Here is a 72,089-nt window from a genome sequence, read left to right on the forward strand (position 1 = left end):
GCATGTGATGAATTGAAAAGCGGTAGGATATGAGTGAAAAGATGTTTCTATTTCACAAGAACACGTAATCATGTATCAGTAAGCTATATTTGGGTGTGACATATTTTGTTGTTTTCAGTATCAGTAGCGCCATCTAGGTTGGATGAGTGGTTCCAGTTCGTGTCTGGTCCCAGCAAGGTCATGGTTGTTATTTGTGTTTTGTTACTTAATTTCATAATTAACTTAATTTGTGTATGAATGTGATTGTTTGTAACCTTGATACAGTGAATACGTCATGTTTTTAGATGTCAAGCTATGTTATTTTGCAAAATAACATCATGGAAATGACTGCGCGTTTCGTGAGCTTCAATGCTTGTCTACTAGATGGCAGTAGTAACCCGGAAAATAACAATGATGGCGTATAATCAGTATCAGATGCTTTTGTAATTAGTAATAATATCATAGAAAGTATATTATTATATATAGCATTTGTAACAAAATACTATTATAGAACATTTTTTCTTCCCATCCTAAATTGTCTGTTAACATAATCAGTTTTTAAAGCAATAAGTAGTTCAGGGTAGTTCATCAATAGGTAGATACCTACCTACTAATCTGATAGTAGGTGTATTCACGTACTTCTGTATTATATACTAATAATGATAATTAAGAAGTATAAAGACTACAAGCTTCTAATTAAAGGTGTAACTGTAATGGCATTCAAATAAATTATACGTCCATATGTGTCATGAATTAAAACTTAAATCCAATCTACTATGAACATGGACGGATGGATTCTAGGATTTCAGAATTAATCTAAATATATGTCTAGGAGGACGAATTGTAAGCCTATTTATACTGCCGTGGTATAACTAAAATGCCGGCAGTAGAAATTCTGTCGTCTCAGTTACTTTGGTAGTACTGCTTTATTCTGTGCTTTGGTTTAAATCAGTATTATAATTAACTAGCTGTTGCTCGCGACTTCGTCCCCGTGGGTAGAAGATATAAGTTATGATTTATACCTGCCCTGTTTTTTTCACATTTTCCATTGTATCTTCGCTCCTATTAGTCGCAGCGTGATGGTTTATTGATTAAAGCCTTTCTCGATGAATGGTCTATTCAACACAAAAATAATTTTTCGATTTGGACCAGTAGTTCCTGAGATTAGCGCGTTCAAACAAACAAACAAACAAACTCTTCAGCTTTATACATAGTTCAGTTTATACATATATAGTTTATTTTATATTATAGTATATATAGATTTTTGTGATTACATGTTAATTTCATTTAAGTAGTAAGTACCGTCATTATTTGGTAGCACCTTGACTTTCTATGAGCCTTTACATGCGTACACCTAATCATTTAAATATTATCGATGTATTATAAATCAGTGACAATTATTCCATATTTTCGGTTTTCATGCATTCCTGTTGACGGTTTAACAAAAAAAAAGGCCAAGGTTGGTACTCAGACATTTAACATTCTTTTGTATTTATTTGTTTATTACACCGACTTTAACCTGTTTTTTCAGAACCCTCACAGTTGCAAGTCCGACTCGAAATTGACCAGTTTTTAAACAATTCTTAGCTATCAGAAACCCACCCTATTCAAACTCACAAAGAAATGTTATTTAATCTATGATTACATTATTTATGTGCGGGGATCTCCCCGGATTGTCATACCGTTAATCCTCAGTGATAGGCCATAGAAACTAACTTTGGAAGTAAGTTCGATCATTGTCTCCCCGACTTGTGTTATGTGCAGACTAACTTGATGTTGGCGTCTTCATTTACATGATGAATGTAGTTAAAAGTTTTCCTCGTTATGGGGATGAGTAGTGTTGAAGTTTTTGTAACATTGTTTGATTTGATTGGCGACAAGGGGTTGGGGTTTGGTAGGATTCATTCTAATGAAGTTGATGATACTTTTGAAAGTACTAAGCCTATGTTCATAAATAACATTAGTGCTATGGAGTTTGTTATGCCGTTTCTTCTTCATAGCTTTTTGGAAGCGGTGGAATTTTAGCGAATCAGGGTGTTCAATGGTGGTCGGTGCTTAGTAGCTAAATTTTAATGATATATTTTTTAAATTGGAATATAACTTTTCACTTTCTTGAGTGCTAATCTTCAAAATTGAATTTAAATTCAGACACTTCCAAACTATTACGCTCTGAACTGTTCGTTTATGATCTTTCATTTTGGCTACAGTTAGAAAAGTCAACAAAAAATCATTTGACTAAAATTATCAAGTACCTACTTCCTACCAGAATTCGTAAAACAATTAATTCATTTCAAAAGACACGTCACAAGTTTTCCCAGCACGAGTGACAACACCCCAACCTATCCCATTACAACAGCCAAAGAGGACACATCATAATTCTTAAACCTCATCAATTAGCTGATTGTTAAAGCTTACCTCGTAAACTCATAACTAGAGACCGTTTAATCAGCGGTAAGTAGTTTGAAAGCGCATGTTTCCCGGGCTGTAGCGCAGGTAAACAACGCTTCCATTACAATTTGCGACCGTTATTATTCATTTGTTATGAAAATATGAAGATAGATTGTGGAGGCAACAATGGTTGGATGGTGAATACTCCTGAAATATATGGCGGAATAGTAGCTATGAATGTTTTTGGTGGTTTATTGGGCTAAGATCCTTTTTTGTGATGGAGTTTTCTTTTCAACCGGTTTGGAAAGGAGGAGGTTCTCAATTCGTCTGTTCTGTTTTGTGTTTGTTACTTCAGAGCTTTGGATTGGATGAACCGAATTAGTTAATTCGTGTTTTCATTAAGCATGATATACCGGAAATTGATCCCATAGAATTGTCGACAAATTTTGCTCAGCAGGTAGTCTATTTTGAAGTCGATTTTACGGTTTTGTTGTGTTGTTATTGTGATTGTTTTTTTTATTTTGTTGGCCTTCTTGTGATAAGCAGTTTTAAATTACATTTTTTAGAGACGAATCGTATCGAATACTCTTCGCAGTCTTAAATTAAGTTTAGACGATTACGGTTTTGATTTGATTACCGTTGCAAAAGTGGAAGCTTTTAAACAATAAATGTATTATTTTTTTACTTGCTTTTGTCCGAGATTGACAGCAATGAATGAGACTATGATAGTTATGAGTCATCGAAGCTCCTTCTGGTCTTCTAGAAGATGCTTTCATACAGACCGACTGATATTTTGATCGGATTGTAACCTCAACCTCCATCAAAAATAATACATCAATAATCACAGCGACCAGTAATTGTAGACCTACGTACCATAGCAACGAAATTTAAATTCGTTTCCAATCGGAGTGTTGCCGGGTCAATTGTAATTGGTCGATGTTTAATTTTTATTGCTCACTTCGTTTAGGCCATTGATTGGACCAATTTGGAGAGGTAACTGACTGTAGTTTATCAAATTGACAACGTATATGAATGGGGCGATTGATGTTAATACTATAGTGAATCATTCTGATGCGATACGTAATAGTGGTGAATGCTCGGATATTTCGTTTCTCGTAGGTATTTTTTTTTTTAAATCCTTAATTTTTTTTCAGAATCATGACTTTACATAAGGTTTTCCTTTTTTGGGACAAGTATGTATTTTCTTTTTCTTACCTAACTTTGATCCTTCGCTACATCTAGGATTTCTCTGTTTCATTATTTTGGACTTTCGGCAAATATTAATCATGTCCTACTTACTTTGCAATAAATTTGCAATATATCTGTGACTTCACGTGGGACGATAACAAAAGCCCTTCGAGCCTTCGAACTACGGGCTTATGCCATCGATCAAGTAATAATAAGTTTCAACAAAGCACAGGTAAAATAAAACACTAACACACGGAATGCATCGTATATTTCAACATCAATAGATACATTATTAATTCTATTTCGCTAACATTTACACAGAATTTATTTACAATTAGTACACGTATTTACAGTTTTGGCATTACAATGACTTTGACTAGAGTATTATAGGGCCAGTCGCCCTTACGAAGATGGGATAAATTATTAACTTTTCTTGTAAACCATTTTATAACGAAAAAAGTTAATGTTTAAATAAATTATTAGCTAATCATGATACTGTAAGTAAAATAGGGATTTGAATTATAAGTTTTCATTAAAGTTGAGTTCGTTTTTTGAAATTGAGTTATATAGACAGATGGTGTCATCTCGCTCTGTCAACTGTGATAGACTATTTGAATTTCAGAAAGAGATGGCACTATCCTTCTGTTTGTATAGTTTTGTTTTGGCAAGCTACAGTATAAAAAGAGATGTAGTTATTTGGTTTTACGGTGGTTCAACTTATAATGGACAGTAACCAATTAGAATAAAATAATAATTATTCATTTTGTCTTTTCTAAATATTCTTCTAATATTCACGTTAATTGTAATAAAATGATGAGCATAATTCCCATACATAATCTACTATAAGACACAGTCATACATACATAGCTATCCCATACATTATTTACATCAATCATACATTTATTGCTTTACTTTAATACTAAAGGAACATCACAACCCCAGGACAAATTAGGCAAAGATAGAAAATCTACTTTAACAAAGGATTATCAATCTTAATTCTAAGGAATAGGTTTTAAATTTAACTGTGGTTGATACGCAACAATTTTGGTATGGAGATTGTATTTTGTTCGGTAATCATGATATAGTAATAGGATAAGATAGGGCAGTGTATTTAGTTTTATTTACATAAATATCTTCAGACATATAAAGCCTTCAGGAAAGTTAAAAAGAGTATTTATCGATGATTATGACTGCGATTGTCATCTTGCTTTTCAATGAGAGGATTTTTTTCGGCATGGTATAGCAGATTCGGGAAGGGAACCAGAGGAAGGACATCATCGCCGAGGTCGTCCGCGGCGAAGGTGGGTAAAAGATCTAGATTTTATTTTAATCCTTTATAGTCCAGAAAAAAACATAGTTTATGCGATATGCGGGGCGCACCTGGCGCATGTAATCGCGAAAAGGACTTGAAAGAAAGGGGCATTTGATCAGCTGTGGAATCTGCCACAGGCTAAAAAAATGTTATTGTGACTTTTTCATAGTAATATGCATGCAGTGTTAATTACTCTGGGTTTGTTGATTATTTAGTAATGGTAAAAACATCGTTAGGAAACCTGAATTCTTGGAACCTAGAATCACCAACCAGCGAGAGAGTGATGTGATATTTATATACAAGTTTTGCTTTTATTCTGTCCACACTGGGACAAAAAATTAGCAGGAGAAGATATCGATTCTTCATGTTGAATTGCTATTTACATTACAGATTATGAAGCCTATAGAGCAACAATTTACATTTGCAATGTATTAATTTAATATTAAATTGACGATTACTTAAATTATTACACGATTATTATTTTATTCGTTATTAAGTAAAATGTGGACCTTAAATAATTTGATGAACTGTCCTAATACACATACTTTCTAAACTATTTGAGTATCTTTGAGACACAATATACCCTAATCAGACGGATACAAAGAGCAGACTAAAACCTCATTTAAAGTAGGGGGAAATATCGCTTCAGTTGCTATACATTGCCAGCAATGATGTATTCGTTTTGATTTCAGAGCTTTGCGAGTCCGCAATGTATGACAACTCGCACATTATTCCTCGCCTCATCCAAACGAGTCTTGAAGCGGTATTCATCAACACGTGAAATCAATCGTCCAAGAAGTACAATTAGTTCTTTCGATATTATTATATTTAAGAAGTACCACGTAGTTTTACTAACTTGAGCTCAGACAATATTTAATAATAATCAATAATCACCAATTTAAAATGTATGTACACTATTTATCACCTGTTTAATTTATTAAACTGATTAATTAATTATATTATTTAAAATCTACTAAAAATATGAATAATTTGAGTTTTGAACAGAAGTTTTACTATATACTGTGTTTTAAAAAAGAAAGTCAGACGCTTATCCAATGGAGTGCTATTTTTTGACATTTGTAGAAAATATACTAGCAAAGTCAACTGACTTTACATATATTCCATGATGATGGTGTATAGAATGACCATGTTCTGTGGCACCATGCATCAAAAAGTCACGAGTGGTTAGCATTTTTTTTCCTCATATAATAAATTATGACTAGTTTCCTTTGGTATTTTTCTTTCTTTTGACATTGAAGAGTATATTTTCATTGCTTCATTAGACTAATTCTTTGGTATACTGGATATGCAATTATCCATGTTTTATATAGGACGTGTTTGCTTTTCTTATGTTTTTCCCCTCTTAAATTAGTTTTTGTCTATTGTTCATCTCTATTTTTCCCGAAGGACTGCGTTAAATATTAAAATTGATAGCTGTAGTTTATAGTTGTTGAAAAGTCGGTTGCTTGCAAGCTTGTTTTCACTTATAAATGTTTATGCTGCATTTTCCTAGAACGGCATTTTAAATATTCTATTTTACAAGTCTCCACGGATTATCCAGAAAAGACACTCTTTTGTTTTTGTAGTTGTAATTTTGTAGCACTCCATTGCTTCACTAATCTGTGGCAGGAAAAATGAAATGTTGAAGAATTAAGGATTGAAGTCTAGATCCAAGTTTAGTCATAAACTACGTAGTAATCTAAGGGCTAGGTTCCGCAGTTGAGTATCTTCCTGAACGCCTTCCTGAACTCAGGGTTGAAGATGGTGTAGATGACGGGGTTGAGGAACGAGTTGATGTAGCCGAGCCACGTCGTGAGGATGAAGACAGTGACCCCAGGGGAGTAGGGGAGACCGAACTTGGAGCACATCGCGTCGAGGACCGAGCAGGAGAAGAATGGTGCCCAGCAGAAGAGGAATACACCTGGAAAGATGACAACAGTTACTCTATCGATTCCATATCTAAAATGTACCAAAATAACCGTTATACTTCTAAATCATAACAAAATACAATCTTAACATATGTAATTCTTTGATGCCGGCAAATGTCTTTAGCTTTAAAAACATCTCCCTTTTTTAATTTTGAAGAAGAACAAGTCCTTCTTATTAATGGATACTATATTTCATTTACTTTTTTGTTAATGAATATAAAGAATCTACGCTTACAGATGTTCCTGAATCGAAATCGAGAGAAATATCGAAATGGACTCGATTACAATATCAGCACGTAACAAATAATATTTAATATTGTACGTGACGGAAGATCCGAAGCATTAACGGTGGATATTTCATACAATTTAGTAGATACTTCAGAAAGTCTTAAGAGTATGCAGTATTTCTTTTTTCTTATTTAAAAAGAAACGACTCCGAAACGTTTGAATGTTTCACAAAGAATGTGGATCATTAAAATGCTTGACCCACGTGGAAATCGAACTTGCACCAAGTCTTTGATTGTTTCTACTTCAGAAAGTATTGACGGTGCTGTTGTCTCGTTTCCAAAATAATTAAACATTATAATTTTTCGTTTAGCATAACAGCCATCTGAAACCATAAAACTACTTTTTCAAATCATGAAAGTCATAATCGCAAATTATAACTTTCATAGATTTCGCGAAGAATATGCAGTTGGTATAAAATTAATTTCACATAGTAACACAATAGATAGTACATATGTGTAACCTTTTTACTTAGTTTACTAGAGAAGCGGTTCATGAAACACCATAAAACTTCCTTACCAAGTACTATAGCAAGAGTTTGAGTGGCTTTCTTCTCTTTCTTGGCAAAGGACTTGGCTCTCAGCTTGCCGGCTCTGTTGGCCCTGAAGATGGTGAACCTGGCTGCGGAGGCCGCACTCCTGAACCGACGCCGAGGAGTCGAGATCAGCGAGCTGTTGCTTAGACGGCTGAGCTTCTTTCTGTAAATGGAATTAGAATTTAGAATTTCCTTTTTGAATAAAATTTGAGTGAAATTTTTCCAAACCCTAAATTTCAGTTGTCCGAATTAAAACTCTCAGGTACAATTTTTCAGGTTCTTATCGTTTTATCATAAACTCATATTTAATACTGTCTTAAAAGTTATTTAGATAACGGTTTTAAGCTTTAAGGGAAAATCAAAACAGCACTCTCACTCCAAACGGCATAAACGGGAATAAAGAAAATTGAAAAATTAAGGTCTACGATTTCTCGACAAAAATTGATTTGGTTAAATTTTCTCGCCCTATAGGAAAAATAGGTCAGGACGGTACTTATAGACAATAGGTTCGACCCATCCCTTGGACATGCCGTAAGGGTCCAAAATTGGAAGGCAGTGCATAAGGGATGGAACTATTATGATTCCCGTTAAGGTAGATATTTGCTCTGCCCTCGAAGGTGCAAGTGACGGCGTTTATGTTCACGAAGTATTATTATTACTGTTCAGGTATGAATCGACCTTCCAATCCTTAATATCAGCGGTAGTCAATAAAATAAAGAGCAAAAAAGTATTCTCGTTAATGTTTCGTTTTTTTCCCATCTATTCATGTTTTTGTTCCATAGGAAAAATTTAAAACCAACCATCTACCCTTCACAGTTCTTGATACGCAGCCTGGTGACAGACAGACAGAAAGCGGAGCCTTTGTTATAGGGTTTCGATATCACGCTTTGATTACGAAACTCAAAGAAAAATTGAATTGTGTTCCAGAGTATATTTCTAACAAGATTACTAGAAAAAATATCATCTATCGTTTTCTCCAAGATTTTCTAAACTTCGAGACCAAGTAGTTCCAAGTTATAAGTTAGAACAACACATTGGTCCCAATATGTGTTTAAACTCTCTAACTTAAAGTACACCTGGTTCGTGTAGTCGAGCAAACTTAGCTACGACCTCACCAAGCTTGTTGTTTCAGGAGCTCTTACTATTTAGTAGGTGTTATACTCTTGTACTAACATCGTTATGTATATGTTTTAGGAGCTTTTTTGTAAATACGCTAAAAATTTTTAACAAGAGAGAATTTATAATTTTCTAAGACGTTGATCTCAGACATGTTAGATACATAAATATTTAAGTAATAGTCGAAAAACGACCGAAAAGAGATGAGTCAAAACTGAAATACTTTTAATATCCTATTTTTGTATGGTTTGTACTCACAAACAGATAAGCGGAAAAGAAGTTACCAACAATATCGAATGATACAAAAACGAATATAACTTCCAACCCCAGAAAAAAAGACAACAATTAGCCCCTCGAGACGCCAAACTCATATAAAACCATCTGAGGCTCAAGATACCTTCAAAACACCGTAAAACTAATTTAAGGGCAAACACAAAGTTTCACAACTCAATAACTTGATCGTGACCTTTTGCCAAGCCTCAGACAATTTCGCCTAAAAGCTAAAAACTTCAATTTTTGGTGTAAACAACTTTGGATTCTGTCAATCAACCCTGTTAAGGTAACCGGGCTATTTTCATCTTCGTCGGTGAAGAAAATCAGTCTATGAGGTATAATCGCAGTTAATTTATTGTTCGATGTTCATAGTAGATTTGTCATGTTTCCTTAATTTTTGGACTTCTACTGACTACAAGCCATCAATGTTCCTTCATTAGCCCTTTTTCTTCACATGAAGACAGACATGAAGGCAGACTTTGTGATTCAGATATTATATTTGCTATGTTATCAAATACGTTGAGTACTTTGCTTTAATGATGCACGAATGAGCTCTACACCACTGACCAGCTTTAAGAGTCGATTTTAAGCGTCTTAGGGTATTATCAACTCTTAATAAAACCCTATCGCTTTTGATAAGCGAGACACCACTCTGACCTGTAGAACTCTGTCTCGCTTCAACAACGGCAAAAACATTACTTAAAGAACTAGTAGTGTTCTCCCTGATCTATCAAACCAACTAATGAAGCCTTTATACCAAAACTAATCAAATAACAACACTTGGACCCTCATGAGGAACTTGTAAGCCTCGCCACTAAAACCATAAAGGGTCCATAGATAAAATCTAATATTCTAAATAAGTACCTACGAAGTATTCAGAACTACCCTCGTCAAATACATATCGTTAACCCTCCACTGCCGATAGCTATCCTAATATTATTTGATGGTCTATTCATTTGAGGGTTGAGAACGACTAGAACGAGTGTTAACTGCTTACGCAGGGTTAGGCTGTAGTGGTCGAAATAAAGGGTACTTACAAAGAAATAATGGACGTGGTTTTTATTGAGCATTTGCTGAATCTGGGTATAGCTGTTACACGTGTCTTATTAGATAAAGTAATGTATAAAAATGTACGTGGGATTTTGTTTTTTTTTTAATAATGTCTTCAATTCCATAGTTAACTTGTTAATACCGCGCATCTAGAGAATATTTTTAACGTTTTTAAAGTGCCTGAAATAAGCCCAACTTAAAATGGTAATCAATAGTTGACCATCTGTCAAAATTTCTCTCAACTTTTGATAGTTTATTTTTCAATCAATCACATGAATCCTTATTCAACAGCAAATAAACTGATTGACTGTAAACATCGACTGGTAGCTACTGCCAGTTTCCCATGAAAGCGTAAAGCTTTCTTCTAAAATAGAAAAGAACTGACTAAGTATGGTTCGCGATTCTACTGCTGCTTGAGCTGATGAAGGAGTTCGGTTGGGCCGAAACTAGTCAAACCATCCCGATCATCATTTAGGTAAGTAAGAATTGACAGAATTGACAAGAAAATCGTTGAGTTAGTTTTAACGCTGATGAAATCAAGGTGATCTGAAGAGATAAAATATATTATAAGAAGTTTTCCACAAAGTATCTAACCCACAAACTAGATTATAACTTCCCAACCCTTTAAAAACAAAAGCCTTTCAATTAAATATTCCGCAACCGTTCAGCTATTATCAAATAATTTGCTAACTACCGTCCACCGGGCCAACAGCCTCATTACCATTTATATTTGATGTCAAAGGGTTGTTAGCATAACAATAGGAAGCCGATACCATGCACCTATTGATATCATGACACGGGATTAGGGATGCCCTGTTATTAGTAAATAGTAGGCGATACAGGTGGAAGCGGTGATTTGAATATTTTATGTTACTGTAGGTTAGTATACGTAGGTAATATATGTATGATCGTTGCGACAAATTTCATAGTTTTATAAATCGTTACTGAGCTAACAATGTACAGAATTGGGATTTTATAAATCATAAATCCATGTATCACAAATAAACGATTTGATTTGATTTAATTTGATTTAAATTTGCCAGAAAATAATACCTTAAAAGGTTTGGTTCATTATCTAAATGAGAAGATGGTTTTCGAATAATTTCTATACAGTATTAGAATACGTTAGAACCAAACAGTAATCAAACAAACCTGTATTTAAAATTGTAACATTTGGAACAAGTTGTGACATGTACCTATTCTTATAGTTGATTAACTTCCATATTTTGTTGTGATTCATTTCAACGATCGATAGAGCACTGACGCTATTCCACGTTTCTCTACAACAATATTTTCTCATGTTTTGAACACAAACAATGTCTTTAATGGTCTTTAATGGAATCAAAGTTTTATGGGACACTAAAATTAAGACATACTACAGACAGACTAAGCTAACTATCACGGTCTACTCCCTGATGTTCCCAAACCTTTTCCGACTTTTTCCTGCAGTCAAACTTTCATTTTGCCAGCAATTTTGCCCATGATGATGTTGAAGCAGATGGCGCCGATGACTTCGCATATCATAAAGTAATCATACAATATTTTTAAAAAGATCAAATGACTGCATTACAATTATATTTTGGTACATGGACTAATAATTCGATCACAGGTTAAGCTATGCTTGACGCGGTTGGTCCGTGGATGGGTGACCATCTTTGTCATAGTTCCTCCGTGTTTCGGAAGGCACGTTAAATTGTGGGACCCGGCTGTTATTCCTACATCTTTGACAGTCGTTACAGGTAGTCAGAATCTGAAAAAGTCTGACAGCCAGTCTAACCAAGGGGTATCGTGTTGCCCAGGTAACTGGGTTGAGGAGGTCAGATAGGCAGTCGCTCCTTGTAAAACACTGGTACTTACCTGAAACCGGTTGGACTGGTAGCCGACCCTGACATAGTTGGGAAAAGGCTAGTCCGATGATGACTAATAAAACAAAATACTTTCTATATAATTATCTACCGTAAAAAACTAGCGTCAGACGATCAATACTATACAGTTCTAACCGTACTCGTAATTACTGAGTTCATTTGCAGGCAAACCGCAGCAGAAACTTGCGAAATAATTATCGGATACGAGCGCGCGGTTAAACGTTTCGGATATCCGATAGTTTTCGGATTATGTAACATCACTAGCGGGAGTTTTAAAGTTTTAATTACATTTTCGTTCATTGTCCTTTAACGAGTTGGGCTTTCGGTAAAGACAGAGGAGTTTTGTCGGTTCCTAAATAAATTAAGATACCAAATGCTAGGTAACTTAAAGACAAAGTTGAGGCAAATAAAATTTAGATTTTTTATTACATTATAACGTAGTTTTATTATTAGGTATTTTTCGATGGTGTTCCTTATTGCTTACATTATTTATTTGCTCATCGTTTACTGCCAATTTCACGAAGTGAGATCATCGGACAGATTTCTTATGACACATAATTTTAAACACTGAAACACTACCAAAAAGTATAGTAAAATTAGGTCCCAGATTGGGCGCCAATAGGATTGTCAGAATCTATCGAAGCCAATGACGTTGATAATTCAACTAATAGCCACCATCACGCCCACAAGATAACAGTGTAAATAGATAGAATCGATCACTATTAATCTGAAGGGATTAGCCTGAAGTTTAATGTGTGTGAATTAAATAGATAATGAGGTTAAGCCGCCATGTCTATGTTAATTAAGTATATGTTATGTCAACTGTGTGGTGAATTAGCTCAGATAACAAACACGTATGTGAAGTAAGTAGTACTTTCAAATAACATTGCTGGAAACATTGTTTTTTCGAGCTTCCTTAGAATTCAGAGGGTCGAACCGCTCTGAATCTGAGTCAGCGTCTAATGTTGGCGATATGGTGATCAATACTTTGAGAACTGATCACCACAATACTTACCAAAATTAATAGCTCTTGTCCGTGGTTATAGGAATATACATTCTTCATTTTATCAAGATTGTTTCAGCCGTATGAGTGTACACAGGTAAAAAATACTCTCACAAACCTTCACCTTTAAAATACTGGTACACTACTTACTTCAATTCTGGCTTCTTTGGCGCATCAGTCTTATCCTCTGCTTTCTTCTCGTCTTTCTCCTTTTGCGTGGGTGATGCTGGTGGGGTATGCTCCTTCTCGGCATCCATGTTGGAAGGTGCGTACCCCGAGTCGTTGTTCGTGTTCGGATCCATCATCGGGATCGGAGATGCGAGGTTCGCCATTATCCTGAGAGGAAAAGAAAATGCTTATATAGGTTTTGGACGATAGATGTGGATAATAAGAAGACAGCAGCTGAGTTTCCCGTTGGTGCTAATAAAAATAGGAGATAGCTCAAAGTTAATGTCCTTTTAATTGAGGAGAAAATAGAGGAGGTAATTTTATGATGTCTTTCTTGCCGAGATATAAAAGAGAAGATAAGTTTTACTCCATATGTGTTCTCAGTGTTCTGAGCCTTACCAACCAGTGGCTTATCATCACACAATTTTATTTAATACTTTCCATCACCTAAAAATAAAGCTAGTTTTCTAACAAAACATCCTAAAATCCCATTATTACTCCAATAACTCGTGCCCTCCAAGAGTTAAGTACCTAATCCAAAACTCGATGACAATGGGACCCCAAATTAACCTGCACTTAGAAAATTTCTTTCATCGCCTTTCAATTCAGTCAAACGCAAGAAAATGTTGGAAACTTCAAAGAAGTTGAAATGGTCCTATAAATTGAGTGGCTGCACTTACACCGGATCGTTGGTTTCGAGAAATTATCGCCATATTTGAAGTCGTTTTGCTTTAGAATTTCAATTTGTTTTTGAGTCACGCACACCTGAAGTTCGAAAAAATCTAAGTTCTCACGTTTTTTTTGGGTTTAGTCAAGCGTTTTTGGTAGTGATTTGTTCAATAGGTATCTGTAATTTAATGTCTAAGACATGTTATGTTGAAGCTTTGATTAGTTGAACGTGAAAAGCGAAAAGTGTTTTTTTTATTTATATTTTCTGAAGAGTTTCTTTGTTAGTATGAACGCGCAAATCTCAGGAACGACCGATCCGATTTATAAATATCAATATAGGATAGAGTATTTTTTAATATTTATAGAAGAAGGCTATAGGAAATACATGAGCACGCTAATATTGAAAAGAGCAGAGAAGCAGTCATGAAAAATGTTACAATAAACAGAGTAATATGCGTATACTCTAAAACTATTAACCCGATTTCTTAACCAAGCGGACAAAGTCGCGCAATACAGCCAGTAGTAGTAAATAGATGATTACACCGTGCTAAGTAAACTATAGAAGATTAAAAAACCACTATGCTAACGTTAATTCAAACAACATGCTTAATGCATGTGCCTGAAAATTGCACTTGCCAACTAAAACCAGCTTTCAAGTTTGCTAATAAAGAAAAATGGCTGGAATTTTCGTCGGTATTACATAACACCACTTCGTATGGGAGAACAAACACTACCATTAATCAGTTTCAGCGTCTGTTGATAATAAATTTGGTCTGAATCGGTTTGTCTTTCATGATTTGTCGAACTGTCTCTTGTTGGGAGGGAAGGGTAGGCTTGAAGATGTTGATGACAGACATTGAAATGTGTGCGATGAAGATAGAGTAATTGATTGAAAGATGCAAAAAGTTTGTTTAAACTACTGTCAATAAATAAAGAATATCTTTATATGTGACATTTTTTCCACATCTAATAGATTATAATTTAGTTTTTACATTAAATGTTGCTTTGCTTCTTATTTGTATTCTATTTTATATTGTTTTATTTGAAAGACAATTCTGTGCTGTGTAGTGTTGCGCCGTTTTTCGCAACTAGAGTACCTAAGAAGCGTTGATTGGTGTGTGAATCAGGGTGCTATGTAATGTCAACTTAAGAAAAGAGTGACGTAGTAACCTTCTTGGATTTTTGAAGATTAAGCAAAATACTAAGGCAGAATAAAAGCTAAGTATTACTTAATACAAAAATATATGTTCTTACTAATAAGGTTAAGCTACTCACAGTCCTGTTTCTTCGACCACAGCAGCCAACATGAACCTGGCTGATCTGGAGTTGACTAGCTCTTCGGCGTATGCACCCATCTCTGTTCTTCCAAAGCTGTAAGAACAGTTATAGAAAGAGACAAAGCATAAAAAGGCAATTCTATTACCCGATCAACTCGCAGACGTAAACAAGAACGACGCACAGCAGACACACCTATGACATCGCCTTTATATATCATTCTTAAATGCCTTAATTAAATCATTGCCAAGCAAAATGTAGTCGTTAATAGTATCTTTTCAAAAAATACTTCCGCAATAAGGGATTCAGCATCTAGACTCAAGATAAGCATTAGTGGATGGGCAAAACTGGGTGCTGTCCAATGTAATCTGACCTGAAGGTCGAAGTAAGTGCTACTTAGTAGCCTAATTTGAATAAATGACTTTTGATTTTGATTTGATTTTGGATCACACAAAAGCTTGCCTTACGCGGGATCAAACCTGCGACACGTCTCGCACATTGGCTTTGGCGTGGTGACTATACCATATGACTATTAGACTGTATTGTTTCTGGAACATTCCTTTTTATACGGAAAACATTAGGTTTAAGTGAGAAGGTCAAAGAAATGTTTATAACCATGTTTGTTTGCTGGAAGTTATGGAAGTATTTAAGTGATGACAATGGCATGGTAACAGTTTACGTAACGTTAAGTATTCCCATAGTTTGGCGAAATATGCTAATATGGAACTATGGAAATATGCGGTGGTTAGGAGCTGACGTGTTTAAATACAAGGTCGCAGTTCTAAAACATGTACTTTATACATTTTTGTAAAGTTTTCACGGTCATAATTATTCAGTACATTTCCCACAAATGTATGCATCGCTTTGCTAAAATTGTACATGTACATTTTAAATGGCATTTTTGAAATTTGTTTTGCAGCGAATTTTTTGTTTCAGTTATTTCGATAGGAAAAAATACATTTGTTACTCATACACTAGCTTGTGATTTCAAGCAAATATTAATTAGCCTTTATCGAAAAGGCATAGCTTTTAAAATTTATTTCACGGGCAGTTATTTCTACACGACTATTCAGAAATATACTCATTGTACTATTTTTTCCATATCATCTACTCACTTGTCTTCATCTTCATCCTCATTGCTTCCTGAGGCTGTGTTAGTGGGAGCATCTTGTAATGACCCGTCGAGGCGCTGCGTCTGAGCAACGTTCTCTATAACCACAGCTGCTGTTCCACTGGAGACTGCTGAGCTGATCGCCGCGGACGTCTTCTTGGCTATTCTCTGCTTTTTCGCTCTTTTTCTTATTGCCTGTTAAATGTTTGGTTGAGGGATTTAATTATTGATGTCTCAAAGACACTGATTGTTTTAATTTATAGTAACTTTCGTGAAAGTGATACATTATTAAATGTACAACGGTTGAGTAACTCGTATTTACACTCGTATTCAGACCCAACCATAGTCCTTAATCATGAGTGCATTTAAAGTAAATAGTTGCATCAATTAACAACTGTTTGCTGTCTTGTGTATTTAATAAGTGGAACTTAGTATAAGAACAGATTATAGATAGTGGGTTAAACTTTGTATACAAAGACTTGTATTGTTGAAGTTGACAAAGCGAGAAAGTATACAATATGGAAAAAATTAAAGCGGTACCACCTTCTTCAACTGCGTCGTACTTTAAGTGCTACTCACTGACCAAGAAAAAAATACAAACCTTAAAAATATTATAATACAAGAACATCATAATGATGCAGGGTATGTAGAAGGATCCAAGCGAGGAGTATATCACGTAATCCTTGTTGTTGAAGAGGCAGTCGTCAGACCTCCGGTCTGGCGTGTTGTTCAGACCAAGGACGATCGGAGACCCGATGGCGCCGGAGACCAGCCAAGCCACCCCTATCATAGACCAGACCCGCGCGTTGCTTTTGTGCTTCGCGTATTTTATTGGCTGCGTCACGGCTATGTATCTGCGGACAAAAGGGCACTTAGAGCAAAATGTACTAGAATTTTAGCCTTTTCGTTCACTCCGTAATGATTTTATACAATAAGATGTGAGATTCAATGATTTTACTAAAGATAATGTAAAAATTCAACATTGTGATAACGAAATAAACTTAAATATAAATAAGTTAGATAATTTTAAGATCAAGTAAAAGAAACTTATACATAAAATTTAATTCCTGGCTAGATTTTTGCATCTGATGCTTTTACAGCACCTCATGCCATTATTGATCTTATGTATACATAAATAAGTCGTATAATGCTTGTCGTAGCCTATTATAATAACACCTGGTTGAATAGACACAAACGAGGCGAGGTCTGAACGTTATCACTTGCGACCCACTGACTCTATTAGCTGCAGGGTAACGTATCCTGGTTTTCGTCGTGGAAAGGAGACGCACGCATATTGTGGACAATGAAAGCTGACGTCACGAGTTAATAAATTTTGGAGTAGCAAAATTAAAGACCCCGTAAAATAAGGTTGAAGAAAAAAAAATACACTTGCTAAAACTCGATTTGTATTTTTTTAATATTTGTAGGCAAAACGGCATCAGTAATAAATACATCATTTGTAAAAACAAATAAGCTAAGCTGTTGCGGTTCATGAGACAACTTGGTGACAGACGGACAAACAGACAGACACACGGCGGAGTCTTAGTACATCATTTGGATACAGACCACTACGAACAGATAAATTGAAAACTTCTTTTTAATGGATTCCGAATGAGGTGTCCACACGTGTCGACGGAACGTGTTAATTAAGTTTTGTAATTAAGGCCTGACAATTTAGCTGTGGGAGTGATACGGATATTATCTATTCGATCTAGAACAGCCATCGAAAGGTCAGTCCAACGGAATAGTAATGAAATGAACTTTGTTGGCTATTTTTAGCTTATCAAACAATCATAATTAATTAGTGAGAAATAATTCGCCGACCCCAACATAGATGATAAAAGGCTAGGTTGATGATGATGAGGCTAGCATCAAGTATTGTGCTAACAGCTTGTGAAAAACAAGATACCAAAATTAATAAGTACCTCTTAGCATTCCAATTATTCATAGTTGGCCTTATATTTCGCTGAACCGACTACATCCATACCACTTTTGAAACAATCATCCATGACACACTTCAATCGCTGTCGGACAGGAACAAGTGACATCGGAAAGCTATCCGGATGAAAGAAAATATCGCGACGATATTTCCTTGATTATTCTTATGCACTACTTACAAAGTGTGAAAGAAAACGTTATAAGGATACCTTGATTCGAAATATTAAAATATGAAATTGTATATATCCTAATATTTATCCAGATAAGAATATATTTTCCAATTGCAACTAATTTTAGCCTTCACTAGAGACACTCCCCCAATAATAAATATCGATTTCGTACCCTACTATTACAAATTATTGTAATATGCCACTATTTCAGCACTGAATCAACAAAATGTGAATCCTATAAAATTGCGCTTAACAAAATATTTTCGCCGCAGCATCCCAAAAAACAATAAGACAGAAGCACGTACTTATGTGCTCGTGTTTCTAAATGAAAAAAGCTCTGATTCGGACACGCCGAGACGAAAGGGGATGATGAAATAGCTGAGGGGTGCGAAATTGGGACATAGGAGCCAAAGTAAAACAGGAATTTACCGTTCAAAAGGAATTGCTTGCAAATCGTTCTCGAAGATGGAATCGAATAAATAGTTATTTTTATTGGTGTCGACTAAGAAAATTAGTTCATTTGAATATATTCTTGTGTCTGAGTTGGAAAAAGATTTTATTGTTTGTCTCAAGGTGAACGTGGATAATAGTTGTGACTTACAACTACATTTAAGCGATATTTTCGATGATATTTTCACAGATCGTCGCTATAACAAAACAATAAGAAATTGAGGTTTAGTAACGGTTGGTACGGTCAAAAAATTGGTGGATTTTTGTAATTTTGTTCGCCCATAGCCTGTTTGCACGGAACTTTTGGGGTCTCGAGTCTAGAATACAACATCTTTTTCTTTAAAAATCTGCTAACTGGTAGGATATACTTTCTTCCAAATGTCAACTTCCTCTTGTTATTTTCGATAACTGAATACAATAGTTGGAGCACAATATCTCTTGTCTAAAGAATGAAACACGGTTCAAATGTCACAAATGATGCCTCTAAGCGGTACTGTGAATACTGTTTATTTTAGAGGAAAATTGTCGTGAAAATGCGCATGGATCAGGGCAGGAAAATCTGAAGCTTGTTCTGTAGTATTTACGTTAACGTTTATTAGTTTTTTTTGCATATATAAATAACGCCAAAAGCAATAACCTAAAAGTGTAGAATGAGGATTTTTAATTATTATTTAGGATGTGACAATTAAAATTTTCAAAATCACATATTATAAACAGAATTAATTTACTGAAATTAGATATATATTTTCGTTTCTTCCACATAGCCTAGAATAGCATAAGTGTCACATCAAATTCACTTCGAGAAAACCGGTCTTACATTTAGGCCTGTAAAATAAACACGAAATTTTACACCCAAAAAGAGATTTTAGCAGCAGATGCCAATAATTAGAGTCGCTTAGCAACATCCGAATTTCAGTGAAGCAATCAACATTAGCTGAAGCTATTAAGAGAACACCCTTCTGCTTCTTGTAAAACGTTTTAAGAGATAGAAATCTAAAGTATCTGTGTTGAATGCCGCTGTTTATTCCGTTGCTATGGCAACTAGAAATTACCTCCGTAACTAGACGGGTATTTGCACCTCAAAAAGTATGCTCATGTGTTTTGTGTTAGAGTTTTGCGTAACGCTTTGGGAGTTTTTGACTTAAATTCTGATCCCTGACTAAGGAAATCGTAAAATACGAAGTTGTGAAATTGGATGTCGTCGAAAACTTAATGAGATGGGTGAATTTCCCGGACCCAAAAATTGCGTGGCATCGATGAAATCGGTACTAAAAAGCATTGTTATAATGTTCTAACATTTTTTTTTAGGTAGATGACATAAAAATCTATCTGTAGCACTAAATATTTTATTAATATAATTAATAGGTTTTCCAAAAAAAAAAGTTAAACCACATAATCTTTCATCGCCGTGTTTGTCCACGACTCACCTTGATGTATTAAAGTCATCATTGATCAAAAATGTATCGTTATTTATATTAAAACTTAGTTTTATTTGGTTCGTGAATAGTTAGAGTATTGACTCGGAATACATTTATTCAAATATTTACACAATACAACGTATGGTTAATAAAAAACCATTTGTCCCAGAACTACCTTTCATCGCCATGTCCTAAACATATTTGAGAATATTGCATATTCTAACGTTTTGCGTCGCTCCCGTTTTGCGTTAAACGTTGCATATAAGTAACGTCGAAAGGCTAGACAAGGAACGACGTGTGTACGTGCCTGCGTTTTCGAGCTATAATTAAAAGTATTCAATTTTTTTGGTACTGGACATTTTTTCTTTCATCGCCGTGGATAGGTCTAACTTCTATTTCAATAAGTTTTTAATCTCGATTGAGCATTCAATACAATGCCATTTATATTTAGCTTATTTGTAAAGTGTTCATTACTGTGAATTATTACCAGTTTTTTAGTAAATTGAATTATACCCCTTGATTTTCATCGCCGTGCTCTCATTTCCGTGGTTTCCGTGGACAAAATTTGCTATGGCAATGAAAAAAATACACGGGAATGAAAAAAATATCATCGCCGTGCCTTGTAAAACAGTTTCCTTTCATTGCCGTGGCCACGTGTTTCATTTCCGAGACTTATGTTTGTTTCGCCACTAGACAGGAATGTATCTATTTATAGTTATATTATAAAAATAATATCATGTGTGACTGGATTTTTACACATTATATTCTATTATTATTGCGTATAAATTAATAGTATTTATTTTTGTTTCAATGATTAACTTTATCATTTAAATATTCTTGTACACTATAATAACATTTCATTGCCATGGACGCCTGTTTCATTGCCGTGCATGCATGTTTCATCGCCGTGGCACGGAATTTTCAATCTTGTATATCTCGTTAGTTTTTTAAGCTATCTGCTAGATATTAAGCAAAACTGCATATCTGATCGAAAACTTGAGAAAACACTATTTTTTATTGTTCTAAAGTTGAAGAATAAAAAATCCACGGAAATGAAGATTTTTTTGGACCTGTTGAAATTCACCCAGATAGGTCCTAACACCGTTTTGAAAAGTCTAGTTTACAGTTTATTAGAGTCTAGTTATACCTCACTATGCTTAATAAGTGCAAGTGCAGTAAAACCTGCTTTCGTAAATTATTATGCAAAACATGTAGGCCCATCAAAATGCTAGATATATGATTGTCTCAATCCTTATGTGTCTTTAAATCGATCGTCCTTCAAACCAGAGCCAAATATAGCCCGCTATAAAAAAGACATAAACAAACATGCTTATTAACTAAACTTTCTAATCAGCCGATTTTCGTAATTATCATAAAAAAATATACAGTAAAACAATTTCAAGTCAAACCAAAACCTACATCATCCAAGATAAACACGATTGATCGTCTCACCCTTAACACGTAAATAAAAAGTAACACGACAAAGAAAGATTGACGAATGAATTAAGCCGCCAAAACAGTTGTACAAAGATAGATAAATGGCTACCCTCACTCACTGTCTACCCCGGAAGGGTTAGACGTGACACGTTGCCCCGGACTGCCCCGGACAAGTTATATAAACTTCGGAAGCCAAGCTGGGTAAGGCTTCTGGTTTTATTAAGGTGTAAATGTCTGATAGTAAGTGGGGATAAGGACTAGCAGGAAGATTAGTCCTTTGCTCCGAATTTGTTGGTCCTTTTAGATTTTTTTGTTTGTAGTCTTTAGTGGTAAGGGTATTACTATCAATAGGAATTTGACTTTTCTTTTATCCCTGTCTGTCGTCTGTCTTTCCGTTTGTCTGTTTGTTTGTATTTGTCTGTCTATCGGTCTATGCCATAATAGTTCCCGGGTGGATTTAGTGTTATGTATCAAAGGTGTGAAATATGTGCGAGTGTTCTTAAACATATTGGGTAAAAGTCGGTGGAGTCGGGAAAGAATAATGGAATGTCTGCAAATATACACGAGTGGGGACTGACATGCTGCACCCAAAAAAAGTCTATTAATGACTTAATCAACAGCATTGTGCATTATTCTCATGCACATCTTTTACGCATTAACGTATGCTAAGCTGGTACAAATTCATTAATACAATTTCTAAAGTGTAAACACTCGAATATATTTTTATAGAGACTTAAATTATAATGTCTTTGCCAATATAAATCTGCTAAGGATAAATTGTATTTAGATGGATACATTTTAATTTGAAACCCTGACTTAATCAGTTTAACGAATCCAAAAGTTATAATGGTCACATTGCATTTTCTCTATTCTATATCTATCAATTTCCAGACATTTTTCAATTATTAAGACAGTAAAATGCAAACCAACGATACAGAATAACGACTTCAATTATCACATACTTAGCTAAACAACTCGTAATTAACTTTTTATTATCTATATACTTTCGTTAATGAATTGTTAGAAGCTAGGACATTAAGCTTACCTTGTTAAAGTATAAAACGAAACACTTAAGCGGTCTTCCACTTTGATTGTTACTCCTGGTTTAAGTAGCGTGTAAACGGTTACTTTCACATTGTTTTTTAAGGTTACGTAAGTAAGGGGTAAAAACGGAACCAATTTACTAATATTTATGGGTCCGTGTGTCTGTCTCTTAGATGAATTTCATGAACTGCGATAGTTGTTAGACAGTTGGGATATTTTTATATTCACTATTGCTACAAATAATATTATAATTGAGATTAGAATCAATTGGTACCTACTGTTATAATTTTGTGGGAGATAATTTTTTATAGCAAATTTATTTTTTGTTAGCGTTTTTGTACAGAACCCTCAATGTCGCGAATCCGACAGGCACTTGCCCGTTTTTAAAACGTAATGTTTACAGGGTTCTTGTAATACGTTTTACTGAGAATATTCTACGGGGTTTTAGCTTCATAAAAGGTCAGAAAGGTTGTTAAGTTTATGTAGATTTAAAGATTGTTTTTGTAAAGGAAAATGTTGTCGGTATAATTTAGTATAAGCTTTAATTGTTTCCTTCTTATGAAAAGAAACCAGAACAACATCTAGCATGCTTAAAATGTTTGACTGTCTGGATCGTTTCGGTCAAAATTTTAGTTTCTTTCAGAAAATATATAACACTTTTGGTCCTTAGCTCCGAAATTGCAGGAATATAAAAATTATAATTTAGATACGTTACGGAAAATATAACAACAAACAGCAAAATAAATACCTTTTCAAGTAAAAATGATTACATGGTAACATATTAACACTCACCTGTCAACAGATATAGCGACTAAATTGAATATACTTGACGTTGAGCATATTACATCGATGGCTATGTAGCAGTCGCACGCCACCGCCGGCAGACCCCACACGCCGTTGAACTGCGAACAAGACGAATAGATCGTTAACATAACGAACTAATATCTATCTAGCTATTGAAAAGATCTATTTTAACTGGGTTCGAATGGAACGAGAATTCAAATGATTATTGGTTTTGTTAAAAAAACTCCCGCACTAAGGAGAGGCCCGGGGTGTCACAAACATTAGACACAAGAACGGGGATCAAACCACTCAGCGATCTGTGCATTCAAGTTGATGTTAAATTCGTTGTAGATTGTATAGTGACAACTATATAGCATGTTGGTATGGACATTCCTTATCATTCGACGTTTCGACGTTTCAAAAGGTATACCCGTGACCAATGAGCCGAATTTAAAGAAGGTTAAACCCCAATAAAAGGATATAAGTAGTTACTTCAACTGCACAATTAATTAAAAAACATTACAAATAGGCCTTTTGCAGACATTTCCAAAATTTTCGCATTAATGGCTTCAGTTGCGCTGTTCTAAAATGTCAGTCTTATGGAGAAAAGTCGGCCAGAAAAGTAAGCAAAGACTTATGCTTTAAAACTGTAGGTGTGAACCAATAACGTCTTATTTCAGATAAAACAACTTATCCTCCCGAACCCTTAATAGCCTAGTTAAGTCGTGCGGAACAAGATTCAAACAAATCCCAAAATAAAATACATTTTAGATTATAATTGATACGAAAGAAGTCTCAAGTCCCCGTTAAAGATACTTAAATAAAATATGGGGTCCTGAATAATGATCATTTATGATAAATCATGTGAATAATTCATTTATCTTAGAAATTTTCGATTTGTGCCCAATTTGATTCATTACAACATTTCCATAGGATATTGTAACAAAGTAAGGTTGAGTCAATTAGATGAATAGATTTAATTTGCATAGTTCAATAATCGGGGTTACTATATGGAGACATGGCTCAGAGAGTTAGGATTAAATATAGGGTTTTGGCGACACTATTGTGTTGTTGTTCAAATATCTATCCAGTTTTGAAAAACGAGTCTGAAAATTACAGTATTTATGTTTTTACGCTAAGATTCCGGGAGTGACGCCAGTTTTAACAATTAATAATTCACTTGTCGTGTGACAATTTTAAAGTATTTATAGTATGTATATTTGCAGGTATAAGAATTTCTATAATAAATTGGCAGGTACAGCAGTTCTGGTCCTTCGATACAAAACTTCGGCCGTACTAATTATTTCTTGACATTTTCCTTAATTTTTAATGAGTAATATTAAACTTTTATACAAACTTAAAACACGAAAAGCAAAGTTTCGTGGATTAGAAAGCGAAAGGTCAAACAAGTATTAAGAAAAATCTAAAACCGTATTTATATTTTCATGAACTTCACTAACTTTTATGTAGAAAAGTATTTTTTAATCAACTTCATAAAAAACATTAATTAGTACTGAAAAGGAAAAATAAAGAAAAATCTTCGGAAAAAATTTAAGGTAAGATAGATCCTTAGATCACTTAGCCTTTAAAAATATTACTTCATTTAAAAAGTAATATTAAGAAGATTATATTATTATCACTGTGAGTACCAAATAAAGTGAAGTTAACTGCCCAAGTCAAGATTATTCGACCTTTTTGCGGATAACGGAAAATAAGCTAGACAGATAAAACTTTATGGGGTCAAGGTCAGTTAGACCATAAACATGAGTTTCCTTTCCAAACTGGATGAATAACTACTTTTGTTCATGCAGTTATGGCAAGTCTGTTCTGCATTTTTTGCCACTAAATTCAATTTCAATCATTTTTATCGCTTTTATGCTCCGGTCCTCAGGTTTGAGTATTGATCACTCTCTGTTTCAAGTTTAGATCATCCATCTGTTAGAAAGAATTTGTAAAATATGTATATACAAAAATAAATTAGTCGAGAAGTTAAAGTGAATAAATTAGTCACAAGTTTGGTGACCAACAGTTCGGTCCGAACCCGTCCGAAACAACCTCTATAAATATGTGTGTTTAAACCAATAACCAATTATGAATTCGTGTCGCGAAATAATCACAATAAGATATAAAAGGCAATCAAGACCCATTCATTTACTCACTTTCATTATTCATTTTAAAATGTATATGTTTAATACTTATTACAGAAACCCGTCATAAATAAGAACACGAAGAAATCTCCTCATAATTTATTCAAACAAATTGCGTACACAAAGACCGAATTATCCGAGCCTATCGTTTAAGCCTTATTCGTGTATTGTGAATAATGATTAGGGCTAACAAATAGCTCACATCATTCTTCATATATAGGCATCCATTAGACGAAAACATTACTCCTAATCTCAGGTTCATCAACAAAGCGCCTTCCTCCGCATAATTCAGCAATACCTACGCTACGCCTCCAAAGACTGATTGTATCTCATTTTTTCTTTAACCTTCGCAATAATTTACTTATTTAATAATGTAATATTTTCGAGCTTTTGTAAAAGCAACTTATTTAAATTCGTATGAAATTTATTCCTTTAGATGCTCTTTGAATTTGTATTCAAGGTGTCCTTCGGTTGGTGACCGTACTTTATTTATTGGAAACTTTTTGATCTAAAATTTAGTATGCAGTCTCAGTTGCTTAACTTAAGTGAATAGTCTAAGTGATCGAGGGCTTTGTGTGTCAAGAACCTAGACTACTAAACAAGCTTTTGATTTCTTATTCACCACTACTATGCTCAAAAGGACCAATTTCATTAAAGACCAAAAGTGCGATTGAAATTGACTTCATCATTCAAACGACTTAGAGGAACACAATAACCCAGTCTAAATTGATTCCAGGCACATAACGTCTATGCTGGCTTCATACAAATTGCCGGGCGATATGCAAATGTCTGCCCTTGTTCCATACAATTGCATCCTAAACTATTTCTACGCCTGGCCTCGAGCTGGCGAGCGGTAGGCCTCGCTATCATTAGACCTGCTGTCTCGAGGGGTATCCACATACAACGAACTTGTGTTCGAATTGTTACATACAATTACGTGTTATGGAATTGTTATATTGGTCTGTATGACACTTGATATACATCTAAAATACTATTGTTTGTAAGACAGTTTGAGTACTTGAGTTAAGATTGATTTGAGGGTAAATATTACATGTCAAATTATTGTAGGCTATAATCACGTAGAACAGCTAAATAAAACATGAAATTATAGAAGGGACATAATAAAACATTGGATTTTCCGCGAATAAATTACAGCAAAAACACCAAAAAAGACTCATTCCTTGTAATTTAATAATTTACCTCATTAGGACCGTTTTGGAGTAGAACGTATGGTTGACTCGGTAGGAAACTGATTGTGCAATCTAAATAGGTTTGCCCAAACCCCCGGTACTTGTGCTCATTAGCAGTAATGTGTAATGTGAACAGGTGGGGTAATGGGAGAAAATGGCGCGGTAATGGACCGAAGGACCAAAATCCTTGTTTCATTATTATTGCTTTGTTAATTTAAACTTTGTTCCTGTTGTTTGAAAATAACATGGTATGGTATGGAGATGACATTTCGTTATGATTAAAACAGTGATTTTTACCTATCATCTCCAAACATTAGATTGTTTTCTACTGACGTAAAAGATTCAAGAAATGACACTTTTTCTAGAGGGACTCGCCAAATAATGAATATTGGTCTCTTCGAATATTCAGATTAACTAGATACAATATTGACGAAATTTTCTCAAAACTTCTGAGTTCTAATTTAATATTTATTTATTTCAGGTACACAAATAACAAAATGTTTTCATATATTTAATATTTCGTAGAACTTATTATGTTCAGTTACAAGTGGGTGTACTATATTATTTCATTACTTCTGCCTTCGGGATATAACTGTAACGTAGGTATATATACAATATCTATTTGTTTTAAGTGTGTAGAAACCTAATCCAAATTTCTAGAAAATGGATTACCATTTTCAGGAATGAGTATGTATGATCTGGTAGAATCGGTAATTCGTTAGATTTATAATAATAGATAACCGTCATTCTACAAATGTGCCTAATTTAAACGAGTCATTTACTTTCGCTATTCACAAATCTCCAACTATTTGTTTATATTCGAAAATTTAGTTCCAAGACAACGTGTCTTGTTCCCAGGCGATTAACGCTTCTTAGTATATTTGATCATTTATTAATATTAGAGACAGAAAAAAGAATCTCTGAGTAAGCTTAACTCACAACGCGTGTCCCAGAAACCGCCTATACTTCTTCTAAAACGATTTCTGTTTAATATACTCCAAAATCGAAACATCTCTATACTCAATTACACATTTCTCTACAAACTTTCAATTCCAATAAACAGACCAAAAATTCAAATTCAAACCACGTTTACGAAATACGTGCAATATTTCTTTCTCATTGAAATAAGAGTATCTGACTATACCTAGCCTACATAGGACCCACGTGAATAGATCCATTCAGACCACGTTCAGATGGCATATGTAAATAAATAACAGGCTGTTCACAAGTGGGACAATACCGGGAACTTTGTGACTCCAATAATATTGAACAGGGTGTAGTTCAGACAGAAGGCTTCGGGCATTTCAACGTGGGTTACATTGTACTTTTTGCATGGTTCTATAGAAAAGTTGAAAGTTGCTTCGGTTACATTTCGCATTTGAAAAACTATTTGAATTGTTGTTGTGATTGTTTTTTTCTTATAATAATACCAGTCATTATAGTCATTTATATCTCTCTTCTCTTAAAAAGTCCGGGATAAAAACTATCCTATGTTCTTTCTCAAGGTCAACTCTATCTCTGTACCAAATTTCATTAAAATCAGTTCAGTGGTTTAGACATGAAAGCGTAACAGACAGACAGACGGACGTGACAGGGATTCAGGTTTATTCACGATGTTTTCCAAAACTCTACTTGATTATAATTTCGGCTTAAACTGCCATTATCTGACTTCGTTCAATCGATACCACTGCTGCAAAAAACGGATTTTTTATTACAAATTCATCTTTACCAGATGTTATAAAACAAGCATGAAACACCACTTTTCACTATCCGCTTTTATTGAACTTTTATTCGGTATTTTATCCATGTTTCCACTGGCGATAGGTCACGCATGCCAGATGCTAGTCATCTGGCGGGCGATGCCTTCGGAAAACACTTTCCATCCAATCGCTATCAAAGTCTACAGCCAATATATCAGTCAGGTGAAAATGAAGTGGCGTCCGCCTAACATGAAATATGGGAAAAGGGTGCTTTTACGGTTATTTGCAGGAAAAACAGGTAATTTCTACGCGGATATGATAAAGGATTTATGAAGAAGGAAAAATATTTATCGTTACACTTGAATTCCCAGATGCGGGGAAAATGAGTCTTGACAGCTTATTACGTTATTAAGACGCAGTTTATTAAAATGTCATAAAACATCTATACATATAATAAAATTGTAGAAAAGTGAAAACTGTACATTGAATATTTTTAAAAAAGAATAATTGGAGGGTGGTCTAGGAACGATTCCGATGCCGAAAATATGATTTTTAGAATTTTTGTCTGTTTGTCTGTTTGTCTGTATGTATGTCCGGAAAGATCTCGGAAAGTACTGAATAGATTTGATTCATATTTTCAGAGAATATCAACAAGAGGTCCGGTCAACATACTTTTTACTTATTATCTCGCTTTTCGATACAGGGGGTGAGCAGGAGCCTTTTATATCTATACACAAATATCAAATTATCTCATAAACTACTGAATATATTTCGTTCAAATTTAGCATGAACCTTACTGTACACATTATACAACAAATATACAAAAACCATAACGCTACTATGCAGAGGGCATGAGCAGTAAAGTTTTAAATTTTTGGACTCACCCGTAACATCGTGTAATACAATTATGAGGTGTATTTTCATCCCATTGAGTAGTAGGCAGCACGGTCATCAATTTACTCCAAAAACATCACGCTATTTATCTTAAGACTTTTGGCAGAGCAATAATATATTTTTTCGAAAGTAAATCATTTTCACAAAATCAGTCATTTTATTCTCTTTCAAGTCTAATGTAGACCTAGCGCGACAGTAATTCAAATAAAAGAAACATAAACTATTTTTACTTTTATTATTATTCTTTTGATACAAATGTTACTTCGTAATCGGTACATTCTTGAAACAAAGGAACTTAAATTATTTTTATTTTTATTGGTTTACTAAAATTACTCAAGTTCAAATGTGGAATGCCGTAATATGATTTTGTGTTTATTTACGATAGGTGTATATACCTATGTATTTAGCTCGGTAATGTTGGCGATGCTACTTCAAGATAAAAGAATTCGTAGTGACACTCAACCCAAAGTTGCATGTAGTTCACATTGATGTCATCTATAATTATGCATAACAATAAATTACTGAACGACACAGTTAATTATATTACCTTAGTTCATCTGTAACAACTAGCAACAAAAATATAAACTTTCAAACAAAAAAAAGCCTTTCAGACAATGAAATAATGTTTTCTTAAATTTGCAACATTACATAGGCCAAAAGTATTTCGGATAGAAAAGCCCAGAAAACTTGCATAAAAACTTCATAATAGGTATGCAATGTGAAAGATCTATAAGACCCAAGCTATCAATGAATAAGAGCGTACGCTAGACGGTTTTTGACATTATGTATCTATTGATAGAACAATGTCTACTGATAACTGGGATTTTTCAATATTTTAACGATTTGATTGGTCTACATCGCCATTACAGAGACCGCACACGTGGCGCTTCCAAAGATTCCTTTAACAATTTATTGTAATCTCTACTTATTTAAAATTTTCTTCTTTCGTAGCCTGGTAAAAACAGGGGAAGGAACGAGACTGAATGAGTTTCTGAGATCCCAAAGCTAAGCCGACGAGGATTAGAAACATATTTTTGGAAATTTCTCCAATAAGGCTGATAATAGCGTGTAGCTATCAGCACTTACATCCGTCACACAATGTCTGGAAAATTCATTGTGGCTGTCGGAATCGACAGCGTAACCTCATAACCAACCTCATGTAGTCTTTATTTAAGTTCCATTTATGCAGTAGGGATGACGGTATTTTACTTCAATGATCGTCAGGTAGGTTAACGAATAAAATACGTAATTTTTCTTTGTAAATTGGTACAGTAAATAGAACTCATGCGCATGAAGACACTTTTATGTTCATATTTTGCTTTGTCGTAACATCACAAATTGGACATATCCTATACTTTAGATTTTTGTCATTGTCAATTTAAAAAAAGGGGTGTCTGATATATTTTTTTTCACGCTATTTATTTATCAGCAATTTAAAGGCAAATTATGATCAAAACACCAGGGGGGCAAGACAACACGTTTACCAACTTTTTTATTTTGGAAATATTCCAAATGTTTGTGAGGAAGATCAGTTTTAATATTAAGAGGACAATCAAACACAACGTGTTTCAGGAAACCGTTTATCTGGGCGCAATTTTGCAAAGTCTTATATCTTATGACACTATGTAACATCCACAGTTACCGAGCCCGACTCTCACTTCACCAGCTCCGTCCACAAAAATAATTTGACATCTTATTTATATCGTCAGAAAACATCGTGTGGGAAAATAACAACTGTCTGGCTATCACTGTTCCTGAGAAACAGCCAGGTGACAGACAGACGAACGGACACCGGGGCCTCAGTAATATGGTTCTGGTTTAACTCTTTGGTTACAGTACAATAATAATTTTATGATATCTCATAATCACTATCATAATCCGTCTAACAATTTCAGGTGTAGGTCGGCCAAAGAACAGACGTGCTCGAAAATCATAACCCACCTAATTAGAAAATGGAAACCCTCGAAAGTAAAACATTTTTAGCAGAAGTGCTAAGACTGAGTTATACCTTCTGTTATTTTTTCATACTTGCATCCCCCCCCCCATTTTTAAACGGCTCGATTTGTCAAACATGTCTTAACGAGCACTCGCACATAATTTACGTTTAAATTAAAATTGTACAATTCGTTCGGAAGCTATGATGTCACAGACAGGCAGGCAGGCAGATATGTCAAAGTTATAAGCCCCTCTTTTTGGGATTAAATAAGAAAAAGTCATTAAAACAGCTGTGAAATATTTGACACCAGGATAGTATCGTAAATGATGAAATGTGTTTGATTTAAACATTTGATAGTCTTTGGGCCGCTCAAGATTCATTACAATTTAGAAAAAAAAGCAAGCTTAAAATGTAAAAAGAAGTGTTTCATTTTCAATATTGCATTACATTTTTGCGATGATCGTTATTATTATACTTCATAGTTGTTCACATCTTGAAAATCACGCAGACAAAGTCGCGGGCAACAGCTAGTTTGAAATACAGGAGAAAATACTTAAAAGACCAATGTATTGAATGTCAAATGAAATTGTTTGAATAAAACCGATCAAGTGCGAGTCGGATTTGCAACACTGAATATTCTGTACAAAATGGCTAAGGATAAACGAATCGATTGAGTGACAAATAAATTTGCGGGTTTAAACCTAGATCTTTATTGTTAGTACGTGTTTTTATAGCGGCAGCAGAAATACATGGTCTGTGAAACTATCTAGCTATCTCAGTTCCGATGACTAACGGACAGATGGACAGACAGATAGTGGAGACTTATTAGGACGGTTTGTTTTATACCGTATGGGTACGGAACCTCAAAAAATAATTTACAGTCCTTAAAATATTACAACGTGACAGTCTATATGGAGATTGACAATATTAATAAACCGATGACGACAAAAGATAATACGCTGGAAATGAAATAAATGGACGTTTCACATCCATTGAATATCAACACACTTTATTCACTTGCAAAATTGGGTCTCGGTATATCAGACTTCTGGGCTACTACCCATATTGTAGGATCAACCTTTTGGAATTATCTAAGCCAGGCCTTCATTTCCAGACCATTGTCTAGGCGTCCTAAATCAGCCCAAATCATATTACTTCCAAAATTAGCGACACAGTTCTTTACAGCTGACTTCACAGTTACACCTCTACCATGACACCACAAAGCGAACTGTGGCGTTTGTAGAAGCGAGAGGTCGTATTACAACAGTAGCGGTATCTCGTTTCTATGATGGCAAAATCGTATTTTAAGAGTCGATGGTAAGGGTTCTGATCAATTGAGTGGTCACCAATGAATTATGGCTTTTAGATGGAACCCTTTCTATCGCTGAACGGAAGACGAACAAATCGAAGTTCTTACTCGTCCTTATATTTAGTAAAAGGCTGAACGATTTCTGCCGAATTCGGGAAATGTATTTTTTTGTTGTGAGGTTTTTTTGGGAAGTGCTTTGATTTCTTCTATTATTGTGTCGGAGTTAACTTTAGGTATCTTGACTTCTCAATCCCCATGAGTACATTATGTATTCTTATAAAACGGTGTTGGGTGTTCAGATTCGTTTAAAGATTACACTTTTTTAGAACTTGCAAAGACAAGACATTTCCGTGTTTCTAAAACATACATTTCAGAAAAGTAAGTTTTAACTTTTAATTTCAATGTACTTTGACATCAAAATTCATGCTAGTAGTTCTGTTATAAAACGTATCGGGGTAATGGTGAAGCAAAAATTTTTGGGATACCATGGTCCAAAAGGCCTTTGCCATTTTGTCTGGGATATTGTAAATTTTCCATTATTGCAATGCTTTTCCAGGTTAATTAATAACTGCCTTTGCGATTCAGATCACTTTTCTTATTAAATGTTTGGCAGTTAAGATTCCTAGGACGATTGTCCAAACGATAACTGGTCAATTTAAAAAGGAATTCACATTCAAAGCGTTTAAAAGTTTTAATCGGTCATCTTCGATCTAGTAACGACTTTTGTCGGAATCTATTCTTTAAGTAGGTCAGGTTAGAAGAAAATAGAAGGAAAAGGACGGTTTCAGAGGAATTTAAGATCCAATTAAATTCTTTTTTATACGTATTGGCTTAATTTTACTGCAATTTCTCATCCCTCTTTCCGATTTGTTTTATTGCTAAACGTGGTTATTAAGTATCGTCACGATGTTGTTTCTTATTTACCTTGTTTAATAAATGAGAGTCAAATACCAATCAAATATAACTTGGTTATTTCTATTACTAATTTGTCCATCCTTGCATTAATTAAATTAATTTACAATTCTAAAATATTTTCAACATTTTTTCAATGTCGATTTTAACAAATTTCGCTCAGGAAAGGGATATTAAATTTGATCATTTATAGATTGCTATTATAACACACATCGATGGAAACTTTCCAAAGGATAATAATTTCATACTTATATGTATATGAAGTCACAATTATTATGTAGTACCATTCACACTAAAATGCGTACTTTGGGAGCCTTCGAATGGTTTCGCATTCAGACCCTTTATTCATGAGCTCCAAACATCAGATGAATCATATTATTATGTGCTAACGTATATCCTACATGGAGTAAATGAGGAATGAACGCTGAAAAATGTGCGCGATCACGCTTCCACACAATATAATTAATGAGAACGTGATATGGGGTGCCGAAAGGAGTGTTCTTTATAGCGAGAACGAAATAGGCAAATAATGAAAAGAACACTGGGTTGTGACGGGAATTCGATTTTTTTTCAACGACTCCCGCAGGGAGTAAAAAAAAACGACCCCCGCGTTTAGAAATTTGATCCTTGTACTAACACGATAAAATAATAAAACTATTGCCAGCCTATAAATGTCCCACTGCTGGGTACAGGCCTCTTCTCATTAAGGGAAGGTTGAGCACTGACCATTCTTGCGTACTTGGTGCTTGCACTTGGTGTTGTATTGGGATTACAATATTAGGAATCCAGGTTTCCTTTTAATGTTTTTCTTCACCGTTTGTAAGAAGTGCCTTTGAAGAATAATTAAGTATTACAATAACTTTCGTGAGGCGGATTCGACTTTCGATCCAAGAGTCGAATCCGAGTAAGTAACGAGTAGACCTTTACTAAATAAAACCTTTCAACAGCTGGTTTTCTTGAACACATTGTTGTTCCATACATAAAATCGTTATTAAGACTGGATTACAACATTACATTGTATATACACTATCTTCACCTCCAATGAAGTTGTCTTGAAGATAACAAAGCAAGTGAATGTGCTCCTACAGGTGCGCACCGTACAATGTACATCATACATTGTTCGGTTATTAAAGACTGATGCTGAGATGTAGTAATTAAAGGTCACGTTTGTAACTATTTTAAACTTATTATAGACGTAGCCTATGATTGAGAGCCGATGGACAATTTATGAATTACGTGATTTGTAATATTCATGTTTAAAGTTATTTTCAGAAAAATCATTATTCTTTTTTTATATTTTTTCTAGACAGGGATCTAGTACTTCGACTGCGCCGAGCCGAGTGAGTGGTGACACCTTGCCAAACCGAGAGTGCGCGACGTGGGTCGGATTCGATTCCCGCGTAGGACAAACTTTTGTTGATCCACGAATGCCTGTCCAGAATCTGGGTATCTTTCTGCATGTGGCTTGATGTTTGTAAAACAATGCCTTAAATAAAATTATTTTTGAAATAATATAACTGACAAACTGATTCGTACAAATGCACCAATTCTTTCTTTGTAGTTCATCAGCTCTATACAGTTAACTTGTAGTACTCATGACAGTTCTGTTCCAATCGAGTCTACTCTGGAATCCAACACTACTCAAGTTGAGGCTTGTCTCGAGTGCTACTGCACTCATCGACAGCTAATGGCGCTGAAAACACTCGATCGCTACTAGATCTTGGTGCAATAGTACCATTTAACGATCGAATCAAGAACCGAATCTTATTATTAGCTTGGAACCAGCGCTAATTTGTGGCTTGACAAGAGTTGGAAATACCCTCAATCGACAGATAAAGACGCTAATAACAGTCGGTTGCTAAGATTTTGGTTTGGTTCGATAATAACGATTTGGACAACATTAATAACCAACTCAAAATAAAGAAAAGAAACAACCAAGTCTAGCTGTTTCATAGGGTTATAAGAAGAAGATGAAAGTTGGCTGCAGCAAAAAGTCTTGGCTAAGGAACATCAAGGAGTGGACCTGGATAGTTAGCCTAGGAGAACTGTTCCACTGTGTTAGTGATAAGGAGGACTACAACACGCTGATCGCTAACCTTTACTAGTTGGAGATTCACCAATATAAGTTGAAGCCTACGACTATCTAGTGTTGCCTCTGTTAAAGAAGCCCACATATTGCGAACGGTTTCTGACTAAAATTATAAGAACAAAGCCCAAACCCCCGTTTCCACTTTTAAAATCTATCATGAAAAAGTATTTATTCACGACATAAACTACAAAAAAATAAAAACGCCTTTCTGCACCTTCTTAATTTAATCAAGCTTAAAGTACAGTAACCCTTAAAACAATATTTTTATATAGTTGACCCTAAACTACTTTATGTCTTCCAACTCCAGCAGTAATTTCTAAAGCACTGGCTGGAGATGAAAATTTAATATTTAAAAAGATATTTGGTGAAATACAAGAGTCATATTTGGGTGAAGGTAGAAACTTTTCGACGTAATATACATATACACTATTAACTTGCTGTTAACGATGTAACAAATTCATACTAATATTATAAATGCGAAAGTATCTCTGTCTGTCTGTCCCGCTTTCACGCATAAACTTCTGAACCGATTGAAATGAAAACTAGGTACCGCGCACTGTAAACTGAAATCCACGCGGTCGGAGTAACTGGCAACAGCTAGTGTTTCATAAAATGCATAATAAGGAAGAATTAACAAATAATTGATGAACGTAGTACGGAGTGAGTCAAAAAAACCATTCCTTTTTTTAGGTCTACGAGATAAAAGCTAGGCTGATTTGGTCGGTGTATGAAGAATAGCAACGCATTGCCATAATCCGACACAAAATCGCGGATGACGTAGCACGGTGGTTCAGGTTTAGTCAGTAAGAGTCTGACACTACCCATTTCCTCCCCCGAGGGAGTGGGTGTCCATGAGGATTCCCCTGCCTTAACAAAAAATAAAAGGCTAATTTTGGTGGTCTTCACAAATACTTTTCCTACGCGGGAATCGAAAGCGAGACACGTCTCACTCAGTGTATTGAGTTTACGCCATCCGTGCAGTCCGTGCAATCTTCGTAGACGAGCTCATAGTTCACTTCTACCTTCACGTGGGCCCTTTATACATAAGTTCATATCATCAAACATACCTCCAGTCGTTCGACGCCTACATTGAACTAGTTAATTAAATCCCACTAACCTGACAATACGGCTTTTCATCAGAGATTAACCCTTATCTCGCTGAACCAACCTAATTGTATAACCCTTAGTTGATAAATTCTATTTGCTAGAGAAATTGGCTGTTTTGGTAATTAGTGGGATAAAGTCATTATGGTACCTGTGACCGATTATAGCGAAATAAGGTTATATGTAACAATAGGAAAAAATTATGAGAGTTGAAGTTTTTTAAATCTGCATCTTACAGAAATTGTAATAAATTATTCGATTTGGCATGTTTTAATTTCAAATTACATTTTGTCAAAAGCGGTGTTGTATCCTTATTGGTAAATGTAACATTATTGTTTAAGTTTATAATTAAATGATGTTAAAAACTAAGTTAGCGTTTATCAATATGGGCGTTACGGTTAAACTGTGAAAACGTAACAGACAGACAGATAAACTAACAAAGACACATTAGTGAGTATACTGTTATCTAATAATACTCAAAATAAATCCGTTGTCCATGCTATTCAGGTCATTATTATAATGGAGGTATTATCTAGTTTGTATTATGTTGATTTAATTCAGGAAATGCTGTGAAATTGTGAATGTATTCGTTTCATGTTTTTAATAGATTTGTTTGTTTTGGTACAAGTCTGTTAATTTGTGTATTCTAGAATTACGATAGACGTTCAAAGACAAAAATAAAATAAAAATTCAATTAGTATTTTGAATAACATTTACAAAATTAAGTTTTATAAGAAGCTTAAGCTTTTTAAGGTTAGTAATAAACCCTTAAATAAAAGATTTCTATTAGTTTATAAAAGACATTACTTTAATAATGAATATTCTGATTAAATATTAAATAAACAAACTTTTAATTACAGATTTCATAAAAATGTCAAAAAGAAGAATATTTCGACTAAAATTTTGAAGCCATCAAGAAATGTGATCAATTTATGACAGCCTTAAATATTTTTGACATTCCTTTTCAACAAGTACGTAACTTAATTTGACATTTTCATTCCATCAAGAGATTTTACTACCGTTAAAACTAATAGTAAATCCACTATTGCATTGTGGTAATTAATTACAAGTATTGACAGGGCCGTTTTGTAAAATTAATCGGGCGATAAAGAGTGACATCATTAACATATTATTGACATTCGAAATGTGTTACTTTGTGACTAACCTCACCTTTCTTAATTTTAATATGATCTGAACTTCATAGAACGACAAATAAAAGACCTTATAAAACAAGACCGTACAATTGGCATATCGTAACCTACAAGCATTGCCATGTGTAGGCTAAGGTATCGATTGTAGGATATCTTGGTAGGCGGCAACATTTCTCTTATATGGGAATACCGCGCGTTCCTTTGTGACACGAGTATTGTTGTGCCCGGGTGTGAGCCGCCGATACACACTACTCAGACGGATTATCCGGTAATTAACGTCACTGGCCCAGTGTGTGACTGTGTTAGACGGTTTTTGGTGAAGAGAAATAAGATGATTGTGAACTTTGTTTGAATTTATATGTTTTTGAATAGATTCAAATATAATTGTTTGGATTATTGTTTGAAGTCTTTAATTCTCTTTAATATCAATTTGGTTGAGATCTCTTATATCTTTAATCATTTTTTTTACATACGTTCAAGTTTTTGCTATATGAATGGGGCTACACAGATTCTTAGTTTTGTATTTTGTTTATGGTAGATATTATATTGCTTTAAACGAAAAGTATGTTCTAGTTTAACAATGAATAAAAAAAACCATCAAAAAACATGAAAAAGAACTCACCAAATAATAAACTCCGAACGGCATCACAACAACAGCAACTAACAAGTCAGCGACAGCGAGACTGACTATAAAATAGTTCGTAGCTGTCTGCAAACTCCTTTCTCTCGAAACACTTAATATCACTAGAACATTACCGAATAATGTCAGTACAGGAAACACGAGCAGCGACAACGCCCAATAGTTGTAGTCCACGTCACTACACGTTCCATTTTTAAACGTACAGTTCGTATCACTGAAGGTATCGTTAAAAATATCGATATTGAAATCGGAATCGGTATTGTTATCGATATAGTGATGGTAGAACGTAGTGTTGGGGTCCGGCGGTTTTATTTCAATTATTCTCGACGCGTCCTGACATCCATTAGAACATAGTCTTGGTACTGTCATATTTTGTATTGAACCTTCTTGGTTATTCATTGTGGACTGTCAATGCTTCTGTTACAATATTTATGATTTATTTGTTAGCCATTTTCTTGTCTTCTGTCCTTGCATCCATTTTGAATACGGATGTCATGTTTCACATTACGGATGCAGGGATCCGTTTATAGTCTAGCTTTATGAACTTGTCTATAAATTTCATGATGTCATTTGATAGAAATGGTCTTCATTGTTCAATATTTGATGTTTTTATTCGTTTTTGTTGTATGTTTCATTTTTGCCGCCATTTTCTTTGAACCTGGAACAATATAGAGTTCTATTACCAAGTGAATCATGAGACAAAGATAATGTTATTAGGGTCAGTTGAATAAACATATTCATGTATTAGCCTTATGGGAAAAAGATAAGATTATTATTACTTTTCATCTCATTTAAATATTCTTAAGGTATCCAAAAGTAGATATACAGTTTTATATTAAGATTAACAATTAATTATTAACACTAATTCAAAAGTTATATTAATAAAACATACGTAAGTAAATGGATTCTGTAATTAAAGTAAGACCTTCAGAAACTTATAAATAGTAAACATTCCATACATCTTTCTAATTTACAAAATGGGATTCAAAGAAAAAGGTTCAAAAATTCCTTTTACTTAAATTTAACCTTTAACTTGATTTTAATGTCAAAGTTATATTTATAACTGTGTTGGACCGTAGACCTGAAATGTTTATCACAATAATTTTGTGCCAAGAAATTTTACTTCTTCTTAAGGAAAAACGTCAGGAATTTGTTTCTCGTGTTATGAAAGATTTCACAAACAATCTAGTCACATGCATATACACCCAGACCAATTACAAACATTTGTGGATCAAACAAACGCTTGTCCTATGCGGGGATCGAACTGTCTGTAGTCGTCAGTTTATTTCAGAGGAAATTTAAAATAACTGCCAAAATACGAGCAATGCCGTAACTATCAAATAAAATCATCTTCCATTCATCGGTAACTGAATCCAGGTTAGAATTGAGTTCGAGGAGAGCGTCCAAAGATTTTCAGGAATCAACCCACATATTGGAGACCAACCAAAAATACGTAATGAAGTCAAAAATGTTTTACTGACAATGACAGCTAATAACCTCTCCACTAATTGGTATAGTGGCTGTAGCTTTTTTAGAAGTGTGCCTTATTATTTTCCTTCAGATTTAAGCCTCGTAGCGTGATGTTCAGCAGTAAGAAAGTTTCTGTGAAGCAATAAATTTAAGTACTGCTAAGAATGTTTGTTCTTGTATCTTAATGTTTATTCTGTACAACAATACAAGTTTCTAAACAGTTTTAGTACATTCGTTTTCTCAAATAAAGCAGTTGTAAACTTGGAGTGTCATCATCGGCCTAGTAGTAAGCGTAAAGTTAAGAATTATAACAAAAAATACATATGTTTGTAGCCTGGATATGACCTTTTAGTAAAATTCATTTGTCGAAATTACAACTTTATTCGGATACCACACTTTCTTAAATCTTTTACAATAATCTTTTAACCGTACATCAAGCGTAGACGTATTTTCGACGCCAGAATTGCCCGTCATGAATTCTCCCTTTCGCTTCCAGCCATATTTTTTTTTGTTGCACCTGATGCATTTTAAGAAAGTTTCTTAATAAAAACACTTTAGAAAAGCAGGTCCCAGGCTTCGATCTAAAATATGCCGAATAGCCGAGTGTTTGAAGTCACCAAGCCAAACCCTCTGTGTGTAACGAGTCACAGGTTCGAACCCTGTCACAAACTTTATCTGAACCAAGAGTGCTTGGACTGACTCACTGTTTGTGAAGACCTCGCGGCACAAGGGCTTATAAAAATTAAGCATTTTATCTATTTCTTAACGATCATCAAATTATTATAATAGTAGTCCATTACATGAATATCAATCAAATATAAATAATAAATCAAGTTCAAGGTTCATACGAAAATAAAATAATTATATTACGATCAGTAACGTTATTACTTGTATATAGCTTTCTATTTTAAGATATCAGATTAAACAAGTAATTAATTATACACAACAGATTATTGTATAAATTAATTAATGTAATATTAATTATAGGTAGAATTGTAAGCCTGGTTAATGACTGATTACTTTGATAGAAGTTCATTGGTCGACAAGGTTGAATTATTTATGGGAAGGTTTCACAAACATTCAAGTCACATGCACAAAGGTATAAAGACTCAGGACAAGCTTTCGTGGATCACACAAATGCTTGGACAACATAATACTTGTCCCGCGATGGACAAGTATTATGTTGCGTAGAAATGGGTTTGGCATGGTGACCTCAACCACTCGGCTATCCGTGCAGTCAATGTTATGATTTTATTTTGTATCGATCAAAGCAGAGTATAAAGTTATTAACATTCGTATATGCAGGGTACTTACTAGGGTATGAATGCAAGTGAAATGTAATAAAATTGACCATCACATAGCCTGGCTACCCTGAGAGGGAAGTCAAAACTCATTCGGATATTTCTCTAGTGCAGTAGTGGTTGTTTTCGTCCAGAATGCGTGTCTGGGTGTCTTAGAGCAAATAACTCGAATGTTTGTGAAACTGCCCACGACACAAGGATTTAATTCCTCAATGCGGACATCGTTTTCTTAAGTATAAAAACAGAATAGAAAATTCTGTGGACCTTAACGATTGTAGAAAAGTCTGGGGACTGATTGCATCAACTTACAGCTCACATAACGTCACCACGTAAATCTTTTTGAAAGATCATAAAATGCAGGTTTGTAGCCTAACGCATTTAGATACTGTATATTTTCGCTTGGTGTATCACCGCCCTAAGACTCAGTTTTACACGTCCAAACATATTTGGAATCGAATCCAATTACGGGGGATATAATGGCAGTCACACCACTCACACCACTCGAAGCCTTCCTATTAAATCAAGCCGATCAAATATACCAATCATTTTTAAGGGGAAATGAATATTACTGAAGTAGGTATGAAGCTTAATATTTGGTATTTTGTTAAGAATTTTATGAAATATTTTTAGACTGAAACTCTCGTTGTTTTAAAAATAAAAACCGGTCAAGTGCGAGTCGGATTTTTGACAGAGGGATAAAATTGCGAATTCCACCTACTTTATGACGGTAATAACCGTCCATTAATTTCGACTTTTATTTTCTGTTATAGCGGCAACAGAAATACAAGGTGCTGACTGGGATAGCAAAGTCTTAGTAAAAGGGTATTTTCGATACGGTCCCCTTAGTACTAAAATTTTTAAAGGGATAGAAAGGTAAATGTGCCCCACCCCAGTACCTTCAAATTTAAAATAACAGAAAAATATGATCGAAAAAAAATATATATTCAGAAAGTGATCTAGTTAGTAGCCTCTTTTAATATGTCATAATAAATTGTAAATCACAATTTACCTTGCATTGAATCAACTCAAATATTCAATAAGAAAAATATGTTATTTGATGCTACAGTGCTACGAAGACCTTCATGAGCGAGTCTAACTCATACCTCTCCGCATTTTAGATGTGACATAAATGCAAGAAATTATTTCATAAACAAAAAACATTTCTTAATTTAAATGTCAACTGCTTACTGTCACGATCACTTAAATGTCAATCACTTTTAAAAATATAATGTCAGACAAGAATCGTGTTCGTTTTTTTAAATTACTTTTAACAAATAGAAGTTGTCTCTTTAAAATGAATTCTGCAAGCCGTGCTCATTAAGAACGTCTTGTTATGACGTAATTAATGGAAGACTGGCCTTTACAAGTTCATACCTATATTTATTCTTGTGTTTTATTTTTATTGCAAATACTTATAATAATAATTGAAACACGAGTAGGTATAGGTTATCAGTTCAGAACATTTTCTTTTTAATGACTTATTTCTTGTGACGAAATAGGGGTATTATTTTCTTTTTTTTTTACTCCTCTCCTGCGATAAGAAATTTAACAGCCGCTTTTTTTTCTTAACCATTCAAGTCACATGCATAAAGACACCCAGACTCAGATAGGTCACACAAATGTTTATCCTAAGCGGGGATCGCGCATTTCATATTGTGGGAAATGCGTGGAAACTTGCAGATGCTTAAAAGACCCTACGTTGCCTTTTTGCCAAAAACCGAAATCCACGCGACCAAAGGTCATTAAAGACCTCAACGTCCATTTCTATTGTATTTTATTTTATGTTTTAGGTAAAAAATCTAAAAAGAATCTGGACAACCAAAATAAACGTAGTAAATAGAGAATGGCTCTGTTTGTATATCGAGTCGTGCAAAAAATTACTACGATATTGTTCATAATATCGTTGTATTTATTTTTGCCCGTCTAATACGCTCTAGGGTAACAGAGTAGAATTTCTGTTGGTTTTAGTGTAATTGAGCAGTGCCTTTGTCAACTAACTCCTTAATGATAATTGTTGTGATATTATGTTTCGATATTTAGTCTGACAACCTTTGTGCTAAATGCTTCGAGTGTATCTGACATTTGAAGATTTCCACTCTAAGCTATTATATACTCTTTTAAAAGAGAGAGGTTCGTTAATGCACGCATCATATTGCTCGAAAAAATTATACAAAATGCTTAGTGTATATTAAAACAATAATTTATAAAACAAAAGACCATATACTATGATTTCTTGGCTCAACATTAACTACTAGTACCTAATGCCTGCCAGCCTGTAAATGTCCCACTGCTTAGCACAGGCCTCTTCCTATATTGCGAAGGTTTTTTTACAGGAACTTCTCATAATAATCTTATGTTCAAAGAAAGCCTTCTGCTACCCCGGTCCATAACTTGCACCACTGTGCTATACAGTATTTAATAAACTAAAGCTCAATAAAATCGTGTAAAGAAGGTCCGGTCTTAGGTTCAATTCCTAGTCGGGTCCTTTTATTAAGAAAATTTCATTAGCAACCCGGCTGTCCGCAATAATTAGCAATGCCCCTCTACTACGAGGGCCGGCAGCAATGTAGGTTGCCAAAAGCTCAAGTAACAATGATTTGCAAAAATGAGCCTTATTCTTGTTTTGGTTAGTTCTCACGTTCGGTTGTGTGTATTCGTATTGCTTTTTTATTTCAATCCCGTGTGTAATATAATAGCAATATAATATTGAGTTATTTTGAGATTTGTGATTTAAATTAAATATTAGTAAGGAGTAAGACAGTTTATGCGTTCAGAGAATGAACGCTATAAGCGAAATATCAAATAATGTAACAAAAAATACAACATCATGATCTTTTTTTCGAATCCAAAATCAGACAAGAATCTAGAAACTCAGTGAAATATAATTAAAACACTTTGTAACAAAATATTTGCTCGCGACGTGTTACACGTAGAACAAGTATTTTGTGATCCACGAATGCCTGTTCTGAATCTTGGTGTTATTGTGCATGTGACCTGTAAGTTCGTGAAACCGTCTACGACACAAGGGCGTTAAAAAAGAAAGGCGCAAGTCAATTATTCAATTCTATTAATTAAAAAAGCCTCTTGAAAATTATTTCAAAAATACATTTTGTGTTAACTACAGTAATATTTATTTATTTACATACATTGTTTTTCGTAAATAATATCCTATGCTCCGAAGCTACTACTAGGACTATCTTACATCATAAAATCAAATTAATGTTGACATTTTCAAGGATGTGTTCTCGCATAAAATGTGACTGCGATGTTCATAAAGGTCACACGATTGTTTTCCACCCTAAGTAACAACGCTTTAAAGGTCAAACAGACACTTCAAGTGACGAGCTTGAAGATTGTAATGAGGACTCTGATTGTTTGTTGTTTTTGGGCGAAGGAAAAGGATGACTTTAGGACTTTATGAGATAAAATTTGCCTAATTTTTAAATTATTTTATTTATGTTTGTATGGTACGATTAAAGGACGAAGAAAGCCTTGGTGGATTTTCATATTTAAATATTGCTTCCAAGCGACGAGATTTTTATCAATATTTTTTTGAACTGTCCATACAAACTTTATTTAGCCGGTGACAGGTTCGTGTGACCAATTTCATGGTTGCCTGTTTATTAAAAAGAAAGTTGTTAATTTTGAAAAAAACTGTCAAGTGCTATTCGGAATAATCTAAAGATAAATAAATCTAATTTTACAAATTAATTTGTGGGTCAAAATTTGTCACAAACTTACAAATGACCAAAACAATGTTGCATCTTATACATTATCTGTACAAAGAATTACTGTCTACCTATTACAATTCTTGAGATAATGTATGGTGACGGACAGACGGACGGACGGACAGACTTACGGACAATGCAGTCTTACTGTCTTAGTAATAGGATTCCATTTTATATAACTAAACAATTCTAATCTAACCTCGAGAGGATTAAAAAATAAAATACAACTAAAACTATTATTATTTCTCTCATATAAAATGCCGAGAAATAAACGTTAGGTGCGTAAAAATTGTTAGTTTTGTCCTGACCTTTAAGCATTTCAGGAAAATTGCGTTTGAATTCCCCTGTTCCTATTAAACTCTGTATTTTTCGTGTTTAAAGGTCATGCGGTTGTTTTGAACTTGAATTGGAAACAGCTAACTGTGACAGGCGGGCGAATGTTCGGTTAAACAATTTATGTTTTATTTTTTCGAATATATTATTATGCAATACATATTGTTATGTGATTATTACATTTATATGGTACTGGTGCCTCATCATCACAGTGTGAGGTGTGTCATGATATGATAATTAAACCAGGCTTTATACGTCCCAATTGCTGGATTCAGGTCCCAAATAAGATTGCAGCATTGATACCCACTCTAGCTCACTTGGCTAGCTACTTCAGATTTCAATGTTTAGAACCCAGTCTATCAGGCACATATATTCAGTAAAATATCAAATTTAAAATCACATTACCTGTACGATTGAGATACACGTTAATTTCGTCACAATAAATTCGCTTTTACCACTTGTCGTAGATGCAAAAACTTTTGTTCAACCATTACTACCTCTTTCGTCATCCAATGCCGACTTCATTTAACTTGTTTCTTCAGTGCCAATTTCTACACTTGACTCATGATCTTCACTTCTCTTTAGCCCATTACCACAAACGAAGTCTAGTAGTTGCATCCGGAGGTTCATATTAGTCACAACAAAACCACTTATATCACCACAAGATGCATCGTCTATATGTTTTCGTACTTTCCTAGTTCTGCCACTCTCAAGACTTATTAAAACCGCTAAGAACCAGGAGATTATGAGAAGAATAGTCACATGATACCATTCAATTTGACAAAATATTTTAGTTCCTATTGAATATATAATCAGGAAAGACCTCAGAAGGGAGGTAAAAACTGCGCGAGCCGGGATAGCGCGTACAATTGAATTAGTTCCTACCGAGACACTGTTAATGGAACGCCGGCAGGATCGGTACACTCTTACGCAGAAGTGATTGAAAGATATTTGAAAAAGTCTAGTAGTTTAAGTTACGAAAAAAGAAATTTTTTTGTTAGTTCTGGAATGTCTTTGTAAATAGTCTTCTATTTGTTACTGTTCAGTTTCCGTACACGTTTTATTTAAATCACTTGACGAATTTTAGATCTATTAAAATTAAAATTTTGGAACAAATAAGAGTTTTTAGGCATAACAATTTTAATAAGGAAATAATAGTCATCAATAATAGCTGTATTGAAACAAACATATTTTCATGCTACCTTAAACTATGATAATATTACAATAAGTTATTGTTGCTTACCAGTATCAGAAGCATTTATTTGCCAATCAACCGAATTTAAATTATTAATCTGTAAAGTTACTTACAGATTAAGAATTTCAATTAAACCGCCAGAAATCTAAAGAAAATTTAACATTAACAGACTTGAAAACTCAAAGACATGTCGAGTCAATCAGCTAAATTTTTTATTGGAACCCGAAACTTGTCACCGCAATCCAAATGTTCGTTAAGTTTCGGGCTTCTAAATGGAGAACCTTGTGTGGTTTGGCCTTAACTCAATTCAAAGGTCAAAATTGGGGTCAGGAATATCCTCACAATCTTGTGCTAGCACGTGTTGAAGTTTGTAGATGGTGTACGTATAACATGCTATGTTCCACGATATTATGTTCTACTGAAATTCCAAAGTTGGTAACATAAGATCATTATTAGTTCAGTTACTAAATTATGTTCAAAATATTATCTATTTAGTGATGAACCATTATCTACGAGTATAATATTATAAACGCGAAAATATAAATCTGTAATAATATTATAAAGCTGAAGAGTTTGTTTGTTTGTTTTAACGCGCTAATCTCAGGAACTACTGGTTCCAATTGGAAAAAATTGTATTGACTAGACCATTTATCAAGGAAGGCTATAGGCTATATAACATCACGCTGCGACTAATAGGAGCGAAGAAACAATGGAAAATATGGAAAAAACGGGAAAAATTATTCATCTGTGAGGGCTTCCGTTGCGTGCGCTGCTAAAACGGTTCAAAATCTCCTATCCACGTGGACGAAGTCGTGGGCAACAGCTAGTGTAATTATATACATAAAGTTTGTATGTATGGATGTTTGTCCTCTTTCTCGCAAAAACCACTGAACGGATTTAGACAAAACTTATACTTAGTTTTTATCCTGATTTTATTTTTCAGTGGTATCATTTTCGATTAGTACCAGGTGGCATACGAACATTGGCTTACAGTAACGCAACAATGCATGCGGGATTTGTGTCGAACTTGTTATATGGTTGTCTTTCTGGTGCTGCAATGGATGATGAAAGTTGCGAGTTACATATTTGTCCTAAAGACTTGGGTGTGATAACTACAAAGTTAATGATTAAATTAAATGTATGCTTGTGTACAATGAAAACGCCTTTTTCAGATTGGTTTATTTTAGTTTCTCACTGAAAAGCTGAAATTAAGAAGTACATTCATTTTTATCTCTATCCTGTTAACTTGTTCCAACAAATGGTACAAATATAGCACCATTTTGACGTCAACAGTTTAAAGAAGTATTTAAATGAAAGAGATTTGTTTCACATTTTGTGAATAGTCTTTCCGTATTTTTTATTTGTTGATTTCATTAGCAACGAGAAACTTGCTTTTAATTTCAGTTCATTTTTTAAAATTTGAAGTTGGTGCAATTTAGTTTTTACTGAGACAGGTATTTCAAATTTAACTTTTAATTTTTAGGTGACAAAATTCCCACTTCCTTCGTTCAGATGAATAAATTATTAATTTTACTGGTCCTATAGAGATGATGTAATTACACTTTAAAGTGACAAATAAAAATGTTAAAGGTAAAAACAAAAAAACCGAGGATTGAAAAATGATGGGTTATCATAAATCCTTATTAGATTTGACAGCATGTCTGGATTTGGGTTAATTCGCCTGACAGAAAAGGTTAGGTGTCTTTCGATAACTTCGAGTATTTCCTAAAAAGTTATAACGTTGATATCGCTTGCAGGGTGTGATTTGCGACCATTTGTCACGTCCCGACCGTAATAACCACATAATATAAACATTATCGCGTCGAGAAAAACATGATTGATGATATTTAAACAAAGTATATGTAATTATGATGGAGGACTATTAATCATAAGGAAAACGTTTAAAATGTGTGTTTCGGGGAGTAAATATGTTGTTCCTGAGTGATGCTAGAAAGATGGTGTTTTGGTTTTTAAGGGTTGCCTACCCAAAGGGTGCAAGAACCCAATGACTGAGTTTCCTCTGAGCGCCCGACTATCTGTCTAGACATCCGTCTGTCACCAGGCTGTACCTCATGAACCGCGATAGTTATACAGTTGAAATTTTCACAGGTTAGGTGTATTTGTAGCCGTTATAACTACAAATAGGTATCATGAAAGATGGAAGTTAAGCAACGACTATAGCAGTCATGAATTCGTTGAGTGAAAAATATTTTTTTGGGTAATTTTATTTGACACCTAGCCGTTTAGATTTTTATTCGTCTACTCGTACAGAAGTCTTAGTGTGTGAGCCCGACTCGCACTTGACGCTTTTTCTCTTTTCTGACGATTAATGAAAAATGTACCATACTTTTTAATTATATTAAAATTGTTCACTCGCCTGCTTTATGCAGAAAGTAATTCTCGTCGCTTTAAAATTAAATTCCTTAGTCTGCATACTTTGTGCGCGACTGTACGTACAATTGAGCTAGTCAGGCGCTGTCTTGATGTGTTCTATTCAAAGTAAGAGATTGAAATGCGTCGTTCATAATGAATGACGAATCGTTGGTCATTTGTTTTTATTTGTAATAGAGAATAGTACAAATTCCTTCAGCCAAACGCGAGATAATCGCGGATAAACATACATACTAATTATACGTACATACAAAAATTGAGAACCTCATTTTTTTGAAGTTGCTTAAAAAGGCGGTGAATTGATATACGTCTGAAAGGCTAAAACGTGTTTAAAAGTGATAGATCGTTCCGTAGCGACAGTTTGTGAAATGGAACTCTTTTACAATGGATATCTAATATGAACTTTTCTAATTATTGTCTTTCTCTGTCCGTTTGTTTTAGCTAATTTTTGAAAATTATTCAGAACAACAAAGTCGCGGGTGAAGCTAATAAGAAATATAATCGTAATATTAAGTCAAACTGTACCTAAATGCAACGTCATGTTCGTGAAAATAAACACACAATATCAACTCCATTTGTCACACAAATTCAATATACTCGTACCTATTGAATTCGAAGACGTTACACTACTAATCAATGACGTCACTCCAAGATTATCCCTGTCAGTAGCCACATTGATGAATGATGGTTAAATTATTGTATCTATTACTTCCTGGATGAGTCTCTATCCTAGATATTCATTGATGTGTCATGTCAATGGAAATAAATGTTGTGTACCCCTGGTGCATGGGTAAAGAACATTTGAGTAGGTATAAATTAATGTTGTATGAAAGGAAAATTTTGTACTTTGGTTTGGCGTTTTAATAAGATTAATGGTAATTATATTATTTATGACTTTCTATTTGACCTCCTCAACCCAGTTACCTGGGCAACACGATACTTATTAGTTGGACTGGTTGTCAGACTTTCAAGCTTCTGACTACTTGTAACGACTGTCAGAAATGTATGAATAACAGCTGGGACCCACAATTTAACCTGCTTTCGGAATACCATAGTATAATTATTTTTGGCTCGACAGCCCCATAACCCACAAACATGCAAATTAAATGTACGCTAACCGTTACACTGTTTAATTAACGCGAACGCTAATTATTAACACTAGATTGAGTTAATGAGGTCGGATTGTGTGGAATTGTTCGCCTGTGGAATCACTGATGCATGTGTTGGAGTAACGCAACTATTTTCTGATTAGCCTGTTGGTTTAGTGGTTTGTGGATTCGACTGCTGTACGGGAGGTTGAGAGTTCGATTCCCACCCAGGGCAAATGTTTTAGTATGATCTTCTAGAAGTCTACATAGATGGAATATTCTTTATAGCACAATACATTTATAAGGGACTAGCTGTTGCCCGCGACTTTGTCCGCGTGGTTAGAAGATATAAGTTATGATTATTTTCTTCGCTCCTATTAATCGCAGCGTGATGGTATATAGACTAAAACCTTCCTCGATAAATGGTCTATTCAACACAACAATAATTTTTCAATTTGAACTAGTAGTTCCTGAGATTAGCGCGTTCAAACAAACAAACTCTTCAGCTTTATATATTAGTAAGTATAGAGTATAGATTTGAGAAACATGAAAACTTACATGGTGCCACAGTTTGCACAATTCATTATTTTATAATTCTCCAGCAGCTTTCAATCCAAGTCACGTATGACGCATTCATCTTAAAACAAAACACATGCCATAAAAATCACACAGCAGGAACATGAGATTGCTTCGAAGCGTAGCCCCAATATATTTCAATCAAGCCACGGTGAAAAAAGGTGATTCGACGTTGCAACGTGCTACGCAAATTGGCTCGCATCTGCAGAGCAAGCAAGGCATTTCAATTTCAACCGAACATACATCAATGTATTATGAGTTGTTAGAATCTGTGATAACATGAGAACATGAATTGAAGTGCGAATTTTCAAAGGACATACGAAGAAAATTAAAACCTCTTCTGAGACTATTGCCAGATCCTTGCAAAGATAGCATAACCTTTAGAGGTAGTTGAATTGATAATAAACACATTCTAGGCAAAGGACTGCAAATGAATCGTAGTGAGAAATTTTAAAGGATATGAAAGGTAATGCCCCTTCTGAGGCTATTACCAGATTTATTCTTGAAGAGATGATCTTAATTGTAGTGGAATTAATAATGAACAAATTCGAAATACTGCAAAAACAACACAGTAACAACTTGGCAACGCAAAAAAGGACAAGGCCAATGAATAGCTTCACAGTATATAGGTGCCACAAACAAAAAAAATACTATAGACAGCAGGGATATTTCCGACTTGTTTTCCAAATATTCTCAAATTGCTTCACAAGAAAAAAATAAAGCACTTAAGCTACTCATTCCCGAAGTAAAGCATCAAAACAAATCTCGAGGCAAACACATTAATCAGCTGATACTAAATGGATCGTTATGGACCTCATTTCAATGAAAACGAGGTATTTCAACGTCGAAAAGACGACGCCAGACTGAATAGCCCCGAGTGTAAGCAAAGCACGGGGCTATTACCCCTTGAGTTTTTTATTATGAGTCGTTATTGGATCGGTGGAGGAAGTGAAGTAGATGTGTCTCGTTGTAAAGTCGATGTCGACGCTATCTTCTAGTTAAAAGTGGTATTCAATTTACATCCAGCTTAAAGAAAGTTTTTAGCATTTTAGTGTAATAAATTCGCTTACTTATGAATGCTATATTTTTCTTATTTCTCTTAACTCACGTAAAACATTTTCCAGCCCAAAACTACTAAAATATTTTGATTTATTGTCCTCTTTTATAGACGAATATATTTCCTTTTTATTTAAAATTCAATAGTCAAGGTGATTTACCTGATGATCTGGATAATTACAACGTCTCAAAAAGTTTCGAGTGCAACTTAGAGGACTGTAGTCGACTGATGCCCAATACTGTATCCGGTCTTACTATACTTACACAGAACATAAGAAGTATTAATTCGAATTTACCAGGATTTGAAGTTTTACTGACTCGAATTAAACTAGATTTAGATATACTTATATTAACCGAATGTTGGTTATCTTGTGCGCCCATCATTCCGAGCCTACAAGGTTACCAGGTATTTTCTACGAAAAATAACGTGTTACAAAATGACGGTGTAGTTGTGTACAGTAGGGAAGGACTTGCGATCACGGTGGAAGAACCTTCCATTGCAGAAGCTAATGGCCTACTGATTAGGATAGGAAGCGATATTGCCATCATCGCTATATACCGATCCCCTTCCTATACAAATCTAGACCATTTTTGTAACTCTTTGAATAATACTTTGGAACAAATAAAACAGTTTAAAACTATCGCTGTAATAGGGGATATAAATATTGCTATAAATTCGGACAAACCCCACCGTAATATAGATCAATACTTGACGCTGGCGGCCTATCACTCACTGCTACCAGCCCACTCCTATGTCACTCGGGAAGCCAGTGGAACTTGTCTTGATCATGTGTTATTAAAAACAAAATATCTGGCAACTACGTTAGTTGTTCATACCACACTGACTGATCACAAACCGGTGTTGTTATCCCTATACAAAAAACAAACACGTAATTATTCTGTAAAAACTATAAATAAAATAAATTTCGAACAAGTTAAACTTGACATAGCTAAAATTGACTTTACTCCCATATACGAATCTTCAGATCCAGATTATTCTTTAAATTACTTTATTGATTCTGTGACAACGGCTATAGACAAGAATACTCAATCAATATCCTTAGCAGGGCGAAAGAAAATTATAAAGCCGTGGATAACTCCGGGTTTGATGCGTTGCATGCGAAACAGGGACCGTTTACATTACAAACTTAAGAAATCTCCTAATAACGAAATCCTCAGAATCACGTATACACGCTACAGAAATTACTGTAATTTAATATTAAGGAAAGTTAAAAGAGCATATGAAAAAGATCAAATATCTAATGCAGGAAATGATAATAAAAAAATATGGCAGGCAATCAAATTAATTACAAACACCGCTAAAACAAACCCGGCTCCAATCGATTTATTAAAATTGGCTCCTACTCCACAAGAGTCTGTACAGTTAGTTAACAGTTACTTCGTCAATGTTGGCAAAAAATTGGCAGAAAATATTTCCAGGAGTAGCAGGCTCACTAATAACGCTTCCAATATTTTTTCTAGGACATCATATTCTTTTGTACTGACGGAAATTGAGCATAATGAAGTCATTAATATAATTTCAAGTCTAAAAAACGATTGCGCTGTTGGATGGGATAGGATCTCGAACAGATTCCTCAAACAGTTTAGGGACTTTTTAGTAGCCCCTTTGACATTTTTATTTAATCATTGTTTTAGCGAGGGAGTTTTCCCAAATAAACTCAAGAAGTCTTTAATTGTTCCCATTCACAAGGGTGGTGACAGGGATCGTGTCACTAACTACAGGCCAATTTCCCTGCTCTCTTCTATTGCCAAAATTCTAGAAAAACTTATTAATACTAGGTTAGTAAATTATTTGGAATCCCACAATCTGCTATCTAAAAATCAGTATGGCTTTCGTCGCTCTAAGTCCACCTCTGATGCAGTCCATGCTGTCACGGAATATATAGCTATAAATTTAGATGACAGAAGAAAGTGCTTGGCTATTTTTCTGGACTTGGCCAAAGCTTTTGACACGGTCTCTGTCCCCATGCTTCTGAATAAGCTCGAATCGTTTGGAATTAGAGACAAACAGTTGGATTTGTTTACAAGCTATCTGACAAATCGATGTCAGGCTACAATAATAGGAAATTACGTAAGCGCCGATTTGCCAGTAACTTTTGGAGTTCCGCAAGGTAGCGTTTTAGGGCCTACTTTATTCTTGATGTATATTAATGATCTGTGCCAAAAAAATATCACCCAGGGTCAAGTTATATCGTACGCAGACGATACGGTAATCTTACTTTCAGCAAATACCTGGAAAGAGACATACGAAGCTGCTCAAAATGCACTTAACGTTATAACTACATGGCTCGCCGATAATGTCTTGACGTTAAATGCTGATAAGACGAAGTACATGACTTTTACCATTCGTAACCAAAGTAGATTTTCAGATGAACATGTTTTGGTAGCTCATAGTTGCGTGGAACCTAATTCTAATACCCAGAACTGTTGTTGCCCCAAAGTAAAACAAACTGAGCATATTAAATATCTCGGTTTAATTTTAGATAAAAATTTAAATTTTGCTAAATATATTGAGGTTTTAACTGGACGAATCCGCAAGCTTATAATAGTTTTTAAAACATTAAGATATGTAGCTGAACCCAAACTTGTAAAACAAGTGTATTTCGCACTATGCCAGTCGTTGCTTTCGTATTGTATCACTGTTTGGGGTGGTGCTCCGGTTACAATTATAAAACGCCTCGAAATCGCACAACGTGCTGTACTAAAGGTAAGCACTTTTCGCCCGTTCTTGTACCCTACAGCACTACTTTATAAAGACTGTGCAGTGCTTACAGTCAGACAATTGTTTATTTCGGCCCTAATATTGAAGCAACATCACGAATTGCCTTTTAATCCCCAAAACAATACGCAACGACGCAAAAATAGAGTATGTGAATATACAAAACAGTTTCACACAGCTTTCATCAGGAAGTTCTTTTGTGCGTTAGGTCCTTATTTGTATAATAAGATCAATAATATCCTTACAATCTATCCACTAAATAAAAACAAATGCAAAAAAACTGTTGAAGCTTGGTTACTAACTTTGCAATACAAAGATACTGAGGAGCTTTTGGCGGTTTTACGGTAATTTAAACGTACAAAGATAATCAATTAATAATTTAATAATAACAAATAATAATATATAAGGCAGAGAAATAGAAAAAAAATTTATATATATACATAATAATATAAAATAAATACATTAAAATACGTAGTAAATAACAACAAGCTGGACAAGTCATTGTTTCGCGGGAATCAGTATTCATAAGTCTGATATGTAAACAATACACACCCTCTCACATACACACACGTTCACTACACCCATATACAAAGAGAGGCACTCTTACACACCATTTATTTCACATTTATTTCTAGTTTGATGTTTTTGTGTAAAATAGTGATAAGCTAGTTTAAATTCTGATGCTACGGGGAGTGGCGCCGTTTTGCTGAAATACAGGTCCTAACCTAGTTCGGCAGCGGATGCTATTATATATCTGAACCATTGTTTTCTTCTAGCTAATAATTAAGACAAACTTTGTAATATTTTTTGGGAAATAAATTATTTTATTATTATTTTATTATTATATAAATTACAGTTTAAAATGAAAGTATAAACAATTCGCAGTTTTTAGTGAAACTTTTAACAGTTACGTGACGAGAATACGTGGAAAATACATTTAAAAATTCGTTGAAAATTTGGAGGATTTGTTTCCCGAAATGATGGAGCTTTGGATTGTTGCCATTATTGAAGGGAAACAACATACACAACTGCATTATGTCATCTCACTTAACCTCTCATACTTGTTTTGCGAATACGCTATATACATATGTTAAAGTACAAGTTTTATATATATTATAGTGGAGGCATTGAAGTGTAAATTGCAACTAATCCGAATTGAAACATTCCGGATTTATGAATGACGTCAAACAACGATAACGTATTAATAATCGGATTTTAAATGCGTACGGCTTTGCGTGCAGTTGAAAATTGGTTTGGATGAGTATTAAGAGGAATTAATGATAGTGGATACTAATATTAGGTGAGAGGGTTTAAAATTGCACGATCAGAAATATAAGTCAGGAAATGTAATCAAATTTAACGACTCAAACTACGGATTTTAATACTTGTGCCGTGAGTTCTTAACACTCGTGGATCACACACTCATGATTTTAAGGATTCCCGTTTGGTCCCAAAGTAGTCCGGCGGTCCCCATAAATATCGCTGTAGACAGTCCAGTCTATTACACTTTTCTAACAATATTTGTAAGAACAAAGTGTCGGAGTACAAGCGGCTTCATAAAAATTGCCATGTTAAATTTAAATAAATATAAAAAAAAAATGGATCCTCCAATCCTAAGATCAGAGATAACAAAAAAGAACCGACGTATTAAAAACCTCTATTATAAGTCGATTGAAAAAAATTACATATAGTATTGTTTGGTGTTTGACAAAACGCGTCTAACGTAGTCATCTATCTGTTAAACTATAGAGCAGAATATTAGCTGCACGGTACTTGAATACGTAAAGTGGGATCGTTTGTCTTATCCCTAGAACGAGCCAGTCGTGTCACGAACCGAACAGGGGTGATTCCACCACGTCTTGGAAAGCGAGATGACAGTATACAGGGTGTATAGCGCTCTCTCGCTCACACAACTGCTATAGTCTTACTCTAAAAGGTAGAGATAGTTTTTCAGAACAGTCTCTAAAGTGTCTGTAAGTTATTTAGTAGCTGCACCCCGCGGCGTCGTTCCAGTTAAAGTTTTGAATTTCCGAAGATGTAGTGTTTTAGATTTAAAATTTGGAATGGTCAAATAATCAATTGTCTATGGATAGGTGATAGAAATTTGGCCTTTGTAATAGAGGAATTTCTTTGTAAGTACTATGCTTGTGGGGGAGAGCTATTGTGGTTGTGAAAGCGTTGTGTGCCAATATGGTACCAATAATCATATTTGAAGTTCTAAGTCCTTCTTGTTTTGATTGTCTGCACGTGTGACGTGCCGCAAATTCGATCCCTGCGCTGTCCAAGCTTTTGTGTGATCCACAAACTCGTATTCTGAATTTGGATGTATTTTGAATGTTTGTGAAAATCTTATGCTTTTAAAGTATAAGTTTGACTCCAGTTTAGTTACTAACTGAAAGTTCCTAACTATTTACTCACCAGCAAATTAGTTCACTTCTCATTTTTCAGCTGTTCTTGTTCCCTACTCAAAACAATACTTAAAGGAAAATCGTTTTCTTTCCTCTAAAGTCCAGAACAGTGTACTATTTCACGATACACAAAGTCGACGTCTTCAGAGTAATGTCTTGCCATTTCAAATTGAAAACATGAGTATTGGTTTTCGAATTGGTTCTCGTTGTTCATTCAAGCGCTTATAAAATGATACGCAGGTATATGTACTTAAAAGAGTCTAAAAATACTTTTGTATGTGTATGAGCGAGACGGCACTATCTGCAATGTAGTGCTCTCTCCCTTCCACCAATGTTAGTTGTTTAGTTTTTGTATATCATGGTACAGGTACTATTATAGATTCAGGTTGAATATTTAATATATAATTTCGTATAAAGGAAATGTGAAACCAATTTTACGCATTGTTTACTATTTTGATTTGAAGTATGAAGATTCTTTTTGATTGGCTGGGTCATACAAACTGGTCATCGTATCTTGATAGTCTTTAATCTACTGAAGAAGTTACTATAGCACATGTTCTAGCATAGCGTGAGTAAACTAGTACGTCTGTTGCGGTAGAAGCGAGACAGAACACTACGGCGTATATTTCTGCCTCAGTCCTATAAGAAGATGCGGTGACGGAAGGCTTTCGTTTTATAAAATTTGGGGACAACCTTTAGGATATACTTCTGCCGGGGAGTTTGTTTTGCCGTTTCTTCTCTCACAGCAAAAGCACTTTAGAAGCGGCGAAGGGTGGGCGAAACTGGGTGCTGTCCAATGTAATCTAATTTTCAAAAAGTGCAACTTAGCAGCCTAAGTTGAATAAATGACTTTTGATGTTGATTTTGAATTGGAAGTATTGTCTCGGTTTTTTGTATGGGCATAACGATCTAATTCATTTTATTATAAGTACGTCCACTGAACTTCGTAAGAATTCCAAAACCTAAAAACAGATACATAAGTAAAATAAAACGAATCCAATAAGTCTACAATATAAGAAGCGAAAGAAAAATATAATTTATTTAGATACCTACGGACGCTGAAATGAAAAATCTGCTTTTTAAATTCTAGACAGGTTTTAACGCCGATTTTTAGCGAGAATTTTCTGATATTACATTTTTACTAAGAAGTCAGACTAACTCGAAATCAATATTTCGGTCTAAAGGATTGAAGGTCGGAGTCCTTGAATCTAGGTTTTAAATGTTTTTAAAGATTTATTTAAACTAGAAAATGTCGAAAACTATGATTAATCTTTTATGTTCATGGCATTTATTAATAAATATTACGAGTATATCAAAGTATACATTTAACAGAATATTGCGTAAGCAATAATATTGAATAACTCAAATGTATATGTAGAATACGACAGTAAAATACGTGGCTTAAAAAGCTTCATAAATAAATGTGTGAAATACCTAAGTTAAAGTACATTGAATAGGAATCGTTAATGATTTTTATGAGCGATCGAACACATACGGCAATGTATAGTGTACTCCGTGTAAAAGGAACTTTATTTTCCGAAGAAGCATACCATAAAGATCATAATACAAGTTCGTGTTCATAATAATAAAAACTATTTGGGATGAATATTACGATATCGAAAACAATGCTCGGTGATAGACAGAGCCCCTCCACTCAATATCAACCCTTTAGCTGATAAATCACTTTTGAGCCAGTCGTCAAAACACGACAGTTTCGTCACATTGTAGGTGAAGACAGAAGCTTCAGTGCAATAAAGGTCAAATTAAAAATACTCATTTTTTAGATTTTATATGAATGAAATTTTAAACATGCTTAAACGAAGTATATTTGAAGTTTAATAGCTTGTGTAGTTCTGAGTATAGGTGATTGATCGTATAAAATGAGGTGTGACGTATTTTATGATTGAAAACCGAAGCCGTATAATCTTGCGTAGTATTTTGAGAAAGGTATTGGTCTGAAGAGATTTAAGAGGGCAAAACTTTTAGTCAAAAAAGAAATAGCTTTTTGGGGAAGTCAGGAAAAGACTAAGCAGAGGATCATCAAATTCAATATCAAATGATATTGTCATTATTTATCGACATGGAATAACGAATTATGTTTATATAATTATCAGCCAATTAATCAACTCTGTATCACAGTCCAGAGCTGGACATAAGTCTAAAAGCCTTTCGTAAGTTATACTACAAAACGCGATCTGTTTTTCTCATCCAGTCCGATTATTGTATGATTTTAAATGTCTAATTTCTATAGATTCCTTCGGGAACCTCACAGAACATTAAGTTGTTTAATGAAACTTAAGAAACAATTTCACCATTTTCATTGACTAACCAAGTAAACCTTCTGTTTTATTTTGTTTGGAGGCCATTGACCTATTGACCTGCAAAAATATTTTCCTTACATAATACATTTGATTCCCCTACAATGTTTTCCACGTGGGTTGAGCATCCAAATGATACTTATACTTCAGTGTTGACACGGAATGTGAAGGGGGGGGGGGTTGAATGGAGAGGGGGGGGTCTGTTGTAAATGTATAAAAACTTGTTTTTGTGTCTTTCGTACACAATTTGTTTGGATGATGGCTATATTGTTGTTTAGGGCGCCGACAGAAGAAAATTTGTGAATACTTAAAGTCGGTGGGGGGAGGAGTATTGTTTTTTTATTATTGTCTTAGAGGAAGGATTGATTTACAGGGACTGGTTGTGATTTTCTGTTTTCGTTGATGTGATAATTATTGTATTACATTTTTTGTTGAGAAAAAGGTTGATCAGCCTAGCTATAAAATACACTAAAGTCGAAAAAAAGACTTCTAAAAATACCTGCTAGCTCAATTTTTCTAGACAGACATTGTGGATTTAAAGATTAATAGCCTTAAAATAGTCCAAAGTTAATTATGTGAAACAATATAACTATCTACTCACACCAGAAGTACACAAATATAATGACATAGTTCGTTAGTCTCACACAAAAACAAAAGACCATTGGCTATTCAAAGACCCAAGCGCCACATAATCACCAACAAAATGACGTCATGAATCAAAAACAACAAACAAAACTATAGACCAACAAACAAACAAGTCGGCAATATAAAGAGTGCGGAAGATAGAAATGATACAGTAAGGCTGTGTACACTGTTGAAATGGGGAAATAATATAAGGGGAAATCATTGTGCGGTGTAATGAGAATATCTTTTAAACTACTACTCCTGCTAAAGTTTCACTGTTTGTAAGTCCGTCTGTTAACAGGCTTTATATCAGAAACCGTGGCAGATAGACAGTTGAAATTTTTCGAGATGATGAATTTGTGTTGCCGTTATATTAAAAATACCTAAAATAAATATCAAGGCTTATAAAAGTAAAAAAAAAACTGAACCAGTGTTAAAAAAAATACAAATTTAAATAATGCAACAGTTAAGTCACGTGTATTTATGGGGATTGCTAGACTAGTTTCAGATATAACCAGAGTCCTTAATCACGAGCTGACGCGAATCGCTTCGAACTCGTGACCTTGCTATCCTGTAACTAGATAAACTAGTCGGGCATTAATAAAAAAAAAACAGACGAATTGAGAACCTCCTTCTTTTTAAACCTGCTTGAAAACTGTTTTATAACGAATTCAAAGTTCCAGTTAGTACCAAACGTAAACAGCTTTCGTACTATTTGGTGTTGATGTAAACACAGCCTTATCCGACACCTTTTAACAAATGTTTGCGTTCGAACTAAACGAAAAACTTTCGAGTTGATTCCTAGAAATATTACTTACAAAGTTTCATTTAGTTATTTTGTTGTGAACTATAACTGAATTAGTTTTAAGCTACAAGTTAAGACTTTTATATCTTTTTTGTAGATCATTTTTTTTGTTTGTGTGTTGGTTACGTTGTGATAGTTTTAATTACTACGGGTACATTAGTAATTGTTAACTAACCTGTAGTGTAGTCTGTTGGTCTACAGGTTTGTGACTTTGACTGCTATACCGGATGTCGTGGGTTCGATAAACGTCCCAGACATTTGCTTATTTTGTCATATCTGAATTCATCGGAGATCGAAACCGCGACACGTCGTGCACAGTGGTTTTGGTGTGATGACCTCATCACTTGGCTATCCGTGCAGACTAATGTAACGTAGGTAATGTAATTTGAAACCAAAAAGAGTTGTGTGGAAATTGTAAAAAATAATCCAGCAGTTTGTTTGTTCGTTGTCATATGAAGGTTAAATTTTGGCTTGGTTATTTAATGCCGGTGAACAAAAAGTTTAGCTTATGAAAGCATTCGGCTAACAGTAGTATGGAGATAACTTTCAATACAAAAGGTTTCACCGATTATATGAAGGTAAAACAACTCTTTCCTCCGTCGAACTATAGATGGGTTTTAAAATAGTCTTCATTATAAGGTACAATAATAAAATAATAAGAAGGTACAACCAATGCTATATTAAGCCTAAGATAACCAAAGCCGGATGGTTTACCTATCTAAAGTTAAAATCTCGTGAACTTTCACGATACGGAACCACAATATGCTAGAACTGGAAACTAATTAACCTAAATTAACTCTTTAAATCCACACCGAAATAAACAAGACTGCTTCTTTAGGTTTCTTTTGGTGTGAATAGTGTGATGTGCTAGATAACAGCTGTTAGGCGCGAGTTGGTATTACTGGGTTTTGTTATTTGCAAAGGATTTTTTTTTGTACGTAGGATCAAAATAATTCTCTGACTGCACGGATAGCCCACTCGGCTATCCGTTAAGGTCACGACAAGCATTTGTGTGATCCACGAATGCTTGTTCTGAGTCTGGGTGTCTTTGTGCATGTGAGTTGTATGTTTGTAAACCCCCCGCGACACAAGGATTAAATTCCTTAGTGCTTGAGTCGTTTTTTTTTTTAAATAAATTAAAATATTATAAGTTTTTTACGCAAGGTAATCCCTACTAATATTATAAATGCGAAAGTAACTCTGTATGTCAAGTCTGTCTGTTACGCTTTCACGTCTAAATCACTGAACTGATTTTAATGAAATTTGGTACAGAGATAGAGTTGACCTTGAGAAAGAACATATGATAGTTTTTATCCCGAACTTTTGAAGAGTTCTCTTGGAAACGCGATATAACCGACCTCGACGCGGGCGAGGCCGCGGGCGTAAAGCTAGTTAATTAATAATTTGTCAAATTTATGATTACATTGACCAGTTGCATAATCTCATTTTTTTTTATTAATCTGTAGAAAATCAACTCTATCTAACAAGGTTCGTGATGTAAAGTCTGATGACAGATGGACAGAGCGAGAAGCTTAGCAATAATGTTCTGTTTTGACGAAAGGGTACATTTAGGTTACCTAATTATAGTAACCGCAGGTTATCCAAAATAATGTTTCGGGACTTGCCTACGAGTCAGTAAACTTTTCCTTGTATAGTTAATTTTGCGGTTTCTAATATCTACCAACCGTTCCATTCTTTGTCAAAACCCTCAAAACATAACCGTTTTTAATACCAAATTTCTATTGACAAACCTTTTTATAGACTCCACAAAATTTATCCAATTAACAACTGGCAAAATCACGCCACATCATTACTCTTCACAGCGGCAGTAGGGTAAGTAAACAATCGAATTAATCAGAACTGTACCAGCACCTTTCAAAAAATCATGTTGTTAGTGTGCAAGGGAGAAGGTGCTCTATGCCATGTAGCGCGCTATCCTGCTCCCACACCACCTATACTCTACTTCAAGTGATAATACTCGAGGCCTTAGTACATGTGATAGTGTATACAGTATGTTGTTTATTTGAACTTCATTTGTAAGACGCTCTCAACTTGATTCATGTTTGTTTGTATTGGTAGTTGACGTGATCTTAATAGGAAAATACTGAGTAGGCGGTTGGAGGAAGAGATCTTTGGTGTTAATCTACGGAAATTGTAGTTTGAACAATAACTCTGACACTCTTGTTCTGATACTAGAAAGTAGGGATGCCTTTGTCCAACTGTGGAATAAAAGAGCTTTAATAATCACGCTGTCACTTTTGGCTGTGCCGGTCTGGATGTCAGTTATGTCTACAAAATCATAAACCTCCTTTAACAAGTCGGATAAAAGTATAGCCTATGATATAATACAAATGAACAGCTCCCTCTACATCAAGTTTCATTGAAATCATTCCAGTCGTATGAGCCTGATAACAGTTTTCTTTTATTTAGCCCACTGTGTCCCACTGCTGGGCAAAGGCCTACCCCAAATTATTCCACGATTCTCTATCCTGGGCCTAATAACAGATTACGTGCAGCAATTCTTTTTTTGACGATATTCAATTACATACACTTTACAAGCTAAAAGTTTGAAGTCATAAAAAATTGATCATATGAAGCCGTTTGGATTTCTACAGCATATTATTTCACAGTTGTGTAATATTGCCCTATCTACTTACATTCTACACCTCACGCATTCTTTCTACAAGTGCAAATGAGACGGCAAATCCTCTTTCTCTCTCTTTGCAGACTCTAAGGACTTTAGTTTGCTATTAGCTTTTGCTTGTCAAGTTAAACTTAGTTCAGAAGTACAGGTGAAGCTCAAGAGTTAATATGAAACGGGTTTAATAATGAAGTTCGTGCGATGTTGGGAGACACTCCAGGTTGCGAAGAAAATAGTTTAGAAGAGTTTTTAGTAAATATTTCTTGATAAAAAGATTTCTTGTTTACAGGAGTCACTGGTTTTAGAGTAGTGAAGTTAAAATGCTGGTGTCTCTTTTTTTTTTAGCAGGATGTCGTGATTTTAAAAGATTATTGTCAGACCTAAGGAATGTACTTTTTTAAAAATATATTTTAAATTAAAGGAACCATGTTTTCGTTTCGACTACATGAAATATCTAATAAAAAAAGTTTTACCATTTACCTGCAGCCCAATTTTTTATGTTTTGATATTTTTTCCTCAGTCAGAAAAAGTGTTCTTTGTATTAAAAATCTGTTCACTCTCGTAAAAAGAAGTCACGTTAAAAATATGGACCAGGTCTTCACAAAACTTAATCGTCCTAAATTCAGCTTCATGATCATCATCATGTCAGCCTATAGTTGTCCACTGCTGGACATAGGTCTCCCCATACGTCTTCAGCGCGACCGGTTTATTGCCACCTGCATCCAACAAGACCCAACGGCTTATATTACTTTAATAACGATGTAACAATACCTATTACTTGATCATTCCTTTTATCGGCACAATGTGAGTTACCGAGCTGGCGCCCAACCCTACTTAACATAAAAAATGTGATAACACACAATTACAGCCGTGACTTCGCATTATTTTGGATGATCCTTAGATTAAATGCTTTCGCTAACCCTCGATCCGAATTGTTTATGTGAAAACCTTGGAGCATGCTTGCCCTTAAGAAACGCTTGTTATTTAAAAGAGAATTTATTAAGGAGAAGTACTAAATGGTTTAGGATCTAGATTTTATGTGGAGAGATTGAGTTAATTACTTCATTGACAAATTTTATATACAATTAAACAATAGTTAAGTATAATGCAACAAAGTATTTATTTCAAATGACATGCTTTAGATGGAAACTTTCAAAGCCCATTTGAAAGACTTAAAAACCAATTTGTCGTATTATTAAAAAAAATGTAGGCCACACAAGCGTCAACAATATTCTGCCAAATAAATAATACTCTATTCTACTCGAATGTCATAATTTCTAAATTAATTCAACTTAATATCATTGTTTGTATTTAAAAAAAAAACATTTTTCATTTAAAGAAATGGCAAGTTTCAAAGTAAACCTACAAAAATCTCCAACTTGATGGACTGCAATTGTTTTAAATATAAGAAACTTTTCAGAGCTTTGTTCCTACTTCAGAATATTAAAAAGTTAGTTCTTCAACTACATTAATTACGGTAAACAAAATAGTTTATTTTTTCTTTCTTTTTGTGTCAGCGTAAGCCGGCCTTGTTCTAAAAAATGACTATGACATGGTTGTAAAACGGGAGTCGACAGAGAACACTACATAGAGATTAGAAAAGCCTTTATATAAATAACTCTTTGACAAAAAAGCGCTGAAAAATGCATGTTCACTTTTTCAGGATCACGCAACCAAATTTCCTAACTACATTTTTCATGTAGATTTTTTTCACCACAGAATTATTTATTTTGTGTTTTTGAGCTGCAGTCTGTGATAAAAATATCCGAAAAAGATACCACCTGGTTTTATTATAAATTAACTTTGTTTTAAGCTACAATAGTAAGTCGAATTGATTTTGATTCGTTAGACCTAATTTTGAATATTGTGCGTTGTACTTTATACATTCAATTTTAATGTAAATGTTAACAATTTTAATGCCTTTAGCTTAACTAGAATGTCTTGTTAAATCTGTAATGGAAACATTTACCTATTTAACATAAGAAAAATACCAGGTTGTATTTACGAGTATGAAGGATTGCAACGCATTGCCATACACCGACACAAAAACGCGGATGACGTAGCACGGCGGTTCAGGTTTAGTCAGTCAAAGTCTGACACTACCCATTTCCTCCCCCGAGGGAGTGGGTGTCCATGAGGATTCCCCCGCCTAAACAAAAAAAAAAGAGGTTGTATTTACGAGTAGGTACGTATAAAAAATATTTTAGGTTATTATTCCAATCAACAAATACTAATTACTAATAGTGACTAAATATTTAGAACACATGTTTATTTTACATGACAAACAACACAGTAGGTACCTGTGTCTATTTCATTATATTTTAAGCCTTTATGAGGGACCAAACAGCCCTTTGCCTTAATTGTGAAGGTACCTTTTTGATCCCTTTGCTGCGGAAGGGTTAATTCCTTTCCATGATTTTCGTGTGATTATTATACATTCTGGGGGCTGGTCAAGGAGGTTTTGTGTTGACTAAAATGTTGATGGTGGACTTAAATCATATACTCCAGAATTATAACATACATATGTATCTCAAAGTAGGCGTTGCCAGCGGCTCCGCCCGTTAAAAATCCATAATGATGCCACAGGAACACAAAATCCAGGCTATAAATTATGTGTGCATAAAATTTCGTAGAAATCTGTCCAGTGGTTTTTGCGTGAAAGAGTAACAAACACGCAAGCTGCACGGATAGCCGAGTGGTTGAGGTCACCACGCCAAAGTCACTAAGCGCGATGTGTCGCGGGTGCGATCCCAGCGTAAGACTAGCATTTGTGTGATCGACGAATGCTTGTCCTGAGTCGGGGTCAATTTTCTTTTCATTGTTTTTTGTCTTATTGAATACTCGATTTTTTCTCCGCAAACAAGTTAATCTAATGGGTGATGTTTAGGTTTGTTGCCGATAGGTCTGGTATTAAAACTAGTCACTTTCATATATATCAATGATTCTAAATTCTATTATTTCAATGACAAAAGACCAGCACGATACCCCTTTGTAAGACTGTTTTCAGACATATTATTGGAATATTATTATTATATTTACTAACATGAATATTGTCCAAGAAGTTGATCCTTTTCAAGGATATCATATCACCTCATTACTTTCCTCCCACTTGTGTGTGCATCTGAGTTTATTAGCATGTCGTGTATCTGACACCATTTGTACATGTTATCCTAACGAGCAATTTATTTTATGCACTAACTGACCTTTCTGTACTTTTCCTGGAGGTTTTCTTTACCTAGACTTTTACATAGCTATGAGGGAGAATAGATCATGTCAGCTTCCAGTCTTAAATGAGTCAGAGGATTTATGAAATTAATAAATTTTCAACAAAAAGTAAGTAGGGCTGGATTTTTTCTTCTTTACTAACTTTTTAGTTTATGTCATGAAAACTACAATAATATAAACACTACACTACTATAGTTATCCTCATAAAACTTGGGAACCGGTTTTAAACAAAAAGTTGAAGTAGAAAAGTTGTCTCTTATAAAACGAATTTAATAAAGTAATCCATTCAGGGCTAGTGGTACCGGCAACATAGAGGATTCTATATAGAGGCTTAATAAAAATTAGCCATTTTTTTTTAATTTAACAGAAAACGACTCGCTCGGTAAAGAATTTAATCCATATGTCGCACGGGGCTCGAAACATGTTATGGGTTCGAGCCCCGTGTAAGATAATTATTTGTATGATCCGCAAACGCTTGTCCTGATTTTGAGCCCCCGCCGCAACAATTAATAAGTTAGATATTTAAGGAGTCGTTTTTTTTTTTTTTTAGAGTACGTGCAACTAAAATCCAGTCACAAAAGCATCAAACTAACTAAATCCGCTTGCCGTTCTATAAAAGCCCTTTTAAAACTTCAAACCTAGCGTCTGAATTTTTAATGCCACCCCTGTGAAGTCTGTGGAATTGAGCTAGGCATGCCTTAAATGAAACAATGTAAACAATCTTGGCGGTCAAGTAAACTCATTTAAAATCACAGCGGCGACAGATCATCTCTGAAACTTTCAATTGCTGGCTATCGCTGTTTAAAGAGACAACCTGGTGACGGACGGAGCAAGGAAACTGAAGCCTCAGCAGTCGAACCAAAAAGAAATACCCGTTGGGGAATTTGGGTACGTTGAGCACCATATGAAAGGCGATCAAATAAAATTGCTGTTGTATTATGGGGTAAACCATCCCATGACACGTACTTTAAAGTCTAATTTTACTACGGTTGCGTCTAAAGGAGTAAAGATACTTTTTTATTTGATATTTTCTCACTAGAATTTCATGAAACTCGTAAATGACCTATGTGACTTCCTGTGTTGGCAACAGTCCTGATTTCACAGTTCATACTATCCAATAGAAGCAACTCCATGAATCTGCAACCCTCAAAAGTGTCTGCCCATATTTATAAAAACAAACCTGACCATATAAAACCGAAAACAATTTAGATACCTATTCTTACAACAAATAATTCTTTTCCAATAGATTTTTACGCTAAATCTGTAACTTAGTACCACAACGGCAGACATTCGATCCCGTGATGCACGAACAAATTCCAGTAAATATATTGTGAATAGAGTAAATATTCGTAAAGCTTTCAATAAAACAAACACTGTATTAGCGGGATTACCAAACGGAGCACGTTTCTTGAGGTTCGAACTATTTGGTCGTAACTTGTATCGTTCACAAATAGTGGCGTTAGTCAAGTGCGCGGTGAGCGTGAGGGTCGGGAGTTCATAACCCTGTTGACACTGGCACTGTTAATGAATTTGCTTTTTTCCATTGCCGTAGAAAGGCTTGTCCCAAATTCTCCTACAATTATCAAAAAAGTAGTATGGTAATTAATGGTTTAAGGGTTCCCTGGCTATGTATCAGACAGTCCGACATTAGAATTCCGGCTTTACTGGATTTATCAAAAATCTGGCAATCTATCAATCTCGCAATTACAAATTCAATACTAATCATACGCGTTAGAACTGTGTGGTGTCGATGGAAAGCAGATTTGACGCAATTTTGTAAATAAGGCTACCCAGCAGCACTTTTTACGGTCATATTACATTGGACAACTCCCAGTTTTGCCCACCTTTCACCGTTTCCTAAGTGCTTTTGCTGTGAAAGAAGACTGTACTTGCCTTTCCTTAATGATCGCAATGAAAGCAATTTACTAACATAAGTAAATTTAATTTTTATTACAAGTGCCCCTCCACATTTCGTTATGACGCAACGACTCTTTAATGATTAAACGACAGAGCACAAAAGGAAAATAACGAAGAAAAAGCAAGACAAAAAGATAATTTAAATCATACTTATCTTTTAGAAGTTGTTATTCTAAAAAAGAAACCGGTCAAGAACAACTTTAACTCGCGACCCTGCAGGATCTGTACACATCGGGTAAAGAAAAACTAATTTGTAAAAGGGAAGAGTCTTTCATCAAATTTATGACATTTATTACTATTTTATTTTTTATCATTATTGTTGTTCCTTGAAGCTATTCCCAGATGATGTTAACACATCATTTGCGAATATTTCAACTGTAAAGCTAATAAGCGATTAATACAATAGACAGCCTGGTGACAAACGGACAGACGGACGGATGGACTTTAGTAATAGGTGTAAGTTTTTACAATGTTGGTACTAAATCCTAAAAATTGAAGTAACTGATGGAGTTGGGAGGCTGTCGTAAAGTATTCAGGTAGAAGATATCACGTTGGCTTCAGTGTTTCCTGGCTAGTTCGCTGTTGGCAAGTTGAAGCTTGTTATTTAATTTGCCTGTTTTTAGTCCAGATTGGTCGGGAAATGCTCGCCTTGTTTAAATAGATTGAGGAAACCAAATTAACCAAGTGGAGAAGTACGTTAGGTCAGTTTGGTGATTCATTGTTCCGGATGCTAAAGAATTATGTTTGATGGTTTGATTGATTGCCCAAATAAGTAGGAAAGGGACAAAATAGTTTGTTCTATATGCAATGTATAATGATAAAAGACAACACAGCTAAGTTGCCTGTAACATGTTATACGAATATAAATGAAGATCAACCGTTTAAAAACGATCAAGTGCGAGTAGGATGCCCGACACTGGGGCTTCGCACAAATAAGCTGAAGACCAAAAATTTGGTGACCAAGAAATTTGATTGTCACCTAACATTATATGACCACGATAATTGTTCCTTAACCTCAATCTAAATTTTAAGTGTCTAGCTAGACAGCTAAGATACACAGCGTGCTGACAGAAGAACTTAGACAGGTGTACTTCCACAAAGTGTTTCCGTTTTACCCCATTTGATACGGAACTCCACAAATTACCAATACATTGACAAGATGCTACAAATTACGAACATATTCCAAACACCGAGATAGACATGGGATTGTAGATGATTCACTGGACTGAAACATTAACAAAGCATTCACTTGAGTTACGCATTGATAACGGGTTCCTATCAAATGTTCAGTGGTTACATATTAGTATACGCATGGAGCAAAATACCGGGAGTGAACGGCAAATCATCAAATGTCACATGTCTTTAATTTGGCGCCTTTGAAAAGGAATTTAATTTTTAGGCTGCTGAGGAAATTTAGAAAGTTAATGCTTTTGATACCTAGACTTTTCGAACGGTTATTTTTAGTAAGGCAATAGACAAAATGTTTATGTTGTATTTTTGTTAAGACTTAAATAATATTATATAAATTTTTAGAGTTTCTATAATGTGGCAAGTGCCAAGTGGTGGCTGTGAAATTAATATTGCAATTTAAGGTAATTTTCACTTTCTTAAGAATGACGAAAAATATCGTGATTATATCAGGGCCCTAAAGCATTTGCAAGGGTGTGTTAGGTCACGACGGAGGCCAACTGTCAGTGAAAATTCTGCCAAAACAGCGCAGAATAATAGTACGAAAAAGGTATACAGATGATGAGTAAGTACATCATCTAGTAAGATACTCAACTGTGAATGTAATACATATTTTCAAGAAGACAGCGTTCCTATCACAATTTCATCTTCGTATGTTTCCTTTGTAACGAGGCAAACGGTCTCACCGATACCGATGGCACGCGATCGTTTCGCACGTTTTAAATTATTCAGAATGCGTCGACAACCCCAAATTCGTATTACTCTATATTACTCTCATCTGACGGCTTTCCTTAGGGAGTCAAATTGGATTTCGCACCCTGGATATGGTAAATACGTTTAAAGACTCAGTTAGGATTACTGGAACGAAATTTTGTTATGGAATATGTTCTCTTTTTCTTTTGTTGATAAGAGGTGTTTGTTTGAACAGTGTGTGGTTGAATTTTTTTTATAATGTAGTGGGATTAGTTGGGTCACAACATCATCAATCAATATATCCCTTTAATATCTTGGTCAGCCGCCAGTTTCATTGGATGCCATTAAGTAGTTTGGGCCATCTAAAGCGAAATTCGCAAATGTCCCAGTCCTTCTCCACCCACGATGAGGTTTTGTAATTAATAATTATATTATTTTCATATTGTTTGTTAATAAAATGAATTTGAAGAATTGAAAGATTGATCCATAAAATTGGCAAAAATAATCCACCAGTTATAGGCATCTTGAAAATAATAACAAAAAACCCTCACGATACAGTTCTTTATTTACATTATTCCCGCACTTTTAGTCCAAAAGAGGTACAGTTAAAGTTTCCAAGCTTCTTCAAATAATAACTTCCAAAGAGTTTGCTAATTGAGGAAGCTTTTAATCACGGACTTGTTACTTAACAACTTTAAAAAATAAACGAAAACAATCTCGCGCTGTCAGTGTTTTTAAAAATTGTGCCTTATTGTTGGGGAGTCGAAGAAAAAGGCTTCACATTAAGTTTTTCCATTCATACTGATATATTTGTTCCTTAAATCAGTGATTCCAGAATCCAGTCATTTAAAGCGAGGGATTACACCCTTAATTTGGCAAAACATTATAAGTTATGCTATGATGTTATAGTGATTATATGTTATTAATACCTTACTTATAAGTCTCAAAAAAATATAAAAAAAATATTTACTGAAGCATTTCCTGAAAACACGACGTTAAGTATACTCAACAAAAAAGGATGGTCATAGATTAAAGGTAAACTACTATTGTTGAGTAGACTTAACAAAATCAGATTAGGGGCATTATAAATAATAAAACTCACAAATAAAATTAAATCGTTTATGTATTGAAAAAAAAAGAAAAGTTCGTTAAAATTATTTCCTGTCGTGATGGTAATTAAAATGACAGTTTCTGTCTTTGACAAAACACAATCGTACTTTACATTTTAGGCAGTGAACAGTTGTAAATCCTTTTTTACAGTAAGCACATCTACCATATTCTTTACCATGTTCAGGAAAATGATCGATGGCATCGAACCTGACGTCGTCTATGGGCCTGGAACGTTTTGGCTTTGTTATTTTTTCTTTAGCTTTCACATCTGGGACACTAAGTACATCTACATGTTTTCCTTTTTGTTGCAACGCCTTGAATATTTCAATTCTGAATTCTTTCAGAGCCTTATGCTTCACAACACCTTTTCTCTTCATATCTCGCCTATAAAGTAACCAGCCATTATTGACACAAATGTCCAAAAGCTGTGAAAATATGGAGAGATACCAACGCCTTGATTTCATCTCTGTTCTGTAGAGTGCAATAAGCATGTCCGCGAGGTCTACTCCACCCATATGGGCGTTATAGTGTTTCACCAAATTAGGGTAATCGACATCAATTCGTTGCTTCTTCACTTTACAGTAACGTCTTACTTTAGTTTTGGGATAAGCATCGGTATAACTCGACGCTAAAACGACGCACTTATTATCATTCCATTTAACTACGGATAATTTAGTCTTATTACAAACTGTTTGACTGAAGGCTCCTCTTCCTTCTTTTTTCAGGTTTTTGTCAGTTTTCAGTTTATTTGCAGCATTTCTGAGTCGATTTTGCCGAATTGTCCCAAGACTAAAAATGCCATACGAGTTTCTAAGATAGTATATC

The 72,089-nt window shown here is 34.6% G+C and overlaps 2 protein-coding genes across 4 annotated transcripts in view; both read right to left on the reverse strand.

Annotated features, from left to right (window-relative positions):
• Positions 1-5,829: 5,829 nt before the first annotated feature.
• Positions 5,830-46,466, reverse strand: LOC113503772 (dopamine D2-like receptor). Its single transcript, XM_026885855.1, has 9 exons — positions 45,695-46,466; positions 38,440-39,115; positions 23,395-23,504; positions 16,747-16,999; positions 16,150-16,340; positions 15,035-15,130; positions 13,073-13,258; positions 7,600-7,778; positions 5,830-6,788 (listed from the first exon to the last, which is right to left on the reverse strand). The coding sequence occupies exons 2-9, from the start codon at positions 38,854-38,856 to the stop codon at positions 6,574-6,576; spliced, it is 1,647 nt and encodes a 548-aa protein (XP_026741656.1). The 5' UTR covers positions 38,857-39,115; positions 45,695-46,466; the 3' UTR covers positions 5,830-6,573.
• A 24,461-nt stretch (positions 46,467-70,927) lies between these two features.
• The window catches only part of LOC113503857 (piggyBac transposable element-derived protein 3-like), a 2,930-nt gene continuing 1,768 nt past the window's right edge, over positions 70,928-72,089 (reverse strand). For all 3 annotated transcript variants that reach the window (XM_026885968.1, XM_026885970.1, XM_026885969.1), the window contains exon 2: positions 70,928-72,089. This exon is cut by the window's right edge and continues 1,204 nt beyond it. In XM_026885968.1, coding sequence (XP_026741769.1) covers positions 71,309-72,089 — 781 coding nt within the window. In that variant the 3' untranslated portion in view covers positions 70,928-71,308.

The sequence above is a fragment of the Trichoplusia ni genome, chromosome 20 (genome assembly GCF_003590095.1).
Source record: "Trichoplusia ni isolate ovarian cell line Hi5 chromosome 20, tn1, whole genome shotgun sequence".
In the NCBI taxonomy this organism is placed as follows: domain Eukaryota; kingdom Metazoa; phylum Arthropoda; class Insecta; order Lepidoptera; family Noctuidae; genus Trichoplusia; species Trichoplusia ni.

Bases quoted from the DNA above. Each gene is read 5' to 3' on its own strand.
- LOC113503772 (XM_026885855.1), bottom strand. From the start codon at position 38,856: ATGAATAACCAAGAAGGTTCAATACAAAATATGACAGTACCAAGACTA. The intron at 23,505-38,439 runs GTGAGTTCTTTT...TCTTGTTCGCAG, and splicing joins CGTTCGGAGTTTATTATTTG to TTCAACGGCGTGTGGGGTCT. The intron at 6,789-7,599 runs GTAAGGAAGTTT...TCATCTTTCCAG, and splicing joins AACTCTTGCTATAGTACTTG to GTGTATTCCTCTTCTGCTGG.